This window comes from Mustela erminea, chromosome 1 (assembly GCF_009829155.1).
Source record: "Mustela erminea isolate mMusErm1 chromosome 1, mMusErm1.Pri, whole genome shotgun sequence".
In the NCBI taxonomy this organism is placed as follows: domain Eukaryota; kingdom Metazoa; phylum Chordata; class Mammalia; order Carnivora; family Mustelidae; genus Mustela; species Mustela erminea.
This window is the reverse complement of record NC_045614.1, coordinates 102649424-102721512: the sequence shown is the minus strand read 5'-3', so window position 1 is coordinate 102721512 and position 72089 is coordinate 102649424. Positions and strand designations below refer to the sequence as shown.

General features: G+C 41.2%; 1 protein-coding gene across 5 annotated transcripts; it reads left to right on the top strand.

Moving 5' to 3' along the window:
• Positions 1 to 41808: 41808 nt before the first annotated feature.
• On the top strand, positions 41809 to 70081 carry TFRC (transferrin receptor). 5 transcript variants are annotated; one of them, XM_032336332.1, is made up of 19 exons: positions 41809 to 41924; positions 48773 to 48827; positions 49390 to 49600; positions 50577 to 50790; positions 52150 to 52299; positions 52481 to 52583; positions 54307 to 54420; positions 55106 to 55204; positions 55578 to 55717; positions 57124 to 57281; positions 57991 to 58110; positions 59811 to 59896; positions 60491 to 60554; positions 61881 to 61948; positions 63227 to 63285; positions 63498 to 63579; positions 65109 to 65330; positions 66323 to 66463; positions 67039 to 70081. In XM_032336332.1, exons 2-19 carry the CDS (start codon positions 48792 to 48794, stop codon positions 67279 to 67281), a joined length of 2310 nt encoding a protein of 769 aa, XP_032192223.1. In that variant the 5' UTR covers positions 41809 to 41924; positions 48773 to 48791; the 3' UTR covers positions 67282 to 70081. The 5 variants fall into 5 exon arrangements, with proteins under 5 accessions (XP_032192223.1, XP_032192217.1, XP_032192241.1 ...); XM_032336326.1 differs by having other exon boundaries at positions 52478 to 52583; XM_032336350.1 differs by having other exon boundaries at positions 41856 to 41900.
• The last annotated feature ends 2008 nt before the right edge of the window (positions 70082 to 72089 follow it).

Here is a 72089-nt window from a genome sequence, read left to right as displayed (position 1 = left end):
CAATCTTAAAAAAAAAAAAAAAAAAGAACAGCTACAGGCCCTGATGTGGGCACATTGTCCTGGGCCATCCTGGTGGGCCCAGTTTAATCACATGAGCCCTCAAACACAGAGAACTTTCTCTGACTGAAGGAAGAAGGCAGATGAGGCCTGAGGCGAGGTCAGAGAGGGGCTCCCCCATGGCTGCTGGCATTGGAGATGGAGGAAGGGAGCTACATGCCAAGGAACACAGGCCACTCCAGAGGCTGAGAAGGACCCGGAGCTGACAGCCTGCAGGGACACCAACCAGTCCCTCATCCTATACCACACGGAACTCAATTCTGCCAACTGCTGGCCTGAGCTTGGACACAGATTCATCTTCCAAACCACCAGAAAGGAACACAGCCCTGCTGACAGCTGACTTCAGTATTGCGAAGCCCAAATCAGAGAACAAGCTGAGCCAAGCTCTGCCCCGACATCTGACCTACAGAACGCTGAGATAATGCCATTTGTGTGGTTTTGAGCTATTACCTCTGTGTGTGTGTGTTTAAGATTTTATTATTTATTTATTTGACAGAGATAGCAAGAGCAGGAACAGAAGCAGGGGGAGTGGGAGAGGGAGAAGCAGGCCTTCTGCTGAGCCTGATGTGGGACTCGATCCCAGGACCCTGGGATCATGACCTGAGCCGAAGGCAGACGCTTAACCCGCTGAGCCACCCAGGTGCCCCTAAATTTGTTTTGATGTGTTACGGCAACAACAAAAAATGAATATTCTCTTGGAGCCTGGATATGCTCAGCTATAAAATGGGGGCAGTGATGACAGTATGCCTCTCGCTGACTTGCTCAAGAGACTAAATGAAATGGTTAAGTATGGAGGTGCTGGGGACACTGGAGGGTATTCTACAATCGAAGGCTCTAAGTTGTTCCATGACTGAGTAATCAACCCCTCAGTAATCCGGGGCTTTCCTCTCAGCCTGGAGAGAGACAGAGAGGGAAGCTCCCCCACTACTTGGTAGAGACCAGAACTCCAGCCATGTTCAAGAATACTGGAGAAGGGCCCGGATTCCTGAATATGCTAGTCCTGGGTGAGGCTCTTTCCTGTTGGGCTGTGGCCAAAGCTGCAGGGGAGGGAAGGGCCCAGGGTCAGAGGGGGTGAGGTGCCCATCCCTGGCTACCCCGAAAAGCCAAGCCACCACACCCCAGGGGAGGAGAGGCCAGGCAGGCAAGGTGGGGAGACAAAACTTTTATAATGGACACTTCTCCAAGCCCTTCCCTTCCCATCCTGCTTCAGTATGATTCAGCGAGTCTGGCCCTGCTATGCAGGATGGGGAGGCAAAGACAGAGACTCCAGGGAAATGTGAGGCCCTCCCCACGTCTACTGGGGCCCCTGGTTCTGGCCTCCGCTGCTGTTCTCTGTGCCTTAGGAGTCCCCTGGGGACCCCCAGGCACCTTGAAGGTGTCCATCGCCCCTGGCTTCCCACTGGGTGCCCCTTCCCTCCCTCTCTGCCTGCCCTGTCTTGGTCGAAGCAGGAAGGGGCAGTCCCCAAGTTGGGAGCACAGAGCAAGAGTGGCAGGGACTCTGTCGCTGAGTCCTTCAATGCAGGGAGGAGGAAGCCCATCCTTCTAAAACACGCAAGAGGGCAGGGGATCCTTTTAACAGCTCCTGTGGGAAGCCAAGGCCACAGTGGTTGAGAGGAAAAGGGGTCAAGGACCCCGCTGCCTGTTCCTACAATCCCCTAATGCACAGTTTCACCTCTCTGGGAAGTACTTCCCAGATCTCCTTCCCACTGTGTATTTATCAGCCAAGTGGAAGAGCTTCTTGAGGCCAAATGGCCCAAACCACTTGGGAAACTGAGGCCCACAGAGACGGGTCCTTGCATCATGGAGGCAGTTACTCTGAAGTCAGCAATGAGGCCTCAAACTTTCTCTCTCTCCAGAATCCATGCTCTGCACCCAACGAGCTGCATGACAAAGGAAGCTCAAGTCCCAGATGGTCCCCCACCTCCACCCAGTACTGGCCCTATCTCCTGCATCAGCGGGCAGCTTCTAGACAGGGGCCAAGCCATCCTGTTGACGCTTAGCCAGAGGGATTTATCGCAGAGGTAACCACCTTCTCCCAAGACAAAATAAAAACAGCCTCACTTCCAGATATTCATTCACATATTTATTATTTATACCACACCCACTTCCAAAACCTATTTGAGGTGGCTCACAGTAAAAGCCACACGTACAACAGAGCTATTCAAAAGGGAATAAATGACCAGTCAGAACTTTTCAAGATTTTCAAACTGTGGGAGTGATTTTTTTTTTTTTTTTTTTTTTTAAAGGACCAAAGAGGTCTTTCAGCTGAGGTACTTGCAGGGTCAGGTCTTGAGGGTAGATATTTAAGTGTGCCTGGTCTGGTCGAGCAGTTAGGAGTGGAGCATCTGATGAGTACAGGAATCAGGTGGAGGAAAGAACAGCCATCAGCTGGCCAAGAGCAAGCGGGGAACTCAAAGACCCATTTCATCCCACCCCTCATTCTTCCCTCTTGGATGCCAAGGTGTGACGACGTGAGGCTTGGAGCTCTATCCGCTATCTTTTGGCCATGAGGCGAGACACACCCAATGCCCCGAGGATGACAGAGGGGAAGGAGCCTAGGTCCTGGAGCACAGAGTTGAACTGCTGAACCAACCCTGAAGAGGCCACCCTCTGTTGTCTGAGAGCTGATGAAATGTTTCTATTGTGTAAGCCACCGTTAGTCAGATGTTCTGTTACTTGCAATTGAGTGTCTACAAATGGATTAAATGAAAGCTCCTTGTGGTCAGCAGGAGGTACAACGGAAGCACAGAGGGTGGGTGACTTGTTTTACCCAAATGGGTCCTAACAAGCTTCTTAGAAGACACCACTGAGGAGGGTCTTGAAGGATGAATAGAAGTCTGCTAGGCAGGCTGGGGAAGGCAGGGACATGCCAGGCAGGAAGATACACATGTAAAAGGCATGTAGGCAAGAAGGAAGATGCAGGTCAGAGGGGTCACTCACAGAGAGACTGAGACATAAGGAGGCAGCGGCAGTTTCATAGGCAATGCCGTTTATCTGAGGCACAATTGTTGCTAATCGAGAAAGAACATGTCTCATGCTAGTATGTCAGAGCATCCAGCCAGACACTTCATGGCACAAATGAGGAAACTGAGCCCTGAGAAGAGGTATGAGCTGACAGGCCACACGGCCACCTGGAATGCAGTAAGCCTGTTCCTAGGACTAGCGCTCAGCCCCGCCATCCTCAACTCCAGTCATAACCATAAATGACCATGGATCCAACAGAGAACAAAGGAGAATCCCGGGCCCAACAGGATGACACAGCCCTGCCTCCCCTCAAAGAGAAGAGGGATCAACGTTTGAAGCACATGAATAGGGCCATCCCCCCAGAGTGAGGAAGTTAAAGATAAAATTCCTTAAGCCCATACTGATTACTTTTAATACCCTTTCAGAATTCCTAAGAAACTAAACTTTTATTTTAAAAAAAAGTAACAACAACAAACAAGCTTTGAAGTCATTTGAAGATAAGTATTTTGTGGGCCCAGGCTGGTGAGGGGATGGCTTCTGTGTATTTGGAAACAAACTTCTGCAAGCTCGTCACAGTTTGACAGGATTCTGCTGTGAGACCGCAGACGTATTTGTCAGCTCCTAGCTGAGAGAACGTTCCGTGGCCTCAGAGTCTGTCAAGACTTGCTCGCTGTTACCGAACCCTCACATGCAGGGCAGCCCAGGCCATGGGTTTAAGCCCCAGTGTCCTCACCTCCCCTTCCTCTCTCTCTGTGCTTTAGTTTCCTTTTCCACAAATAAGGACAACAAGAATAATGTCACCAGCTCATCGCGCTGCTGTGAAGATCGAATGAGTTAGTGTTAAGACTGAGAGCAATGGTTACGCTTTGTTGGCATTCATTAGCACTGGTTCCAGAGATCTCGGTGGGGAGAAATAACCCAGCTGTGTACAGCCTGTCTGGGCCTCCTCAGGCACCGGCTATTATGTGTGGTCTTTGGACCAACAGTAACTGTCACATGGGAAATGGTTAGGAAGGCTAAACCCAAGGCCTGACCCTTAGCCTACTGAGGCAGAATCTTCATTTTAGCAATATCCTCGGGATTCAGGTGAGCATTAAAGTTTGAGACGGGCCCCTGAAATGAGTACCAAGGACATCCCCAAGTGATGGGGTTTTGCCCCTTTGCAGCCAGAATCTGCTGGCCCTCTTGGTCTTAAGGCCAGGGCTCCTGGAGCTACTGGGGATGCCTGACCCCAGCAGCCTGCCTCCTACTTCCTGCAAGTCTGTGTGGATGTGACTTCAGTATCTCATTCTCAGGGTTGAATCCAACAGGTGGAGGCACATGGGAGACCGTGGTCTTGTGTTGAATTTGCCTGGAACAGGGAATGAGTGGTGCCTCTTTGTAGAACCTTTAGCTTAGTCTGAGGGTGACCTGCCACAAATTCCTCTTTCACACAGAGCTCAAGGCACCTTCCCCTAAAGGCCATATAAAGGCTGCCCACCCTGCCTCGGAGACAGTCATGGGACTGCCTGCAGGGATGAGTAATTCTGAGAAGTTGAAGGCAACTAAAAAACCCTCAGCCGAGCGAGGGGGAATCATTCACTCATTTGTTCTCTCCAGCAACATTTTAAATTTTTTTAATTTATTTTTTCCCCAGTAACATTTTAAAAATAGATGACTGTACTTTACTTAATTGGCTCAAATGTTTCCACTTGCTCTAGGAGCCAGGAAATCTTTGATGTTGCCACTAAATATTTGTGTAGCTTAAACAGCTCATTTTCTGTGTCTGGGTTCACAAGGGATTAGTTGTCAAATGAGGGAAATTCTCTAGGATGAATTCTCTCTGCTTAGAAGTAAAATAAATATACCTGATTTACCAAATGGGGGTTCAGTTAGAAAGGACCAGGAAGGTCAAGCTATACTAAACCAATTCTGTCTGATACGGTTAGGGACAGCTGCCTGTGGCTATGAACCTTTGCGATATGGCTACTCTGAATTGAGATATGCTGCAAGTGTAAAATACATACCAGATTTTGAGACTCTGGGACACCTGGATGGCTCAATCAGTTAAGCGTCTGCCTTTGACTCAGTTCATGATCCTGGGGTCCTGGGATAGAGTCCTGCATCAGGCTCCTTGCTCAGCAGGGAGCCTGCTTCTCCCTCTCCCTCTGCTCATGCTCTCTCTCTCTCAAAATAAATAAATAAAATCTTTAAAAATTTTTTTAAAAATTTAAAAAAGATTTTAAGACTTTGTATGACAAAAAGAATGTAAAATATCTCATTATTATTATGTGGATACATGTTGAAATTATAATATTTTAGGTATGTTGGGTAAAATAGCATACTTTACTATAATTAATTTCACCCGTTCTGGGTTTTTTTATTTTATTGTAAATGTGGCTACTAGAAGATGTAAAATTACATATTAAATTATACAATACATCTGTTGAACAACACCATTCCAGAGCTACCTAACTTCTCCAAGTAAAGATGAATTTATCTTTGAATAGTGCCCTGTGGGAATCACTTCCAAATTTAACCATCGTGGAAATTACTCATTGTGAGCAAAATGAGAAATAATTTTACAGATATTCTAATGAAAGTTCCAGATTTTTGTTGTACCTCCCCAAAATATCCATTTGAATATGTAACCTATTGTTTTGTCTTTGCGGCTTGACATAGAGCTCAGTTGACTGGGAACCAAGGACAGGTCTCTGGAGGAGGAGGATAATTCTTCAGGTCCTACTTTAATGACCTGGAAGAGAGATAAATGAAGATCTGAAATGAAAAGACCTTTAGAGGCACCTGGGTGGCTCAGTGGTGATCTCAGGTTCCTGGGATCAAGCTCTACATCAGGCTTTCTGCTCAGCAGGGAGCCTGCTCCCCGCTCTCTCTCTCTGCCTGCCTCTCTGCCTACTTGTGATCTCTCTGTCTGTCAAATAAATAAATAAAATCTTAAAAAAAAGAAAAAGGACCTTTAAACGCTGGGAATGGTATTGCCATGTATTTCCTGATACAGCAAGTTCTTCCCAGGCACATGAGGCAGTGTTTTGTGGTTTGGATAAAGACTGGAAGCAGGGGCACATGGGTGACTCAGTCAGTTGAGCATCTGCCCTTAGCTCAGGTCATGATTGGGGTGGAGGGGTGGGGGTCCTGGGATCCAGCCCTGCATCGGTCTCCCTGTTCAGTGGAGAGTCTGCTTCTTCCTCTCCCTCTCCCCCTTCCCCCACTGGCACTCTCTCTTTCTCTCTCTCTCAAATAAATAAAATCTAAAAAATAAAAATAAAAACAACACTGAAAGAATAGCAAAACATTAGCAGCAGCTTATAGGAAGGAAATTGCCAGATCATGCCCCTATGGATCAACTTCCTCTCATGAAATTCCCCCAAGCGGCCCTGTACTCATTTTGCCATGCAGACTTTGAGAAACTGAAGCTTTCCTTCCTTCGCCTTCTGGCTTTTTGACCAGCTGCCATTTCAGCAGGCCTGGTCTGGACGCCTCTTCCCCCTTGCACATGTCTGACCTTGCTCTGTGCAGGGGCTTCCTAGGCTGGGGTCCAAGGGGGCAGTCAGAGGGAGGGTTGCAAGGGCACAAGAGAGGAAGAGCGTCTGCTTGAGTGTCCGCTCTGGGCCTCTCTTGGTTCCAGCTGAAGCCTGCTGCCGAGCAACAGCCCAGCAGATCCAGAGTGGCTCCCACTCCTGGGTTCTACGGACTCTACCCGATTCTCTGAGCCCTTGACTGTTAAGCATGGAACAATGTGCATGGGGCCACTGCACCTCCCCCCCACCAAGGACCATGTCCTGTGGGGCACGAGGACTGTATGGCCTGTGCCCTTTGCGCCAGTTGCTTGGGCCATGTACAATAAGCCCATTTTTCTCTCAGTGTTTTGGAGAGGAACCAAACTCCCTTGACCTAAGCTCTCATTGTACAAACAAAGGATTCCTCAAAAAGCCCTAGAATGAAAGGGTCATAGTGACTATACTTTTGGAATAAACAGTACAGATAGAGGATCAGATAAGAACGGGCTTATTTGTGGTGTGAACGGAGCTAGCTGCTTATTTCATGGAAGCCACTTGCTCCAACCTCCACCGTGCATCCTCTCCGTCCACCCCAGCCACGAAACACTGAGCTTCCTAGGACAAGGATCCAGAGGAGGGACCCCAGGCTCCACAGTCCCAGCAGGGAGGGGGCATTTTTCATTCTGGTCCTCCCAGAGCCAGGTGCTCCTGGAGCCCTGGGCTTTCCCAGCTGGTCTGGCCCTGACTGTTTCCTATATCAGGATTAAAACAAGAGTCATTCAAGCCCACCTGCCTTCCTTCCCCCTCTTTCTTGCTCCCTCCCTCTTTTCTTTTCCTCCATCCTTCCTCTCTTTGTTTCTTTCTTCCTTCCTTTCTTTCTCTTTCCCTCTCCTTTCTTTCTCTCCCCCACTCTCTCCTCCCTTCCTTTCTCTCTCCTCTCTTTTCTTTCTTTCTCTCCTTCTTTCTCATTCTTTCTCTCCTCCCTCCCTCCCTTCCTTCCTCTCTCCCTTTCTTTTCTTTCTTTCTTTCTTTCTTTCCCTTTATTTTTCCTTCCTTCCTACCATCAGTCCCTTGTTTTTCATTTTTGCATTATCTTGACACTTTGCTGTGTTTTTAGCAAAATAGACAATTTAAGAACAGGCCAAGAGTTTCTCTCAGGACCTAAACCTGTTTAGAGTAAGAGGAAGAGCTCCTGATCTCCGTGCCGCTGAGTCAGGGGCTCGTGAGTTTTACATTTGGTTGCTCCAATGTAAAAATGTAAGGTGACTCTCTGCCCTGAATGTTTTTGCTGGAGTCCACCCTCAGGATCCAGCCCCCCTGCCTTCCCTCCCCCCGACTCCAGGCCTGGCCCAGATGGTGGCTTTCTGAGGAGACTCACCGTGAGGTGTCGTCTGGAGCTGTAAGTCGGGAGCAGACGGCATCGGCTACATACGAGGCAGCCTAGTGGGCAAGTTCCATCCATCAGTGCCCGCTTGCTTTTTCCCTCCACAGCCAAGGCCACTTAACTCCAGCCATGTGTTCAGGAACGATCCTGTTTTAGATCAGGAGCTGAATTTGATTCCAGTTCTACTCTGACACTATTATTTATTTATAGTTGTAATCATTAACCATTTGTTGCACTCTTTCCATGTGTCAGCTACTCTACAGATACTGACATTTAAAACTCCAGGAGAAGAAAGCAAGTAAGCTCTGGGAGCTTGGCATAACTATGAAGGTCACGTAGAACATGACAAAACTGAGGTTGACGAGATTCAGGGACTCAGACCCAGGCAAGGTTCCCTCCAGCTCCAAGTCTGCATTTTGTCTTTCTTGATTTTTTTAACTGTAAAATATGTTCTTAAAATAGTATCTACGCACATATAAATGATTTAATGCATTGCAACATACATATTTTTATATACAAATAATATGTTGGTTACACGGTTTATTTTTTTTAATATTTTATTTATTTGTTTGAGAGAGAAAAAAAGGGAGAGAGCACATGAGCAGGGGGAGCCTGACATGGGCTTGATCACAGGATCCCAGATTCATGACCTGAGCCAAAGGCTGATGCTTAATGCATTGAGCCACCCAGGCCCTTCTGTTGGCTCTACAGTTTAGTGATATATCTGTGGTTTGTTTTTTGCTTTCTTTATGGAATTTTTTAATAAAAATAAATTCTTAATTTTAATGGAATAGAATTTAGCAACATTGTCTTTTATGATTTGCCCTTTTCCATACCATATTTAAAGACTCATTTCCTATTCTAAAGTCATAAAGATGGTTTCCGATATTGCTTTCTAGCTTGGCCTTTTATGTTTATATCTTTAATCAAGCTAAAGGTCTTTTGTATGGGTTTTTTGGTTTGGGTTTTATTTTTGTTTTTGTTTTTGAGCGTGATATAAGGTATACTAAGTTGCAGACATTGTATGTGTGTGGTCTTTAAACACACACAGGAACTAAACAAACCAGGTTTACTTCTTCCAGTTAAATTTTACAAGATTTTATTTAGTATCTACTGTGGGTCTATCTAGATAGAAGTAGGTCCTGTATAGGAAAAAAAAAGAAGGAAATTACAAATTATGAAAGCTCTGAATAATTAATTAGGAGTTTACTGTTAAGGAGAATACCACGTATTTTTTAGCTTCCTGATTGATTGTTTTCACATGGGTATATATATAGTTCATGTAGGTTCTGTGGGCCACTGGGGACTCCCAAACTCATTTCCTTTGAAATGAGTCGTAATCACTTCTTGGCCTTTTTGGCTAAGATGGAGTGTGGAACGAGTCTGGTAAGCACTGTGTGGCGAGCCTTGTGTTCTCATTCATGGTCTCTTTTGTAACTTACCTTTCTATGCTATGGTCCAGAAATTTTTCTTAAGATCCTACAATGATCCTCTACTTTTCCACAAGAAGAGAGAAATGTCTATGAACAACTAAATGCTTCACATGGCTAGATGCTGCCAAACCTCGGGATAAACATGGTTAAAATCAATTGGATTTTAAACATGAAACCATGAAACCATGTTTCAGTCATTAGGTCCAAATAATAGGCTTACCGTCAACCGACCATTGCCACTCTAGGTTAACCACTCAAAGCCAATAGTCCATTATGTTTGAATTTGTAGAAAGGTGGTAGTTAGGGGAGATCTTTCTCATCCAATATGAAAAATTCCTTTTATTATAAAGTCACTATAGTGAGGGTTTCAACAAAGGCTTCTGGAAGGCCTTTGCAGCCAGACTCTTCATACAAAACAAATGGCACTTACAAAGGGAAAGAAAACATCTCCAACAGTGCAGAAAGCTACAAATTGAAAAACAAATTTCTCTTTCCCTCTTTTCTCCCTTGACCCATTCCCTAGAGCTGACCATTATCTGTAATCTCTTATGTGTCCTTTCAGAAATTATTTTTAAGCATGTGTAAGGAAAAAATATTTGTTTCCTCTTTTATAACACAAATGGACACATCCATATAACCACCACTCAAAATGAGATAGTAACATTTCCATTCCCCAGAAGGTTTCTCATGCCCCTTTCCAGTCAGTTCCCACTATCCCCACTTCCTGATCCACCCACCCCCACCCCCACCCCGCTGCCAAGGCAACCATGTTGCAACTTGCTTTTTTGAATACATCTATCTTGGATGTGATTTGGAGTGCTTTGAGCTCTACCTTATTCTTTTATTTATTTATTTATTTATTAATTTATTTATTATTTTTTTTTAAAGATTTTGTTTATTTATTTGACAGAGAGAGATCACAAGTAGGCAGAGAGGCAGGCAGAGAGAGAGAGAGAGGAGGAAGCAGGCTCCCTGCTGAGCAGAGAGCCCGATGCGGGACTCGATCCCAGGACCCTGAGATCATGACCTGAGCCGAAAGCAGCGGCTTAACCCACTGAGCCACCCAGGTGCCCTACCTTATTCTTTTAAATAGTTGTATAGTATGCATGATGTGGATGCATCAGAATTCCTTATAGATAGACATTAGGAATGTTGCCATTAAAAAGAAAGGACAGGGACGCCTGGGTGGCTCAGTTGGTTGAGCGGCTGCCTTCAGCTCAGGTCATGATCCCAGCATCCCGGGATCGAGTCCCACATCGGGCTCCTTGCTCGGCGGGGAGCCTGCTTCTCCCTCTGCCTCTGCCTGCCATTCTGTCTGCCTGTGCTCGCTCTCTCCCCCCCTCTCTCTCTCTGATAAATAAATAAAATCTTTAAAAAAAAAAAAAAAAAAAAAAAAAAGGACAAACAATATCGATGCAGTGCATAAATTCTAAGTGACAGCAAGACAGTCTCACAGCATGAAGCCCCAGGGTCCTCTGTCTCAATATGGATCCCTGGTCTTACCCTTCCTTGGGTTGTGTTTGCAATCTCTGCTCCATCTAGTGAAATCCCAAGTCCCGCTTTATCTATGTAAGATTATGCTATTATTTAAAAATCATCACCAGGAAAAAAAAAAGTAGATACTATTAATCCTACCAATAAACACAATATTTCTAAAAATCTCATGACAGGAACTACCCCTCTTCAAGGGAGCTCACTAGGTCTCAGTTCGTGCATTTGTACATTATGGGGAGGGATAAGATTGAGCACTAAAGGTCTTTCTTCCTAAGTGGGCAAATGAATATAATTGTGGGCATAAATCTGAAGGGTTTTGTTTTTCATTTTAAGATTTTATTTATTTATTTGACAGTGATCCCAAGCAGGCAGAGAGGCAGGGAAGCAGGCTTCCTGCTGAGCAGGGAATATGACTCAGGGCTCCATCCCAGGACCCTGGGATCATGACCTGACCTGAACGCAGAGGCTTTAATCCCCTGAGCCACCCAGGCATCGCTGAGAGTTTTTTTTTTTTTAACAACCAACAAAACAAAGTGAGATAGAGGCACTGCTGACCAATAAATTCAAAAAAAAAAAAAAAAAATCCCATGTTGGACGCCTGGGTGGCTCAGTGGGTTGAGCTGCTGCCTTCAGCTCGGGTCATGGTCTCAGGGTCCTGGAATCGAGTTTCGCATCGGGTTCTCTGCTCAGCAGGGAGCCTGCTTCCTCCTCTCTCTCTCTCTGCCTGCCTCTCTGCCTACTTGTGATCTCTCTCTGTCAAATAAATAAATAAATTACCTTTTTTTTTTTTTTAAGATTTTATTTATTTATTTGACAGTGATCCCAAGCAGGCAGAGAGGCAGGGAAGCAGGCTTCCTGCTGAGCAAGGAATATGACTCAGGGCTCCATCCCAGGACCCTGGGATCATGACCTGACCTGAACGCAGAGGCTTTAATCCCCTGAGCCACCCAGGCATCGCTGAGAGTTTTTTTTTTTTTAACAACCAACAAAACAAAGTGAGATAGAGGCACTGCTGACCAATAAATTCAAAAAAAAAAAAAAGAAATCCCATGTTGGACGCCTGGGTGGCTCAGTGGGTTGAGCTGCTGCCTTCAGCTCGGGTCATGGTCTCAGGGTCCTGGAATCGAGTTTCGCATCGGGTTCTCTGCTCAGCAGGGAGCCTGCTTCCTCCTCTCTCTCTCTCTGCCTGCCTCTCTGCCTACTTGTGATCTCTCTCTGTCAAATAAATAAATAAATTACCTTTTTTTTTTTTTTAAGATTTTATTTATTTATTTGACAGAGAGAGATCACAAGTAGGTAGAGAGGCAGACAAAGAGAGAGGAGGAAGCAGGCTCCCGGCTGAGCAGAGAGCCTGATGCGGGACTCGATCCCAGGACTCTGGGATCATGACCTGAGCCGAAGGCAGAGGCTTTAACCCACTGAGCCACCCAGGCGCCCCAATAAATAAAAAATCTTAAAAAAAAAAATCCCATGTTGATATGTAATAAAATATGTAGTGCAGAGGAATGACTGATATGCACTTCTACTTAAGGAGTAACACATTTGGGAGCATATACAAGAGTGAATGAATATTTGCTTCTGGTAAGAGTCAAAGCAAATAATAACGTTAAATTATGTCAAAATAGGGACGCCTGGGTGGCTCGGTGGGTTAGGCCGCTGCCTTCGGCTCAGGTCGTGATCTCAGGGTCCTGGGATCGAGTTCCGCATCGGGCTCTCTGCTCAGCAGGGAGCCTGCTTCCTTCTCTCTCTCTCTGCCTGCCTCTCAGTGTACTTGTAATTTCTCTCTGTCAAATAAATAAATAAAATCTTTAAAAAATAAATAAATAAATAAATTATGTCAAAATAAAACCAATGTGATCTTGATAACTAGAGTAGTTTTATGCATGGAACTTTGTGTCTGTCATGAACAGTGTCAGTTGGAAATCTAGAACATCTCTTATCTGACAACAGATTATCGTGACAAGCTTGGTCAACAGACCCAAGACCAGGACACCTGGGTGGTTCAGCTGGTTAAGTGGCTGCCAGCGCCTCAGGTCATTCTCTCGTGGTCCTAGGATCGAGCCCTGGGTCAGTCTCCCTGCTCCGTGGGGAGACTACTTCTTCCCTTCCTCTATTTCTGCCCCTTCCCCTGCTCATGTTCAGTCTCTCTCTCAAATACGTAAATATATATATATATTTTTAAACAACAGATCCAAGACCATGTCTCTCTAAAAATAAAGAAAGCTAAAACTGGCCACGTAGACCACAGGACCAGAGGAAACAGCTGTTCCCAGTGAGAAGAGCTTCTCTCGGCTGCTCCTCCACTTACCAGCACCTGCTCTGCACCCGAATAACACACACTGGAGAGAATTTTGCCCAATTGAATTACTATTAATATGACTATGGCCCCCAAAGTGGTAAAATACACATTTATTTTTTTTTTTAAGAAGATTTTATTTATTTATTTGACAGAGAGAGAGCAGGAGAACACAGGCAGGGGGAGCAGTAGGCAGAGGAAGAGGGAGAAGCACCCCCCACCCCCTCTTTGAGCAGGGAACCTGATGCAGGGCTTGATCCCAGGACCCTGGGATCATGACCTGAGCTGAAGGCAGTTGCTTAACCAACTGAGCCTCCCAGGCTGCCCCTACAGTACACATTTAAAAGATGTGTTGGAGCATTTTATGTGTACACAGTTACAAACAGTGTCAAGGACTTCTGAGGACCCTCCTTGGAAATGTAGAATAGTCCTTCCTGAGTCCCATAGATTTACATGCATTCTTTCTCATCTCTGCAGCTGAATCAGTGACCTGCAAGGTAGCTAGGAGTATGGGCATTAGTTCTCCTAGTGTTTTCAAGGCCTGAGCTTCACTTTGAAACCTGGATTTTTTTTTATTTTTTTAAGATTTCATTCATTTATTTGACAGAGATCACAAGTAGACAGAGAGGCAGGCAGAGAGAGGGGGAAGCAAGGCTCTCCGCTGAGCAGAGAGACTGATGCGGGGCCCGATCCCAGAAGCCTGGGATCATGACCGGTGCCGAAGGCAGAGGCTTTAACCCACTGAGCCACCCAGGCACCCTTGCAACCTGGAATTTTACCCCTGCGTGTTTCCCTCTTTCCTTAAATCCCTGCAGTTAGGGCTCCATTAAGGAACTCATTATTACTAAAATTTAAAATTGGGGAGCACCTTGCTGGCTCAGTAGGTGGAGCACATGACTCTTGGTCTCAGGGTTGTGAGTTCAAGAACCACACTGGGGGACGCCTGGGTGGCTCAGTTGGTTGGACGACTGCCTTCGGCTCAGGTCATGATCCCGGAACTCCGGGATCAAGTCCCGCATCGGGCTCCCAGCTCCATGCGGAGTCTGCTTCTCCCTCTGACCTTCTCCTTGCTCATGCTCTCTCTCACTGTCTCTCTCTCAAATAAATAAATAAAATCTTAAAAAAAAAAAGAACCACACTGGGTGTACAGATGACTTAAAAATAAAAAAAATCCAGGTGTCTGGGTGGCTCAGTCGTTAAGCATCTGCTTTCTACTCAGGTCATGATCCCACGGTCCTGGAATCGGCTCCCCGCTCAGCAGAAACCCTGCTCCTCCCGCTCCCCCTTCTTGTGTTCTGGCTCTTGCTGTGTTTTTCTCTCTGTCAAATAAACAAATAAAATCTTAAAAAAATAAAAATAAATAAATAAACAAATAATTTTTAAAAAATATTTTAAAATTTTGATTAGTCTTGAAGATTTTTGCCCCTTTTTTTACTCAGCACAACCAGTGGGTTTTTCCTTTCTGCTTAACTTGAGATGTCAGGGCAAAAACAAAAACTCAATTTTTATTTTTACTAAGGAGCCTTACAGAATGAAACAACTTTAATGGCAAATACTTTTGAGAAGCGTGATTTGGATTGTTCCTCTTCTGTGGTTTGTGGGATTGTGAAAAAAATTTTTTTCACTTGGGTAGGAGCGAAGGAAACATTAGGACTTTTGTATTTTTTCCCTGTCTCTTGATCATTTTCTACAGATTACCGAGTCTGAAGGAGATGGTGTCCTATAGGGGACCCAGGAGGGTACATGGCCAGTATGAAGACAAACCCCTTAGACTGTCAGAGACGGGGACATTTAATAATCAAACCATGCAGCTGTTGCAGGAAGGGGGTCCGGGAAAAAGACTAAGACGAAGATTTGCACACGGGACGTCATTAAAGATGTCCTCACAACTAACATCTGCAGGGAAGAGAGGGAGGTCAGCAGGGTGGGGAGAGGTTGGCCTGGGCCACAGCTGGAGCACAGGCCTCAGCCAGTCCTACAACGAGAAGCTTCTGGAACTGGGTGACCCTTTCCATGGGGATGACATGAGATAGGTCTCTTCAGGCTTGGGTAATCTCCAGAGAGAGACTTCCCTTGTCCTGAGTCCATTCTACCGAGCACCCTTCTGATTACACTTCCATTACCTCTATAGTGTTTTTTGTTTGTTTGTTTGCTTGAGTTCTGATAGGAAAAGAATGTCCTGCATAGCTGCCCAGGGAAAGGTCTGGACTAGCTCAGAGTTTTACTTTATTTTATTTTTTTTTAAGATTATGTATTTATTTATTTATTTGACAGACAGAGATCACAAGTAGACAGAGAGGCAGGCAGAGAGAGAGGAGGAAGCAGGCTCCCTGCTGAGCAGAGAACCTGATGCGGGGCTGCATCCCAGGACCCTGGGATCATGACCTGAGCCGAAAGCAGAGGCTTTAACCCACTGAGCCACCCAGGCACCCCGAGTTTTATCTTTATACTTGTTTTACCCCTATGTCATTCCAAAACAAGGATTTGTGGTGGCCATGGAGGTAAATACAACTTTTAAATTACTATATTAGCTACCATTTATTTAGTCCTACTCTAGGCTGTGTAGCAAGCTAATTATTTCACATATTTTGTTAACCCTCAGAACAACCCTGTGAAGTAAGTCCTATTATCTTATAGGTGAGGACAACTGTTGCAGGTAGGGCATCTGAGAAACAGACCAAGAGGGAGATATGCACACAGGAAGTTTATTGAAAAGGTCCTTGGGATTACTACCTGCAGGGGGTTGGGCAGCAGGATGGGGAGAGACTGGTGAACCGCAACACAGAAGGTTGGACTGGTTCCGAGTCTGTTGTTTTAACCATTTGGTCCTATGGAGGATGAGGTGGACATAAGACGAAACCAGATGGATAGGGCCCCTATCTAAAAAGTACACGCCCTATAGTCCTGCACAGTCACTGGCAGAGCGCCCCAGAATTGATTCTAACTTCCTAGGGCTATGTCAGAGAAAGAAACACAATCAGGCACCAGATTCCCAGCAGTGCCCCTGCGGTAAAAGCAAACCCACAATGGAAGAAGTCAGAAGAATGGTTACATTTGTGGGAAGGCTACTTACTGACTGAGAGGTGGCGGGCAGGAGACTGTTCTGTGTTGGGAATCAGGAGCTGATTACACAAGTTCAAGTATGCATGAGCATTTTAATAGTCCTACACAGAAGGTCTGTGAAGTTTAGTATATGAATGTTATACTTGAGTAAAAAAAAAAAAGATCAAAAATCTGATTGACCCAGTTGATCAGAAGAAAGTCCGTCTTTTCTGGTCCTGAAGCCCAGCAAAATTCCCAGAGCCTCAAAACATAGCCATTGTGTGAGAAGGCAGGGGCATGATGCTAAAAATTTAGTGACAGTGCTACCAACCATCAGACCTGCAGGTAGCTCAGCTCCAGGGAGACCCACTCACAATGTTGTAAAAAGCACAGACCCCGTCAGCCAAGGCTCCTCTTCCCCATTCTGTCTCTCTCTGTGGAAGAAGGGGGCTTTTGGCTGAGGAGGAAGGAAAGGCTCCACTCCAGTCCATAGCTCCACAGTGGTTGTGCCATGGTTGAGTGGGTGGGAGAGGACCAGGAAGCCCCCAACTAGGCTGTGGCCTGTGTGGTTGCCAGGCAGAGACACTCCAGACCTGATAACTTACTCTTCTGCCATCCCAGTGAACCTTGAGTATTAGCCAGCTGGTCAACCATGCAGCCCTCAGGTCTTGTGCTTCATCTGAACCCAAGCCAACGTGGGCTCTGGAGTCAGTTGACCTGGATTCAGATTCTACCTTGTACACCTTACTCATTGGGCAAATTCCTAACCACTCTAAGTTTTCTCAGCTGTATGTTGGGCGTGGTGATTACATGAGTACTTACCTTACTGTGTCATTGTGAGAATTGACTGACATGATGTACACGCAGTCTATGACAGAGTGTATGTGTTGAGCATGAGTTGGTTATTTGCAAGAATCTATAATCTGCATTGTGATCAGCGTAAGAGAATGATATGCCTCATTGTGTAGCAGAAATAGACATAATATGGAAGTGAGAAAGCCAGGGTTTGTTTTTAAATAAATAATCGCCTTCTTTTTTCATGGTTAAAAAAATGTGGTTGAGGGAAACAGGAAGATGTTGGTCAAGGGGTACAAAATTTCAGTTCTGCAAGATGAATAAACCCTGGAGATTTAATGTACAGCAATATGACTATGGCTAGTAAGATTGTTTCATATATTTGAGAATTGCTAAGAGGGTAGAACAGAAGTATTTTTACTACCAGAAGAAGATAACTATGAGATGAGAGAGATATATTAAGTAGCTTAATTGTGGAAACTATCTCACAGTGTATATGTATATCAAATTGTACTCCCTAAATATATGCAATTTTGAGTTGTCAGCTATACCTCAATAAAGCTGGAAAAAAATGACGGGCTTTTTTTTTTTTTTTCATTGTTCAAAGGACTACATATTCATTAAGAAGCATTTAATGAAAAAGAAAAAAGTTTTAAACATTACCTGCCATTCAGCAGACTTATCCACAGAGACCTGGCAGGCCAGAAAGAACTGGCATGATATATTCAGACCACTAAATGAGAAAAACATGCAGCCAAGAATACTATATCCAGCTAGGTTATCATTGAAAATAGAAGGAGAGATAAAAAGCTTCCAGGACAAACAAAAACTAAAAGAGTTGTAAACACCAAACCAGCTCTACAGGAAATATTGAAAGCATCCTCTAAACAAAGAGAGAGAGCCTAAAATAGTAGGCCAGAAAGGAACAGAGACAATATAACAATCACCTTACAGGCAATACAATGGCACTCAACTCATATCTCTCAATAGTTACCCTGAATGTAAATGGACTAAATGCCCCAATCAAAAGACACAGGGTATCAGAATGGATAAAAAAACAAAACCCATCAAGATGTTGTCTACAAGAAACTCATTTTAGACCCAAAGACACCTCCAGATTTAAAGTGAGGGGGTAGAAAACAATTTACCATGCTTATGGACATCAAAAGAAAGCTGGGGTGGCAATCCTTATATCAGATAAATTAGATTTTAAACCAAAGACTATAATAAGAGATGAGGAAGGACACTATATCATACTCAAAGAGTCCATCCAACAAGAATATATAACAATTTTAAATATCTATGCCCCAACATGGGAGCAGCCAACTACATAAATCAATTAATAACAAAATCAAAGAAACACATTGACAATGATACAATAATTGTAGGGGACTTTAACACCCTCCTCACTGAAATGGACAGATCATCCAAGCAAAAGAACAACTAAGAAATAAAGGTCTTAAATGACACACTCGACCAGATGGACATCACACATCTATTCAGAACATTCCATCCCCAAACAACAGAATACACATTCTTCTCTAGTGCACATAGAATGTTCTCCAGAATAGATCACATCCTGGGTCACAAATCAGGTCTCAACCAGTACCAAAAGATTGGGATCATTCCCTGCATGTTTTCAGACCACAATGCTCTGAAGCTAGTACTCAATCACAGGAGGAAATTTGGAAAGAACCAAATACATGGAGGCTAAAGAGTATCCTACTAAAGAATGAATGGGTCAACCAGAAAATTAAAGAAGAATTGAAAAAATTCATGGAAACAAATGATAAAGAAAACACAACTGTTCAAAATCTGTGGGACACAGCAAAGGTGGTCCTGAGAGGAAAATATATAGTGATATAAACCTTTCTCAAAAAACAAGAAAGATCTCAAATACACAACTTAAACCTACACATAAAGAAGCTGGAGAAACAACAACAAAGAAAGCCTAAACCCAGCAGAAGAGAAATCATAAAGATCAGAGCAGAAATCAATGAAATAGAAACAAACAAACAAAAAACCAAACCAAACCAAAACAAACAAACAAACAAACAAAACAATAGAACAAATCAATGAAACTAGGAGCTGAAAGAATTAATAAGATTGATAACCCCCTGGCCAGACTTATCAAAAAGAAAACAGAAAGAACCCAAATAAATAAAATCATGAATGAAAGTGGAGAGGTCACAACCAACACCAAAGAAATACAAACAATTATAAGAACATATTATGAGCAACTATATGCCAGCAAATTTGACAATCTGGAAGAAACGGATGCATTCCTAGAGACCTAAAAGCTACCAAAACTGAGCCAGGAAGAAATAGAAAACCCAAACAGACCCATAACCAGTAAGGAGATTGCAGTTATCAAAAATCCCCCAACAAACAAGAGCCCAGGGCCAGACGGCTTCCCAGGGGAATTCTACCAAACTTTTAAAGAAGAATTCCTATTCTTCTGAAACTGTTCCAAAAAAATAGAAATGGAAGGAAAACTTCCAAACTCATTTTATGAAGGCAGCATTACCTTGATCCCAAAACCAGACAAGACCCCATCAAAAAAGAGAATTACAGACCAATATCCTTGATGAACACAGATGTGAAAATTCTCACCAAAATACTAGCCAATAGAATCCAACAGTACAGGGCACCTGGGTGGCTCAATGGGTTAAGCCTCTGCCTTCGGCTCAGATCATGATCTCAGGGTCCTGGGATTGAGCCCTGCATGGGGCTCTCTGCTCAGCGGGGAGCCTGCTTCCTCTTCTCTCTCTCTCTCTACCCACTTCTCTGCCTACTTGTGATCTCTCTCTGTCAAATAAATAAATAAAATCTTAAAAAAAAAAATCCAACAGTACATTTAAAGGGTTATTCACCATGTCCAAGTGGGATTTATTCCTGGGCTGCAAGGTTGGTTTGACACCCACAAATCAATCAGTGTGGAACAATACATTAATAAAAGAAAGAACAAGAACCCTATGATACTCTCAATAGATGCTGAAAAAGCATTTGACAAAGCACAGCATCCTTTCTTGATCAAAACTCTTCGAAGTGTAGGAATAGAGGGTTCATACCTCAATATCATCAAAGCCATCTATGAAAAACCCACAATGAATATCATTCTCAATGGAGAAAAACTGAGAGCTTTTCCACTTAGGTCAGGAACATGACAAGGATGTCCATTATCACCACTGCTATTGAACATAGTACTAGAAGTCCTAGCCTCAGCAATCAGACAACAAAAAGAAATTAAAGACATCCAAATCGGCAAAGAAGAAGTCAAACTATCACTCTTTGCAGATGATATGATACTTTATGTGGAAAACCCAAAAGACTCCACTCCTAATCTGCTAGTACTTGTACAGGAATTCAGTAAAGTGTCAGGATATCAAATCAATACACAGAAATCAGCTGCACTTCTATACACCAACAACAAGGCAGAAGAAAGAGAAATTAAGGAATTAACCTCATTTACAATTACACCCAAAACCATAAGATACCTAGGAATAAACCTAACCAAAGAGGCGAAGAATCTCTACTTAGAAAGCTATAAAATTACTCATGAAAGAAATTGAGGAAGACACAAAGAAATGGAAAAATGTTCCATGCTCGTGGATTGGAAGAACAAATATTATGAAAATATCTATGCTACCTAAAGCAATCTACATATTTAATGCAATCTCTATCAAAATACCATCCATTTTTCCCAAAGAAATGGAACAAATAATCCTAAAATTCATATGGAACCAGCAAAGAACTCAAATAGCCAGAGGAATGTTGAAAAAGAAAGCCAAAGTTGGTGGCATCACAATTCCAGACTTCAAGCTCTATTTCAAAGCTGTCATCATCAAGACAGCATGGTACTGGCACAAAAACAGACACATAGATCAGTGGAACAAAATAGAGAGCCCAGAAATAGACCCTCAACTCTATGGTCAACTAATCTTTAACAAAGCAGGAAAGAATGTCCAATGGAAAAAAGACAGCCTCTTCAACAAATGGTGTTGGGAAAATTGGACAGCCACATGCAGAAAAATGAAACTGGACCACTTCCTTACACCACACATGAAAATAGACTACAAATGGATGAAAGACCTCAATGTGAGAAAGGAATCCGTCAAAATCCTTGAGGAAAACACAGGCAGCAACCTCTTCGACCTCAGCCACAGCAACTTCTTCCTAGAAACATTGTCAAAGGCAAGGTAAGCAAGGGCAAAAACGAACTATTGGGACTTCATCAAGATCAAAAGCTTTTGCAAGCAAAGGAAATAGACAACAAAACCAAAAGACAACTGACAGAATGGGAGAAGATATCTGCAAATGACATATTAGATAAAGGGCTAGTATCCAAAATCTATAAAGAACTTAGCAAACTCAACCCCTAAAGAACAAATAATCCAATCAAGAAATGGGCAGAGGACATGAACAGACATTTTTGCAAAGAAGACATCCAGTTGGCCAACAGACACATGAGAAAGTGCTCCATATCACTTGGCATTCAGGAAATACAAATCAAAGCCACAATGAGATACCACCTCACACCAGTCAGAATGGCTAAAATTAACAAGTCAGGAAATGACAGATGCTGGCAATTGACTATAGTCATCATGTTGCACATTATATCCCCGGACTAATTTATTTTATTACTAGAGGGTTTTTTTTAATTTTTAAATTTTTATTTTTTAAAGATTTTATTTATTTACTTGAGAGAGAGAGATAGAGCAAGACAGAGCACACAAGCAGGGGGAGTGGGAGAGAGAGAGAGAAGCTTCCTGCCGAGCAGGGAGTCCATGCGGGGCTCAATCCCAGGACTCCAGGATCATGACCTGAGCTGAAGACAGACGCCCAACAGCTAAGTCACCCAGGCACACAATAACTAGAGGCTTATATCTTTTGGTCCCCTTCACCCATATATGACTTTTTATTTATTTATTTTTATTTTTCTTAAAGATTTTATTTCATATATCTGAGAGAAACCAAATATGAGTGGGAGGAGTGGAGAAGGAGCAGAAGGAGAGAGAGAAGCAGACTCCCCACTGAGCAGGGAGCCAGAAACAGGTTCGATCCCAGACCTCTGAGATCATGACCTGAGCTGAAGGCAGACACCCAATCGACTGAGCCACCCAGGTGCCCCTCATATATGTTTTCTTAAATAAATTTTTTACTTTAAAATATATACATATATTTTGGTGGAGGGTTGGGTGAGCCTAGTGGTGGGTATTAAGGAAGGCACGTATTGCATGGAGCACTGGGTGTGATGCTTAAAAATAAAAAAATATATATTTTTTGATTTACAGAAAAGTTACAAGGATAAGACAGAGAGTTTCCATATAGCTCACACCTAGTTTCTCCTACTCTTACTTTACATTGCTGTGGTACATTGTGGTACATAAATGCACCACTTATCACAACTAATGAACCAATGTTGACACAGTATTATTTATTTATTTATTTATAATAAACATATACTGTATTTTTATCCCCAGGGGTACAGGTCTGTGAATCGCCAGGTTTACACACTTCACAGCACTCACCATAGCACATACCCTCCCCAACGTCCATAACCCCACCTCCCTCTCCTAACCCCCCTCCCCCCCAGCAATCCTCAGTTTGTTTTGTGAGATTAAGAGTCACTTATGGTTTGTCTCCTTCCCAATCCCATCTTGACACATTTTTTATAAGTAAGCTTTATGCCCTATGTAGATCTTGAATTCACAACCCCAAGATCAAGAGTCTTGTGTTCTACCAACTGAGCCAGCCAGGCGCCCCAATACTTTACTCTTAACTGAAGTCCATACTGAATTTAGACTTCTTTGTTTTTAGGTATACTCTACTTCTGTTCTAGGATTTCTTTCTTTCTTTTTCTTTTTTTAATTTATTTGACAGAGATCATAAGTAGGCAGAGAGAAAGAGGGGGAAACAAGCTCCCCGCTGAGCAGAGAGCCTGATGTGGGGCTCAGTCCCAGGACCCTGGGATCATGACCTCAGCCGAAGGCAGAGGCTTAACCCACTGAGCCACCCAGGTGCCCCTGTTCTAGGATTTCATCCAGGATACCACATTACAAGTAGAAATCATGTCTTGTTAGGCTACTCTAGAATGTAAGAGTTTCTCAGACTTTTCTTGTTTTTAATGAACTTGACGGTGTTGAGGAGTCCTGGTTAAGTATTTCGTAATATCTTTCCTTTGGTATTTATGTCTTCCTTATGGTTAGACTGGGGTCATGGGTTTTGGGGAGGAAAAGCACAGAGGTAAAGGGCCATTATATCACATCATATCAATGGTACTATTGGTATAGATGTTGACCTTGATCACCAATTGAGGTATTATTTGCAATGTTTTCTTTTTTTCTGTACTTTCATTCTATATTCTTTGGAAGAAAGTCACTATGCACATCCTGGACTTTGGGGGTAGGAAGTTTTGCTCCAACTCCTTAATGAAATAACATCTACATACATTGTTTGGAATTCTTCTGTATAAGAGGTTTGACTTTTTTCTACATATTTATTTAGTTAATAATTTGTTGAGATAAGAAGTAGGATCTTATGGGTATTTATTTAATACCTTGAGTTATAATCCAGTATTATGCTATTTTGTTGTTGACATCATTCCAGTTCGGGCTATTGGGAGTTCTTTCAGTTGGCTCCTGTGCATGGACATATTCTTGCAGGTTTTTCTTTGAGCACTTCCTTATTTTCTGGTACTAGAAGATGCTCCATATATATATTGTATATTCCCTGCCCCAACCATTTCTCCAAGAAGTCTAATTTCTTTTTATTGAGGAATGGTATTAGAAACCAAGATCTGGGGCGCCTGGGTGGCTCAGTTGGTTGGACGACTGCCTTCGGCTCAGGTCATAATCCTGGAGTCCCAGGATTGAGTCCCGCATCGGGCTCCCAGGGGAGTCTGCTTCTCCCCCTGACCTTCTCCTCACTCATGCTCTCTTTCACTGTCTCTTTCTCAAATAAATAAATAAATAAATAAATAAAAAGAAACCAAGATCTGGGCACTGGGTGTGCTCAGTGTACCTGGGTGTTGTTGCTTTTGGGCCCCTACAGTGTGCAGAACTGAGAAATATACATGTATATACTAATAGTTTTTTGAGTGGATTCATGAGGATTTTCTACATACAAAATTTTGGTTTTAAAACCAAAAATTTGGTTTTACTTCTTCCTTTTCAATCTAGAGACTTTTTATGTATTTGTTTTTTTCTTGCCTAATCACATTAGCTAGGACCTCCAGCATGATGTTGACTAGAAGTAGTGAAAGTGAACATCTTTGTTTTGTTCCTGATCTTAGGGGAAAGTATTCAGTGTTTCACCACTAAGTATGATGTTAGCTATGAGTTTTTTTTTAATGTTCTTTATCAGGGCGCCTGGGTGGCTCAGCGGGTTGAAGCCTCTGCCTTCAGCGCAGGTCATGATCCCAGGGTCCTGGGATCGAGCCCCGCATTGGGCTCTGCTCAGCAGGGAGCCTGCTTCCCTTCCTCTCTCTCTGCCTGTCTCTCTGCCTACTTGTGATCTCTGTCTGTCAAATAAATAAATAAAGTCTTTAAAAAAATAATAATAATAAAATAAAATAAAATAAAAATTAAAAAAATCAAATCGAGGTAGTTTCCTTTAGTTTGTTGAGTGTTATCTTATAATGAAAGGGTGCTGGATTTTGTCAAATGCTTTTTCTGCATTTGTAGAGATGATCATGTGGGCTTGGTCCTTCATTCTATTGTTATAGTGTATTACATTAATTGATTTTCAGATGTTAAGCCAACCTTGCATTCCTGGGAGAAATCCTCCTTAGTCATGGTGTAGAATCCTTTTTATGTGTTGCTGATTTCAGTTTTCAAGTATTTTGTTGAGAATTTTTACATCTATATTCATGTGAGATATTGCTCTGTTTTTTTCTTGTAAAGTCTTTGGTTCTGGTATCAGGGTAATACAAACCTCATAGATTGAGTTGGAAAGTGTTTCTTCCACTTTCATTTTTTGGAAGTGTTTGTGAAGAATTGTTATTCATCCTTTTTAAAATATGTGTTAGAATTCACCTGTGAAGCTACCTGGGTGTGAGCTTTTATTTGTGGGAAGTTTTAAAATAACTACTTCGATCTCTTGTTATACGTTTATTTAGGTTTTCTATTTCTTCTTCAGTCAGTTTCAGTAGTTTGTGTCTTTCTAGGAATTTGTCCATTTCACCTAATTGTCTAATTTGTTGGCATATAGTTACTCCCAGTATAGCTTGATAATCTTTTTTATTTCTGTAATGTTGGTAGTGATTTTCTCTTACTCCTGACTTTCATATTTTGAGCGAGTTTTTTCTCTTTTTCAGTTTGGTCAGTTCAGCTAAAATTTTGTCAGTCTTGCTGATCTTTATCAAAGGACTAATTTTGGTTCAGTTAACTTTATTGTTTTTATATGTATATACCAATCTGTGCATATCCATAGGATCATAATTGTTACTATATTATATCCATCTGTATCTATATTAAGCTAAACATCTTTTGTAATGATGTCTCCAACTTCAAACTAGTAGTGCATGATTCATTCTAGCCTTTCCCCCTGTTTATCCGTAACTTCACACTCTGAGAGTGAAAAATTTGGCTCCCATTATCTGCCATCCATTTACTTATTTGTTCAGTCCCAGTATATGTGTTTGGTGGCTTCAGAATTGTTAGCCCATATCCCCATGGGAAATAACTTTACCAATTAGACTACAGTACTTAGGTACAGTTCCTTTTGCCTTTAGTTTTCCAATCTCCACTCATTCTAAAAGTCACTGAGGTAAACATCCACTCTCTTCAGTTAAGTTATATCATATATTTTAATAACAATTAGATTCTTTTATCATAGTCTACATTCTGCTCTAGGATTTCCCTGACCTACTTTTTTCATTAAGGCTGACTTCTTGTGCTATAAAGTTCTATGAGCTTAAGGTTTAAAAAATGCATAGTCTCATATAACGTACAGAATAGTTTTACTGCCCTAACACATAATTCACTTATTCAATCCTCTCCACTCCCCTGAGCAGGGAGCCAGACACGGGGTTCCATCCCAGGACCCTGGGATCATGAGCTGAGCCGAAGGCAGACACTTAACTGACTGAGCCACCCAGGCATCTGAGACTATATTTAACTTTATAAGAAACTGCCAATCTGTCTTCCAGAGTGACTCTACCATTTTGCATTCCTGCCAGCACTGAATGAGAATTGTTATACACCATGCCAGAGAACTTTTCAGCTAAAACGACTCCAAATCCTAATTTATGGCCCTCTGTTAATCTTGCTCTTTACTGCTTTGATGGATTGAAAGCCGTGGGAAACCGCTGGAAATTAAGGGTGTGCCTGAGAGGGAGATACGGTTCCTTTGATTAATTTTATCAATCTCTTGGCCAATGGCTAACCTTATAAATACCAGATGTCCAAGGATATTTCATTCTGCTAAGGGTAAAGGGCTATAGTCATGGAGAGGAAAAGTACTTTCTTCGCTAAACTGATAATCTCAACCTCTTGTGTGAGATTTCCCCCAGGCCATGTATATTTTGCACCCCTTCCAATAATCCTGATGGTATCATTCTATAGGGGACTACAGATAATATATTTCCCCAAAAAAATGCTTTAGCTAGCCCTTTCGATTTTGTTGTTTATAATAGGAGAAGTATACATTTGGGTTGAATGTCTTAGGATAAGATGGTCCCTGTCTTATCTTTGAATTCCAACTAGAGATGATTCTTATGATAAAGGGGCAAATAAATATAGTATCCAAAGTACCTGACAGGTACTAGGACAAATTTGGGGGAAAGGGGATCAGGATGATCAGTGATGGGGAGAAACAAAAAGAATAAGTGCTTACCTGGGGAATAGGGAAGGAGCCCATGGTGGGGTGGGCCATCCCCGTGGTGGAGAGCCCCCTTGGCTTGAAATGAGGGGATAGAAAAGGAGAAAGACACAGGAAGTCAGTCTAGAAAGTCAGGAGGGGAGAACAAAATTGGGGTCTGACCTGAATGGAAGCTGAGAGTGAGAAGCTTGGGGAGAAGAACCTGGGGCTTCAGTTAGTTCAGGAGTGATTCTGACCTTAAGTTTTGACAGCAGCATCAGCAACACCACACTAAAAGCCCTTCCAAGGTATCCATGCATGTCATGAACATTTTACTTCACTATCTCATTTAAACCTGTGAGGTGAGAGGTCCCTGGGTGGCTCAGTCAGTTAAGCATCTGCCCTGGTCCTGGGTCATGATCCTGGGGTCCTGGGATAGAGCCCCACACGGGGAGCCCTGCTTAGTGGGGAGTCTGTTTCTCCCTCTACCCCGTCTCGTTCTTTCTCTCACTCTGATAAATAAATTAAATCTTAAAAAAAAAAAGACCTGAGCTGAGATCAAGAGTCAGATGTTTCACCAACTGAGCCACCCAGGTGCCCCTAGACTTTATTCTTTAGAACAGTTCTGGCTTCACAGAAACATGGTGAAGACAGTACAGAGTTCCTGGCTAGCCCCCACACTGTTTCCCCTATTATTACCTGTTAGTGCGGTACATGTCCCCCTTGGCTGTTTTCTATGCACTTACTTACACATTGGCATACTTCCAAAAACACTTTTGGTGTTTCTCAGCCTCCTCCCCACGGCTTAGCCTGGGGCTCTGCTGAGAGAAACCAACACAAATGTAAGCCAAGCATGGTGGAGCCTGGCCAAGGTGAAATCCTTGCTCTTACTCTGGGGCTGTGGAGGCCAAGAAAAACAAGGCTGTACTCACCTTGAGTCTAGCCCTGACATAAGTACAGCCATCTTGACAAAGCAAAAGCTGGCACCTTGCAACCCCTCTCCACCTGCTCCCCTCCCCTCGGTAATATGTGTGAACAAAGAGTTAACTTGTAGAAATCACAATCCTGCAAGACAGGAGTCTCCCTCAGTTTACAAATGTCCCAGTGCAAAATCTCACTAACAAGGATGCTTGATAAGAGAGGAATGTGACATTCCAGCAGGAAACTCCCAACTGTCTTCATGTCAATATCTAATTAGAGGGGAAAAACGGCCTTGGCTTGGTAATAACCAGGCCTCCAATATCTTGACAGTCTTCTTTACCCTGATAGCCCTTCTGAACACCCACTTTGTCCTCACCCACTGCAGAGTCCAACCCTACTCTGCTTTTAAAAACTCTGTAACCTGGTTCAGGGTCCAAGTCCCTACTCCGCTGCATCGGGTATACTTGGACCCAAGCTTAAGCATGTCACCTCAGGGTCCAAGTCCCTACTCCACTGTGTCGGGTAAACTTGGGCCCAAGCTTAAGCTTGTAAAATAAACCCTCCTGTGATTACATCGGTGTTGGCTCCTTGATGGTCTCTCAGACGCAAAAACTCGGGCATAACAGGGCAGGGATTTGGGGTACTTGGTGAAATTCCCAAGAGGTCATTCCTCTCATTCAGTTTCAGAAACTCAATTTTACCAGCTCATCTAAAGTGGCAAGGAAATCCGCTGCCCAAGGACACAAAACACTGAGCCACCGGGCCTGTTTATTAGTTTGCCCAGAACTGGCAAGGTTGAATCTTCGCATTTAAGTCTCATGTCCCCTAGGAATTAGGATGAACAGGTTGTTTGGCAATCGTGGCATCCCAGCAAAGGAGCTGAGTGGTCTTCAGGGCTGTTTTATGGAAGCTGTGGTAGCCCCAGGAACTGCCCTTGCCCACTGGCAAGCTTTGTAAAATACAGGCCACTACATTAACCATAAGAGCTGCCAAGCAGAAACCACGTTCAAGCCAGCTGGCCACACAGCGTGGCCGGCCTGTGGGGCGCGCTGGGGAAGCAGTTAATGAAAACCTCTCTTTCTTCTACCATCTACTCCAACGTGCTCTAAAACTCTGCGCCTGGGCATCATCAGGGAGCTTGTTAGAAATTCACAGCCAAGTCATGGGCCCCCACTGGGACCTTCTGAGTCAGAATCTGCATTTTAAAAGACCCTCGGGAGGAGACTCCTGTGCACTTTAAGGCTTCAGCAGCCCCAGGATCGAGTTTAAATTCACAGCAGTTGATCTCAGCACCAGCAGGGAACCTGCCTTTTCCTTTCATAAAGTCAAGGCAGGACCTTGGATCTCTGCCTGAAATGTGGACGGCAGGAATGTCTCTTGTTCCCCAGCTTCTCTTTGCCGTGGGAGCTCTCCGCTGCCGCTGCTTACCTTGGAGTCCTGTGTTGGACTTTATTACACAAACCACTGGTCCCTTCAAATGCTTCTTTATCTGAATCCCATCTCAGAAGCAGTAATCTGGGCACCTGGGTGGCTCAGATAATTAAGCATCGGCCTTCGGCTCAGGTCATGATCCCAGGATCCTGATCAAGTCCCACATCGGGCGCCCTGCTCAGTGGGAAACCTGCTTCTCCCTCTGTCTCTTGCTCTCTCTCTCTCTCTCATTAATAAATAAATAAAATCTGGGGCACCTGGGTGGCTCAGTGGGTTAAGCCGCTGCCTTCGGCTCAGGTCATGATCTCAGGGTCCTGGGATCGAGTCCCGCATCGGGCTCTCTGCTCAGCAGGGAGCCTTCTTCCCTCTCTCTCTCTCTCTCTGCCTGCCTCTCTGCCTACTTGTGATCTCTCTCTGTCAAATAAATAAAGAAAAAATAATAAATAAATAAATAAAATCTTAAAAAAAAAAAAAAAGAAGAAGAAGAAGAAGAAGTTACCTGAAGAAGTTTAAGTTTAGAGGTAGTTTCTCATGACTACATTTTAGCTTGCCTGCGTTCTGCTTACCTGGTTGTGTGGGCTGTGGACCTTCCTGTCATCAGTTCATTCAAAATCTCACTCTAGCATAGATTACTTATAGGAAGCCTTCTGAGAGATAGTTACCCCAGATACCCTGCATCTAGTGAGCTTCTCTTTACATTTTGGGGTCTTTTAGGAGCACCTGGGTGGCTCAGTTGGTTGAGTGTCTGCCTTTGGCTCAGGTCATGATCTCAGGGTCCTGGGATGGAGTCCCATGTCCACATGGGGCTCCCTGCTCAGTGGGGAGCCTGCTTCTCCCTCTCCCTGTTTGTGCTCTCTCACTATCGCTCACTCTCTCTCAAATAAATAAATAAATAAATATTAAAAAAAATTTTGGGGAGGTCTTTTATTTTGTGCCAGTAACATCAAATTCAATTATAAACTGGACTCAAACCTTCTAAAGATGGGTATGGTTGTAAAGTCCAGGCTGGAACCTGGCAATAAATAATTTGGGGCACAAAGCTTCAACCAGCTGCCTGCTGGACTGTATTTCAAAATTCCAACTTGAGATGTAGTGAAAGGTGGTTTTAAGGTGGCAGACCTCAAAGATCTCAAGCTAAGCTATGCCATTTAAACACTGGGGCACTCTGGGGCGCCTGAGTCTGGGGATCATGCGACTCTTGATCTTGGGGTGGTGAGTCTGAGCCCCGAATTGGGTGTAGAGCATTACTTAAAAATAAAATCTTAAATAATAATAACGATAACATGTGTGGCACTTGAAGACAGTTGTTCTGTATTCTTCGCACTTCCACTTGTTCACCAACAAAATTGGTTTGGTGTGTATTCCACAGGATCCTTGGGAAGCTGAGATACGGTGACACAGCATAAGCCCCCAGCCCAGCCCCTGGACGGGCCCTGGGCTCAGTGAATGTCTGTAGACTGACAGACACGTGGAGCTCCGGAGTCCTGGCTCGGGGACACAGCTTCCCTACTATTTAGGAGACTATGAGATGAACGGGGGGGGGGGGGGGGGGGGGGGGGGGGGGAAGCCAGGCCAGCCCTCACAGATGTAACTGTTGTGGATTTCTCTTCCTTAGTGCCCGAGGTTCTTGGTCACACCACTTGGAAAAATGAAGAGGTAGACCCGACAAAGACTGGTGGGCAGCAAGCAGAGTTTACTGGGTCATAGTGCAAGGCTCCTGTAGAGGGAGGGGACCCCCTGAGGGCTGCCAATTTGGAACTTAAATCTAGAGGGTTTTATGGGCTCTTGGTGTGGCTGTTTTAATCTGATTAACCCTCCCTGAGCCTGTCACTCCATCAGCTTTTTGTCATCTACCCCTAGGTGGGGAAGGGGGAAGGGTGGAAGGCTTCTTTCTAGGTGGTGTTTTGTAGGGGGATATAAAGGGCTGTGGCCCCCATGCCTTAAGGCATGCCAGCAGGCCACCAGATCAAGCTCTGTTTGTTTGTTTGTTAAAAAGATTTTATTTATTTATTTGACACACAGAGATCACAAGTAGGCCGAGAGGCAGGCAGAGAGAAAGGAAGGGGAGCAGGCTCCCTGCTGAGTAGAGACCAGATGTGGGGCTCGATCCCAGGACCCGGAGATCATGACCTGAGCAGAAGACAGAGGCTTTAACACATTGAGCCACCCAGGCAGCCCAAAGCTCTTTGTTTAAAGATCCCACTGGCTGTTGAGCTCTCCAACCACCCTCCTCCCCCAGCCTAGGTTAGGACGCCCAAGACCATTCCATTCCTTTCTGTCACATTCAAGTTTTCTGTAAGTCTTCCCAGGAAGAAGGCTTAAAGCTGTGGCACTGAGTAAAGCCTAGAATAACAAGATGGGCTCTTTTTCCTTTTAAGGGTAGTTTCCTCTTAAGACAGGGGGCCATTGTCCCTGCCAGCCTTTCTCCCGAAGATCCATTATAACCAGCAAAAGGTTACCTCCTTGACCACATTTCCATGTACGAGAAATAAAAATTTTGGAAGAGACATTTTCCAAACCAAGGGCACACTTGTCTACTTGTGTCTATTGGGCTGAAGAAACCAAAGAGTTTCTGATGATATGGCACTTTTTCTGAACTCTGGATTTGCTGACTTGGGATTTAGACTGAATCGTCTGATTGCAAGCGCTTTCTTTACACACATGTTCATTCCCCCTGTTTACGTCAGCAGCCAGTGAGCACACATGATGTTCTTTCAGAGAACTCTTTTTAGCCTTTAAAAAAAAAAAAAAAAAAAAAAAAAAAAAAAAAAAAAGGGACGCCTGGGTGGCTCAGTTGGTTGAGCAGCTGCCTTCGGCTCAGGTCATGATCCCAGCGTCCTGGGATCGAGTCCCACATCGGGCTCCTTGCTCCGCAGGGAGCCTGCTTCTCCCTCTGCCTCTGCCTTCCACTCTGTCTGTCTGTGCTTGCTCTCACTCGCTCTCTCTCTCTCTCTGACAAATAAATAAATAAAATCTTTAAAAAAAAAAAAAAAATCCCCAATTTAGGCAATGTTGGCCCTATGGGATATAGTTTATCAGAAGCATTATTGTTCAAGATGCCAGATGTATGCCAGAGAGGAAGAGAAACTCAAACACACGTGAAAGAATTGCGAGCTACAGATGTTGAAAGGAGGAAGATGGAAATAAAAACTAAACTGACTCACTGGTATTTTGGAAACAAAGTTAATATAATTCTTTTAATTCACTAACTCTCCTCATTGAAGGTAGTATACATTGGGAGAATTTAAAGAAACCAGGATTGGGGCGCCTGGGTGGCTTAGTCAGTTAAGCGTCCGTCTTCTGCTCAGGTCATGATCCCAGGGTCCTGGGATGGAGCCCCACATCGCATCAGGCTCCCTGCTTAGCCAGGAGTCTGCTTCTCCCTCTGCCTGCTGCTCCCCCTGCTTGTGTTCTCTCTCTGTCAAATGAATAAATAAAATCTTAGAAAGGAAGGAAGAAAGGAGGGAAGTAGGAAGGAAGAAGGGAAGAAAGAAAGAAAGAATAAGGAAGAAAGAAAGAATAAGGAAGGAAGGAGGAAAGAGAAAAAAAGAGAAAGAAAGGAGGGAGGGAAGAAAGGAAAGAAGGGAAGAGGAGAAGGAAGGAAGGAAGGAAGGAAGGAAGGAAGGAAGGAAGGAAGGAAAGAAGGAAGAAAGAAAGAAAGGAAGAGAAAGGAATGAAGGAAGGAAGGAAAGAGGGAAGAAAGAAACCAGGATTCTGGAAGGACAATGCGAGCACACTGCTATTCTGTTAAACATGTACCTGATTGTCTGGAGAATCAGTTATACTACAAAATAGTCATGTTTAGAATATCTGAGATTTCTTTCTCAACCTGAATATGAACTTTTCAAATTTTGAAATGTAATTAAAGCTGAAATGAAAAATAAATGGATCCCCCCTCAACTGAATCTTCTCAAATTGTGCTACTTAGACAGTCTCAGAACTTGTATTTCATTCTGAGATTTTATTTACTGGGGGGCCTCGGTGGCTCAGTCAGTTAAACGGCTGCTTTTGGCTTAGGTCATGATCCCAGGATCCCGGGATCAAGCCCCACATCACGCTCCCTGCTCAGTAGGGAGCCTGCTTTTCCCGCTGCCTGCCACTCCTCCTGCTTGAGCTCTCTCTCTCTCTGTCAAATAAATAAATAAAATCTTTTTTTTTTTTTTTTAAGATTTTATTTACTTGACAGAGAGATGGAGAGGGAACACAAGTAGACAGAGAGGCTAGCAGTGGGAGAAGCAGGCTTCCCCCTGAGCAGGGAGCCTGATGCAGGGCTTGATCCCAGGACCCCCCAGATCATGACCTGAGCTGAAGGCAGATATTTAACCAACTGAGCCACCCAGGTGCCCCTCTGAACCTCTTTTAATAAAGATTCTGCCTTAAGTAGAAGTCTGCAGTGCCACATGATAGTATGTGCCATGATTAGATTCATAAAGAGAGAATAGAGGGGGGTTTTTAGGGCTGGATTCAGAAACTAGATCGGCCAGGTTATCACCACTTATTAACCATTATGACCTAGGGCAAATTTTTAAACTTCTGTATAACGCCAATTTTCACACCTGGAAAATAAGGATAATATTAATTCTTATTTTTAACGATTGTTGTGGGGATCACATGAACTAACACTGTAAAAGGATTAGAATTGTTCCCAGCCGAGATAGATGCTCAGTAAATCTTAGCGGTTATCTTCTGTTATCATTTAGTGCTAATGGCAAAGGTGTTCCCAGCCAAGCAGGTGAGACTCTTTTCTGTCCTGAGCTGACTAGCCTGGTGATAACCTGGGACACGGTTTATGTACAGTGTATCAGACTGCAACAACATCACATTATCCATGGAAATATGGCCTACTAGTACAATCAGCTAGTATACGGCAAACCTAGATTTTGAACTCAGGTCTTTCTGCTCCAACGGCCAATCCATTCCCATTGAACCCTGTTGAAAGTTCAACATTAGGTGACAATGTGGGGTGACTGTTAGGGTAGTAGATGGGGTGGCAGATAGAGGCGTTTGTAAAGGCTGGAGCCTCCAAAACAGAAGAATGTGACCGAGTTCCACCTAGATTGGACAAACCACGCTTCCAAAAGTGACCAGTGGGTGGGGAGATGTAGAATTGTCCTGTGGTAGTCCTTACAAGGGATTAGCACGTTTAGTCAAATAAGAGAAGACAGCTGTGGACAGGAGCACAATCTTCAAGCAATAACAAACTTATAAAGGAGAGGTAGAAAGAATTCAGCTTAATAATACAAGGAAAACCTTTCTAACCTTCCGAACTATTCAAAACTCTCTGCTTTGGGAAGCGGTTGATTTGCTCTCCTTGGAAAGGTTAAGGAGAAGTTAGATAAGCAATTGGTGGGTGAAGTAGAGGGATTTTTTTCAGTGAATTCAACATAAATTTACTGAACATCTGTTACAGGCCAGGGATGGTATAAGAGTTCAAGTTCCTTCCAAACTTTGAGATATATATACACACATAAATGTATATATATATATATATATATATACACATACATATACATGTATATGTATATACATGTACATATATATATGTGTGTGTATATATATATAAACTTTGAGGTTTATTTTGTCCAGATGAAACGAAATAGAACCTCATATCCTGCTCAAAACTCCAACTAAGACAATTGTACTCATTGGCATAAGGATCCTTACTTATTAATTTTAATTAATTTAAATTATTTTAAGTTTTAAAATAATTTAAATATTAAAGTTTACAATAATTTAAATTTTAAATTAATTTTAATTAATTTAAAAATTAATTATGTTTCTTTCCTTGCCATGAGTAACTTTTGCCAACTTGCTATAAATTAGGGGCAAACTCTTCCAACTTCTTTCAATATTGCTCCTTTTCAATGTTCTTTGGTTTAGTACAGGGGAAACCAAAAATAATTTAGTCAGCAGTATTAGGACAGGAAACTGGAGGTTCCCAAGTACATTTTCAAAAGAAAAAAAAATGCAAAAGAAAAGGGAAAATAGTACCAACCTCAAATATGTGAGCTGACAGTCTGCCTCCATTCTGTGGAAAGCATCCTGTTCCAATGTGCAGAGGTCCACATGTTTATTTTATGATTCTGGTCCTAAAGTGATCGCCCTAGCCTTAGGGATTCCAAGGTAAAGAAAATGGATACAGTTTGTCAAATGGGAGTTGTGGTCAGAGTTGAATGTGGGGTCCAGTGGCTTCTGTGGCGGTTGCTGTGGGGACCTACTATGTGACAGGCAGAGTTCTGCTGTGACTGACCGAAGTGTGTGCCAGGATTGGCCAGCATGTGAAAAGACGTTATCTGTGTTTTCTAACTCTACCTCCCAACTCATAAAACCTCAATCAATATTTGCTGAAGTGCAGGGTGTTAGAAAGTTGAAACAGTGGGCAAAGTAACAGGGAGAAACCTTGGGAGTTGAAATTTAACTTTGAGCAAGTCATTTGTCCTGTTCACTAACGAGAATTGTGCTCTGAGACAGGAGATGGACTCCGACTGTAGTTTTCCAACACAGTTCACAGCCCATTGAGAAATCAATTGAATGGGTAGAAATCAGCATTTTAAAAATTAAATGGAAAATTCCAGAGTGTTTTGCACATGGCAAATATATTATTTCATGAAACTCTTGTTTCATGTGAATACACACACACACACACACACACACAGATGCATATATACACGTATACTGAGTTGTGGAGTAAAATGGATGTTTTACCGTCGAGTGCTATCAAAAATATGTGACCATAAGAGACCCCATTTAGCAATTGGACCACAGATAGGACTCCAGGAAGAACAAATGATTTTAGATCTTCTATTACTGAGTTGGCATATTAATGTGTGTTTTTTAATTGTGACAAAATATACATAACATAAACAGACCAATGTTTTTATTTTTATTTATTTATTTTTTAAAAGATTTTATTTATTTATTTATTTATTTATTTATTTGACAGAGAGTGTGGCTCGATCCCAGGATTCTGGGATCATGACCTGAGCTGAAGTCAGAGGCTTTAACCCACTGAGCCACCCAGGCACCCAGATCAATGTTTTTAAATGGAAGGAACAAAATACAAAAACTAAAAACCTCCCACCTCCAAATTGCATCGTCCTGTAGGTTTAGGTTTCCAATGCCTTCTCCACTCCCCTACTTACCTTTTTTTTTCTTCTTCCTAGGATCCTCATCTGTAACTAAGGTGGGAGGTGTATGATCTTTGATCTTGTGGGCCAAGCAGCCTAAGTTCCCTCTTGCATCTGGCCCTGAGTTAGGGAGGAGAATGTGTTTACATACAATTGTAATTTTACATTAAAAATTGATTATTAAGGGGCGCCTGGGTGGCTCAGTGGGTTAAGCCACTGCCTTCGGCTCAGGTCATGATCTCAGGGTCCTGGGATCGAGCCCCGCATCGGGCTCTCTGCTCAGCAGGAGCCTGCTTCCTCCTCTCTCTCTGTCTGCCTCTCTGCCTGCTTGTGATCTCTCTCTGTCAAAAAATAAATAAAATCTAAAAAAAAAAGAAAAACTGATTATTAAATAAATAAATAAATTTGGTTATTTATATATTTATATATAATTATACATAAATAAAATTGATTATTAAAAAACAGTTCTACTTTTATTTTTACTTGTATTTAACATTTGCATACTTGTTCTCTGTCCTTTAAGTATAAACTGTTTCCCCAGCTACCTTGTCTTTTCAAGGGTATAGATTTGTTTCATATCTGCCTACACGCCTTTGCCTGACACACAACACTACAATAAATGTCCATAATGATGGTAATTAATGACCTTTTCTTCTCAACCATTATTAATGATGGTAATTAATGACCTTTTCTTCTCAACCATTATTAATAATGAGTCATTTTTTTTTTCTGGAATCAAGGCACTGAAAGCCATTAAAGACAGTTTTCCTTTTCTTAAGCAATAGCTACTTAGAACTTTACCATATCCAGGCTTCTCCCCCCTCTGGCCACATTTACTCACTTGGCTTGGGCTCTGAACTAGTTGGACCTTATATTTGCCTAACCATGTGGGTTCAGGAACTTTTCTACTTTTTCATTTACTGGTGAAGGAAATAAAGGGCTGTTATCTCCATGTAGCCAGTGGGGAAACTGAGGCAATTAAGCCCACGTTTCTGCATCACAATTAGTTACTACCCTGAGGCCAGTTGTTGACTTCTAGGCTGGGATCGGTTTTCTGGTTTCTTTTTGCCTGCAGTTTCTCCCTCACCAAATAACACAACTTTGGCTTTTATCTCCAGGTGAAGAATAAAGGGAAAGGGGGAGACTTTTACAGCCAATGACTCCTGTACCCCTTCTTCCACCAGTAACTTGCTGGAAGTAGCTGTCAGGTATTTCTGTAGAGTAGAATATTTTAACTATGGCATGCCACAGGCTCATTCTCATTTCGGAGTCTTCAGGCAAGCCATTCTCCTAGGGTGAAGGTCTTCTTTCTTCCTCTTCATTAACCTAAAATCCTACACTGGTCTGCAGACATCTTCCATGTTACTTTCCTGCCAGACTCTGCTGCATCCCATCCAGCCATCCAGGCTGACTCAACCAATGTGCCAGTTTCTTGTGTGTTTTTAGAGGCTTGCAACTGTCCTTTTTTTTTTTTTTTTTTTTTTACAATTTTATTTGAGCTAGAGAGAGAATGAGAGTGAGAGCATGGGCTGGGAGACAGAGGGAGAGAGAGCTGAGCAGGAAGCCTGATGCGGGGCTCCATGCGGGGCTCAATCCCTGGGACCCTGGGATCTTGAGGTGAGCCAAAGGCAGACGCTTAACGCTTAACGACTGAGCCACCTAGGCACCCTGGGGCTTGCAACTGTTTTACTGCACTTAAACCCACAGAAAATCTGCATGATAGGTATTTTTAATCCCATTTTAAAGATTTATTTATTAAAAAGAGAGAGAGAGAGACAGAGAGACAGAGACAGAGAAAGAGACAGAGCAGGGGAGGGGCAAAAGGCGAAGGAGAGAAGTAGACTCCCCACTGATTGCAGAGTCTGACATGAGGTTCAATCCCACAAGCCGGAGATCACTGCTTCATCAGAAATCAAGAGTTGGTCACTTAACCAACTGGCACCCCAATTCCATTTAATACTGATACCCAGGCTCATGAAAGTTGAAAACTCCTGTTCCTTGACTCTGTGCTCTTTCCCCCAGACCCCAAGGGTTTTTTTTTTTTAACTACATTGTACATTCTTCTCCAACCTCCAGTTTCCTTTATACAAAATTCTCATATACATGACTTAAGAAAAAATTTCTATGTACCTTTTGGAAGAATGTGAAGAGGAGCAGATATGTGACCCCAAAACATACTATTTGGACTTGTGGATTATTTTGAGCTGAAGGCAACTGAGACCTGCAAGCTCAAGAGATAGGTTTGCCCCTCCCCTAACTACCATGAAGAATCTAAAACTGGGGCTCTTACCCAGAATAGGAGGTTTTTTTTTTTTTTTTTAAGATTTTATTTACTTATTTGACAGGAGGAGATTACAAACAGGCAAAGAGGCAGACAGACAGAGGCGGGGGAAGCAGGCTCCCTGCTGAGCAGAGAGCCCAATGCGGGGACTCAATCCCAGGACCGTGGGATCATGACCTGAGCCGAAGGCAGAGGCTTTAACCCACTGAGCCACCCAGGTGCCCCCAGAATAGGAGTTATTACCAGAGACAAATTTTGTCTGAATTACCCATGTGTATGGCAGGACAAACATTTAATTACTAAACATCTGCTCTTCTTATAGTCCTGTGAATTATCCTTCTCCCTTTTAAAGTCCCAGGCCCCTACCCTATTCCTTAGCTCCGTATGGTAAATAAGCCCCAATTGTCCAGCTTGCCCTTGGGTCTCGAATTCTTATGGGGCTCCCGTATATCTGTAATTACATTTGTTTTTTCTCTGGTTAAACTGTTTTATATCAGCTTACCAGCCAAAGAACCTAGAAGGATAGAGGAAAAAAATGTTCCTTCCCCCAAGCAGCAAGAATGTTAGTTCTAGTGTGAGTTTTATATAACAGTCTGAGGAAGGTTGAAACTTGAATAATAGCCATTTCAGTTGTGCCAGAGAGTTTAAATAAAGGTTAGTTACCAAAAACATATTTCATTGAAAGCATCCAAATTATTGGGTCTCCAGAAGTGGGAGATAATGCTATGTAATAATGCTAATAACAACGACCACAATGAAGATTGGAATAAAAAAATAAACTATTTGAACATTTATATGGAATAGCAGACAAAGCAGAATGGTCTCTCAGTATGCTTAGATTCTGCAGCAAAGGAAGAGAAATTTATGTTCATCTACTTGAAATTGCAGAAGAGGGAGATCCTGCAAAGCTTCTAGGGAGAAAAGGATAGGAAAGGGAATTTAATTACAGTGTCCGTTATTACTAATAAGAGGTAGGAAATTAAGAATTTAATTGACATGCTCTTTAGTGTCTTCTTTTTTGTTTCATTTTAGTGAAGTAAATTTTTTTTCATTTTAGTTTTTTTAAAGATTTTATTTTATTTTATTTATTTGACAGAGAGAGATCACAAGTAGGCAGAGAGGCAGGCAGAGAGAGAGGAAGGGAAGCAGGCCCCCCGCTGAGCAGAGAGCCCGATGCGGGACTCGATCCCAGGACCCTGAGATCATGACGCCGGCCGAAGGTAGCGGCTCAAACCACTGAGCCACCCAGGCGCCCTCATTTTAGTTTTTTTAAATTTTATTTTTTTCATCGTGGTGAGTGTACTCTTTAATCCCCATCTGCTACTCCCCCTACCCCACCTCCCCTCTGGTAACCGACAGTTTGTTCTCTATAGTTAAGAGACCTGGTTTGTCTCTTTTTTCCTTCACTCATTCATTTTGTATTTAAATTTCACATGAGTGAGATCAGATGGTATTTGTTTTTCTCTGATTTATTTTGCTTAGCATTATACTCTCTAGCTCAATCAGTATTGTTGTAAATGGCAAGACTCCACTTTATAGCTGAAAAATATCCCATTGTATATATACACCACATCTTCCTTACTCATTTAACTATCAGTGGACACGGGCTGCTTCCATAATATGGCTATTGTAAGTAATGTAAATAATGCTGCAATAAACATAGGGATGGGTGTAGCCCTTTGAATTAATATTTTTATAGTTTTTGGTTAATAACAGTAGAGCCATTACTGGGTCCTAGGATAGTTCTATTTTTAATTTTTTGAGGAACCCCCCATACTCTTTTCTACCTGGCTACACCAGTAAATGTAAATTCTTTTTTTTTTTTTTTAAGATTTTATTTGTTTATTTGACAGAGATCACAAGTAGTCAGAGGCAGGCAGAGAGAGGGTGAAGCAGGCTCCCTGTTGAGCAGAGAGCCCAATGTGGGGCTCAATCCCAGGACCCTGGGATCATGACTTGAACCGAAGGCAGAGGCTTTAACCCACCGAGCCACCCAGGCGCCCCAAATGTAAATTCTTTAATTTGAATTTTCATAGGTTTCCTCCTGACCCTGTTCTCCTAAGCCCATTTCTTCATATGGTTATAAGATTTTCACCTGGATCCTAGCATTGTTAAGATCCCATCAGTCCAGGAAAAGAAGAGACTCAGCTCCCCCATTGTCTGAATTTCAAGACCCTCCACAGCTAATCCATATGCACTCCGTTCCTCGATTTCACTTTTTCCTGTGTGGATCCACTGAGATGCAGCGAAGCTCCTGATTACAAGATTTAAGAATATTTCTCCCTGCGGAGAGATTTTTAAAGACCGGGGCCAAAGTAAAGGGCGGCGTGCAAACCCCGTGTTATTTCCTCTAAATCGCAGAGTAGGGGAAAGAGCGGGATCCCGAAGCCAGAAAACAGATTTGCATTTTAAAAGGACTGCCCTGCATCCCTCGGGACTGCCTGGAAAGCGCTTTATCTGTAACCCTTTTATGGCCTGGCTCCCTTTCTGGCGTTGTAGCAGTTTGTAAACTCCTCTAATCTCCTTTCCCCGATTGCAAATTACCGCCTAGAGGTGGGGAGAGGTTGTGGATGTGACGAGTTTAAAAAGCGACCAGAATCCTATCTTGTTACACACTGCACAAGTCTGTAATAACAATAATGGCGATGAGTATAAAAGTTCATCTACAGTCCTATCCCCCTAATAAATCTTACTTGTTTCTGTTTTCCCTTTCGTTTCTTCTTGCATTAAACATTGTGCAAAGCACTGTGGCAGTTTGGGTCCATGTGCAGCTTTTACACATCCCAAGTACAAATTTGGATTTTGCTTTTAAAGGTTTTTCCTTTTTGCTCATCCTAAATATTTCTGAGGTTGCAAAATATATACAATATGGCGTTAGTGGCTCCCTAATATTTCAACAAGAACATACACTTGAAGGAATTATCTCCGCGTGTGTATCCAGCATTTAGGAGTGAACGCCAACACCATCTGCCTTTGCACTGCAGGGCCTGGAGGTCGGTCAAGGTTAGATTGCTGGATCCACCGAGCAGGGCTGCGGCCCGCGCGTGCCGCAGCAGAACGCGGCGAGTTAAAAAGGAGCCACTAAGCGGATCCCACCGCTCCTCCCGGCACCTGCAGTCTTGGCGCCTTTTCTGTCCGACCACGCTCCGCCCCTCCCCGCCCCGCCTCGCACACTAGCCGAGGGGCCGCGTCCCGGTGCGTGCGCACCGCTCGCCCCAGGCAGTCCACAGCCAGGGCACCTCTTGGGTGTACGTGAGACAGGAAGTGACGCAAAGCCGGGGTGGGGGTTGGAAGAGGGTGGAGCCAAGCTATAAACAGCCGGTTGGGGGCGAACGTCCCCCAGAGAGCGTCAGCTTCAGCCTGTGGCGGTTGTGGAGGTAGCAGCCGGAGGGGGTGTCCGTGTGAGTGTCGCGCCGATGCTAGAACACTGCCGGCCCTCCGGGCCTCTCCTCAGCCTGCAGGGCTGGTCCGAGCGGACTCCGCGGCGGCCCTCTGGGTGCTGTCCAGCAGTGTCCGGGAGCCGCAGGGGACGCGGGGAGGCTGCGGCGGCTTCTGAGAGGGGCGAGGGGGATGGAGCGGGCTCCGCGTGCGGGTCAGGAAGGGGCCGCGGCGGCGCGGGGAGCCGGCTGCAGGTGCAGCGAGCTGGAGCCACTGGGCGAAAGACTGTCCTCTTTGCCTTCCTGCGCCTTGTCTCGGTCACGGAGCGGCAAATGGTTTTTCCGTGGAGGGCGAGATGAGGGGTACCTACTGTAGCTCTGAGCCCCGCCATTCTGCTTCCGGTTCCTCGGGCCACCCGGATTCCTTGTCCTCCCTGGCTCGTCCTTAAAAGATGCGGGACCTCGTGGGACAGCCTTAGGCCGCGGGCGTGCGAGCCACGCTGCTGCAGCGGCGACCCGCTCTGCTGAGAGCACGTGGCTGCTCCGGGAAGTGTCCTCGGGGAACTGCTGTCGGGGTGCATGGGTGACCTTGAGCTTGTAGCCCTTCGTTCCCAGGGCCTACTCGGGCCCTGGTCTCACTGCTGAAAGGGTCAGAGCTGTCCTCGACTCGGTTACGAGTGTGTCCTGGGAATTTGATGGGAGTTTCTGTAAGCCCTGAGTGTGAACCCTGGTACACCCTGATCTTCTAGCGTTGCCGCTGGCCATGTGTATGGGTTCTCAGTGTTGCCCAGGCAGAAGCCGCCTGAACCCCGCGGGTATTGACTGAAAGAATATTGTGATTGCTAGGCTCTCCTTGTTGGAAGGTGGGAGACGAAGGGATGACTTCTGGTTTGTGAAGCTGTGGTCTGGAGGCTAAGGGAAAGCTGTTGGGATTGGAATTGGCTTTTGCTTTCAGGAAATTAGTGATAGGATAAAAGGCTGTGTTACATTGATAAATGCCTTAGACATCCATTGTATTACTGTTTCTGGTGGATGGCTTTCTAAGGTAGTAGCGGGTAGGGTGAGTAAGAAAATAATGTTTTGTGACTTGGCTCTTCGGTGAACATTTTTCCTTTGCTTTCAGCGACCTTGGGTAGACCAGGGAACTTAACTGCTTCTGCTTTTTTTTCTGGGAGGTTGGATAAGAGAATTGAAGTAGGAAATAGTTGTCCTCTTAAAAAGTATTTGGATACCTGATACCTTTATTCTAGGCTTTAGATACGAGTTGGAATACTAGATGCTTATTCAGTTGCTGCTGAGCTGGGGGATTTTACCTTATTGACAAAGACATTTAGGGTGATTTTCAGAAGGTGTTTTCTGTTGCAAAACTCAAGTGAGACTATCTACAGTACTTGTTGGCCCTGCTGGGCTTTTTTTCTCCCTTTCGGATTATAATAAACTCAATATACTTCACAAGAAGATCTAGAATTTAAAACATTTCATTGATAATGAAATATTTTCTAAAGGTTTATATAGCATAGCACCCTTGAACTTTAATGGAATGTTTTTGGGAAGTAATGGTTGTGAAATTAGCCTGTGCTGAAGATTGTTGGGTAGAGACAGTAACTCCACTAACTGCCCTAAGTTGGTGGCTGTTACTGGCCTCTGGTAATGTACTTATCTATAATGGAGCATGGTTCCTGGTGGAACTTGAATCAGACATCAGTGAAAGCTAGTTAAAAGTGATCCTCTGAGACATTTTGGAGCTCTTCTCTGTGCTGCTTGTGTGCTCTAAGATAAACACCGTACAGGTAGATAGCAATGACTTCAAGCGGTCCTACCTTTGAGTAGGGCAGTCTTTTTACAGAAAGCTGAATGGGAATGAAGATTCTCCTTGTTTTCTGCCAGGGCCTTTTCATTTTTGTATTTTTTGAAAAGATTTATTTGAGGGGAGGGACAGAGGGGGAGAGAATTTTCAAGCAACTTCTGGCTGAGTGCCGAGTCTGTTCTTGGCTGGATTTCACCACCCTGAGATCATGACCTGAGCTGAAACTAAGACTCAGCCGCCCAGGTGACTGAGCCACCCCCCAGGCACTTAATAGCCCTTTCATTTTAGACCCTTAATGCTAGGAAAGATTTTGACCATCTCTTTACAAGTCATACTAGGTGGACACAGTTATGTGTCCTGAGGGCTCTGCAGAAGTTTTGTATTCATGTAGCCTTTCATTTTCCCCTGCAAATGAGTAGGGAAACAGTTTGCAAAATGGGTATCCATAATCAATTGCTTAAGAACTTGGAGCCCTACCAGGTAACCTTTAAAGTTTTTCTGCCTTTTTTTTTTTTTTTAAAGATTTTATTTATTTGAGAAAGAATGCACATGAGTGGGGCAGGGGCAGAGGGAGAAGGAGGAAAGAATCTCAAGCCAGCTCTTTGGCAAAGGTCAAGAGATCCACTGCTGGATGTTCTTTGCAATCCCGGGACTCTGAGGTCATGACCTTAGCCAAAACCAGGTGTCAGAGGCCCAACTGACTGAGCCACCAGGCGCCCCTAAGTTTTCCTGCTTTTTAAAATCTCCCTATTCATGCTTTGCCTAGTGATTCCAGGATAAACCAGAAAAGTGCCAGGGATGGGAGAAGATTGCAGGTCTGAGGTTTTCATTATATTCTCTATGTAATTTCCAATTGATAAGAAAAATGAACTTCATATACATTAAACATGTCTCACTACTGTTAAGAAATATGATATCTTTATTCTTAATTATTCCTTGTAAATTCCTTATTTTTAAAGATTTTATTTATTTACTTGAGAGAGACAGCATGAGCAAAAGAGAACACAAGCCAAGAGAGAACACAAGCCAAGGGGAGGAGGTAGAGGGAGAAGCAGACTTCCTGCTGAGCAGGGAGCTAGATGGGGGACTTGATCCATGGACCTTGAGATTGTGAGCCAAAGGCAGATACTTAACTGACTGAGCCACCCGGCGTTCCTTATACTTCATACATTCTGTATTAAGTGTAGGGCAAGGAAATCAGAGAAGGCTCCAAAAAGATGTTCCCTGAACTGAGTCAGGAAGAGTCAAACAAGAACAAAGGAAGAATGTTAGTAGAGGCAGGATCTGGATTCTGTCCCATTTTGGAGAAAGTAGAGGACAGTAGTTATTAGGTAGTGAAGTCGTCCTCTAGAACAGAGCCTCAGAAACAGGTAGAGGTAGAGGATATTCTTTTATGTGAACTCTAAGGACTTGAAACTGTGGTCCATTTTCCAAGTGGAATTGAGCTTGTCAGTATTAACAAAAAAGTGGCTTATTGTTATTTCAGGTAAAATGGAGTAAAGTGGCTTATTGTTATTTCAGGTAAAATGGAGTAGCAGCCTTGGGTATCTTAGACATAGATGACAGTGTATTTTGGTACAAGATCCGCTCGGCCCTACTTAGCTATATGTATTGTGTACAGACTCTTGGTTTTGTGACACCCCAAAGTAGCTTAAGAGCTCAAAGTGTACTGTATTTTAAAAAATTAAATAAAAATCAGTGCCACACTTCCAGAAAGTAGGAATAAAATGATTTGAATTATAAAATTTAGGACTGTAGTCTAGCTAGTACCTTTGCCTACCTCCTGTGTTCTATCCCATGGCTCAATTAGAAGACATTTCAGATCCTCCTTCCATTTCATGTTCCCAAACATGAACGGGCTCTGTTTTACTTACCTTAATTTTCATTATTAATGTGAGAAACTGAATAGGTTTTCCAGTTATCTGAGAGCACTAAATATATACAAGGTGCTAATATGTATAAAAATCAAGGTGATGTTTGGTTTTTCTCTTGTTACAAATTATCAGCAGTGGTGATATCTTGAAATAAGCCGTATAAACGTTGTTTGGTGTTGAGATGCTGTCTTTTAACATAACTACCTGCTTATAGACAGTTATAACTGGTATGGAAAGTTTCTCCCATGCTTTTAGAGCACATAAATAAGAGTGATGTCAATTGAAAGAAAATTTATTAAGGGGCTCTCTTACATACAGAGCTTTACTGTGTGTGAGGTCATTTTGAAAGAATGATTCAAATTTGTTATATATAAAACTTAAGGAATAACTTACAGATATCTACAATTGTATTCTTCATAGATGTGGGGTTAAATTACGAGATTAAAATGGGAATTGCCTAGGTCAGAGTTTTTCCTCCAACTTTATTTCTTTTATGTTATAATATTTTATGTCTTGGTATTGAAACAGAAATACTGTTTTTTTCAATAAAAATGTGTTTAGATTTAATTATATAAAATAATTACATATTCTATTAATATTTTTGTTTATGCAGACTTGGAATCACTTAATCTCATCGTTTATTTAAATCCTTTACTTGAATCATTTATTTAAAAGTGTTGTTCCTTTAGTCTGAAAATTAATTTAAAACTAGAAACCTTGAGTGACTGGTTCAGAAGGATATTAAACTTGAAAGCTGCTCTTTCCTAGAAAAGGGTGATTAAAATTGGTTCAGGGTGGAGTCTTCTAGTTCTGGTTTTAGTGATTGGGTTTGTACCGTTCTGGTGCAGTGATAGTGATAAACTTTTTGTACCAGATAGGGCAAGAGACTGCTTCTTAGAAAACGATCTCATACTTCTTAGCTCTGGTCTTTAAGGTCTTTAAATTTTTGTTGTTGTCCATAGGTTTTGATAGGAGACTTTTCTAATGCCAGTTTATATAATGTCTTTTACAATCTTCATATATCTCACAGTTTGCTTTGTGGTATGTGGGTGTTAAATGTGCTTTAAGTGTAATTATAATATAGGAAAGGCCTTAAAATAGATAGTATGAATTAAGTGACCATTTTATTTATTTCAACATAATATCATTTTCAAACACCTAGATGGATTCAAACCAAATTAATTAGAAAATCCAGATTTCAGTTAATACCTGTACTGTAACTTAATATAGGATTCTCTTGGTTAAGGAGGTGTTTTTTACTCTTGAAGTGGCTGTCAGGGGGCATGGCTGGCTAAGTCAATTGGTAGAGCATGTAACTCTTGACCCTCAGGGTGGGTGTAAGTTCAAGCCCCATGTTGGCTGTAGAGATTACTGGGGAAAAAAACTAAAAAAAAAACCTAAACTGGTTGTCATTGAATTATTTTAAAATTTATTTTAATTGATACACTGATGTATAGTGGACATACCATATATGTTAGTTTTAGGCATACAACATAGTGACTCAAGGGTTAAGATTAATTTTTTAAATTTCTGGAGATGAGAACACAATTTTTATAACCCAGTAACCCGTTGAACTTCAGTTTTAGATGATCAGTTTTCAGCCTTGAACAAGACACTTAACATCACAGATAATTGGCTTCTTTGTCTGTACTGTGTTTTTCTTTTTGTTTATTCTTTTTCCATCAAAGATCTGCTAGATAATGTGTAAGAACTGTTAATCTAATCAGAAGGATCAGGGTTTTGGTCATTTTTATTGCAAATGCTTTGTTATGGGTCTTTGTAGCATGACCATTCTTGGCTTAATTCTGCTTTACTTCCCCCCCCCTCCCCCCAGGTGCTAGTCTGTTGCCTTTTGTATTTGTTCTTTTGACTACTAAATTCAGCTACTTAAATCTACTTAACATCAAACTGATTTTTCCCACATGCTTTTTAAGATTTACTTATTTACTTTTGGTGGGGAGGTGAGGAGCAGAGGGAGAGGCAGAGAATCTCAAGCAGACTCTCTGCAGAGGTAGTAGATCCTGCCATGGGGCTCAGTCACATGACTCTAAGATCAGGACCTGAGCTGAAACCAGGAGTCAGGTGCTTTACCCACTGAGCCACCCAAGTGCCCCCCCCCCACATTTTCTTTTTAAAGATTTTATTTATTTATTTGACAGAGAGAGACCACAAGCAGGCAGAGAGGCAGGCAGAGAGAGAGAGAGGGAAGCAGGCTCCCCGCTGAGCAGAGAACCCGACGCGGGACTTGATCTCAGGACCCTGAGACCACGACCTGAGCCAAAGGCAGCGGCCTAACCCACTGAGCCACCCAGGCACCCCCCCACACACATTTTTAAGTTTGAAAATTTTCAAGCTTACAGGAAAAATTGAACAGTACAGTATATATCCATGTACCCTTTACTCTGATTCACCAGTTGCTAATAGTTGCCACATTTGCTTTATTTCTTAACACTTTTTAAAACTGAACTGTTGGAGAGTCAATTGTACAAGTTATGATGTGGGGTATCTGGGTGGTTCAGATAGTTGAGCATCTGGCTTCGGCTCGGGTCGGGATCCCAGGGTCCTGGGATTGAGCTCTGGGTTGAGGTCCCTGCTCAGTGGGAAACCTGCTTCTCCCTCTCCCTCTACTGCTCTGCCTGCTTGTGTGCTTTTTCTCTCTATCAAATAAGTAAATAAAATCTTTTAAAAATAAAATAAAAATAGACATTATGATTCTTCATTCTTAAGTTTATTTTTATTATTTTAGTAATTTTTACATCTAACATAGGTCTTGAACTCACAACCCTGAGATCAAGAGTTGCTTGCTCTTCCAACTGAGCCAGCCAGGCTCCCTGATACTTCATTCTTAAAATCTTCAGTATTAATTTTCTAAAAACAAGGGCTTTCTCCTCCAAAAACAGAATACCATTATTGTACTCTCCAAATCTAACACTGATAACAGTATTGTTATCCAGTATATAGTCTGTATTTAGATTTATTTCTCCCAATGATATAGTATGTCCCTTTCCCCACCCCACCCCCCACCTCAATTCAGGATCTAATCAAGGATTACACTAAATTTAGTTGTCCTATAAACTAAATGTCTTTGGTAAAGACCCTTTCTAGAAAGGTGATAATATATTTAAAAGTAAATTTGATGTATAATAATACGGTGCTATCTATCTCCCATTAATTTTCTGTTTTAATACTAGGCTTTTCTGGCAGCTCAGAATGATGGATCAAGCCAGATCAGCGTTCTCTAGCTTGGTAAGATATTTTAAGTTGTGTTTCTTTTACCAGTTTGTGAGAATATGAAGTATACAAGAATGACTCTTACCCAGTAATCATGAAGTCATATCCAAAGGTATCATAAAGTATTTGTTTATCTTGAAGTGGTGGTCTTGAGCTCTAACTGTTCCCACAAAGGAAGGGTATATTCAGTCTTGAGTAGAGTGAACTTACTTGAAAATTCCTTTCAAGTATTTTTTGGGTGTGGTGCGAGGGGGACAGCCAAGTAGATAAGAGGAACTGAAGAAAGCACTGTATAACATGTATACCTATGTTAGACATACATAACCGACACCGAATGAAAAGGCTGAATGAGATAAAGGCCAGTGTGTGATCTAGCCCTCATCTGCCATGGACAGAACAGGGCACAGGGAAGAATGTTCCTTTGAAAGAGGAACTTCTTTTTCCTTAAGAATATATAGCAAGTCCCAATAATGGCCCAATAATAAGTATAATACCTAACCAAACTTTTTGTAAATGTTCCTCTTCCCTTTCTTCTCTTTCATAATGCTTTTTTCCCCTCTTTTTTTCAAATCTTCAGTTTGGTGGAGAACCATTGTCCTATACCCGGTTTAGTCTGGCACGGCAAGTAGATGGTGATAACAGTCATGTGGAGATGAAACTAGCTGCAGATGAAGAAGAAAATGTTGACAGTAACGTGAGGGGTAATCATGCCAGTGTCACAAAACCAAAAAGGTTGAATGGATTTATCTGCTATGGGACTATTGCTGTAGTCCTCTTTTTCTTGATTGGTAAGAGTGGCCATTCTAAACTTAAATGTTCCTTGTCACTGACTCTAGGAAGTCTGTTAATTCAGCTAAGCAAACATATATTTTGTACCTTTTTATGTGCCATTATGCTAGGCACTAGGAATACAACGATGACTGAGATTCTAAGCCTGTGATTAGATTCAAGCTCAAATTGATTTGAGCCTTGTGTGGGGGGTTGCATTGAAATGTGCCAGTGTTATACTAGAAATACACACAGAATATTTGTGGCATACAAGCTTGCCCTAAGGATTTAAGGAAGGCTTCTGGGAAGAAAAGTTACCTATGTCTTAAAAAGGTAATTATTTAGGGACATGTGGCTGGCTCAGTAAAGCATGTGACTTGATTTTGGAGTGATGAGTTCAAGCCCTATGTTGGGTGTGGAGATTACTTAAATGAAAAAAGATCAAGAGGTAACTATTTAAAGTTCTTACACATTTGACTCTTGAACAACATGGGCTTGAACTGTGTAGGTACACTCACATGCAGATTTTTTTCAATGAATATATTGGAAAATTTTTTGGAGATTTGTGACAATTTGAAAGAATTTACCAACTGCATAGCCTAGAAATACTGAAAAAGTTAAAAAAAGATAGGTATTGTAAGAATATATTGTATTCACATATGTATGCATGTATGTAACATGTATATGTACAAAATACGTGTTAATTGATTTAGTAATTAACGTTTTTTGGAGAGTCAAAAGTTATATGCAGATTTTTCACTGTGGGGGTTTACACCCTAAAACCACCCCCAACATTAATCAAGAGTCAACTGAATGATTTATTAGATTGACTGGTTTAAAACATATAAAACTGAGATTTTATTATTTACTTTCAAACTGTTTGCTTAGAGTTTGAATAAACCTGTATTTTCAAGGCTTAGCTGAAAATATTAACAGTTCCTATAGGAATATATTATAAAGGAAATTCTGAGTTCAGCTGTGAAACTTTATCTGTAGGATTTATGATTGGCTACTTGGGCTATTGTAAGCGTGTAGAACCAAAAGCTGAATGTGAGAGACCATCAGGAACGGAGTCTCTGGAGACAGAGGGAACAGAACCTTCAGAAACAGAAGAGTACTTCCCTGAAACACCTTCTCGCTTATTTTGGGCAGACCTCAAAAAAAAGTTGTTGGAGAGACTGCATAACACAGAGTTCCTCACCACCATGAGGTAAGCTGGAGCTACTTTTAATCTCAGTATTTAAACAAATACCAATTACTCAGAACAGTTCAACAAAACAAATGAGATAGTCTGGAGGAAAGCCTTAGAGTTAGGGCAGGCCTCCCCCTGTGTTCAGCTGGAGGAAAAGCAATTAGTAAGGAATTCAAACCCTCAGATGGGAAAAAGAACTTTTGTGAGGACACTCCCTTTTCCTTTAAAAAAAATTCCTAGGTCTTTGATCTTTTTGTTATCTGGCTCTCTTTATAGTCACTTCCCTGTGTCAGACTCTCTTCTGCTTTGATTTTGCATCTTAACCCCTTATAAGTCATGCTGTGCTTTGCTACTATCCACAAGGGTATCAGTAAGTAGCCTTTATTTTTGAGATCAGGACTAATTTGACTGCCTGACTTGATACAGAGACATATCATGTCTTTAGTACTCCTTGATTTCTTCTGGTTCTCATTAATCCATACCTTAAGAAGGGTCCTTAAGGTTCCTGTCCTTTGGATTTTAAGATCTTCCTTAGAAACTTATCTAACTCTGTGTAAAGGATGTATTCATCCTTTACCTTTTAGCTGGCTTCCTACACTTTCAGAGATACAGTAATTCTCTTAATCTTAGGTTAGGAATCTTGGCATTTTTACTTCATCTAGTGAATACTTTAGTGTATACTATATACCAGGCCTTATAGATCAAATGAGAGTGTAGTTTACAAAAGAGAATCTATATGATATACATATATTTACAATGAGACATAGGAGACCAGAACAAGCAGTAGTTTTGCTTCAAAGTAGGTGAAGATTAAAGCTGTACCAACAGTAACACTATCTATCATTTTGCTTACAACAGATTTCTTGGAAATTACTCATTTCCCCTAAAGCTACCCTAAAGAGGTACCCCCTTAGGATGGAGCTCTTGAAGGACCACTTTACTTGGATAAAGAGGTTTTAACAAGCTGAAGACCTAAATACCTTCAGATATTTGGCCATTTTTTTCCCCCCAAGTTTGCCTTTAGTCAATCCAGAAATTTTGGGTCCCAGTTAATCTATCTTAGCTATGACTAGTATTGAGTTATGCTTTTATTTTTATTTTATTTTATTTTTTTAAAGATTTTATTTATTTGACAGAAAGATCACAAGTAGGCAGAGAGGGAGAAGGAAGCAGGCTCCCCGCCAAGCAGACAGCCTGTTTCGGGGCTCGATCCCAGGACCCTGAGATCATGACCTGAGCCAAAGGCAGAGGTTTAACCCACTGAGCCACCCAGGCGCCCTTGAGTTATGCTTTTAAAACAATTTGCTTGATATTTGAGTTCACTGTTTATTTTAAATTAAATTTCAGTTCATTTAACAGTGATGGTTTTTCCTCTAGGCAGCTGAATGAAAAGATGTATGTCCCTCGTGAGGCGGGATCTCAAAAAGATGAAAGCCTTGCTTTTTTCATTGAGAATCAATTCCGTGCATTTCTACTTAGCAAAATTTGGCGTGATGAACATTTTGTTAAGATTCAGGTCAAAAGCAGGTATGTGTTGAAAGATGGTAAACTGATTTTATGTAAGTAGCTATTTTCAGGTGTGCTAATATAGCAGAGACTTTAAAAATAAATAGTGCATGCCAAATACTAAATGTATTAAAACCATTTAATTTTTTTCCCCAAGGTTGTCCTTACCTTTAGTTTCACTTTAACTTAATCTTTTTAGCAGTGCTCAGAACTCGGTGACCATAGTGGGCACGGACAGTGGTGTGGTATACCTGGTAGAGAGTCCTGAGGGTTACGTGGCATACAGTAAGGCAGCGACCGTTACAGTAAGTAAGGCAAAACAGTACATGAAATTGTTTTCCCTGCTGAATAGCTCAGAAACTCATTGTTACTTTTGTAGGAATTTTGGTGTAAATTTACTTTTAAAATGTCCCTGATTGTAAGATACTGTTGTTCTCAACCCTCCTATGCTACAGTGAAAGTAAAAGCCCAGGTTCTCAAATAGGACAGCGAGGGCCCTAAGTCATCCGCCTGCTCTTTTCCTCCTTCACTGTGCTCTGGCCACCCCAGCTTCCCTGGTGTTCCTCAAACTCTAAAACACAGGCATGCTTCCACCTCAAGGCCTTTATAAAACTTTTCCTTCTGCCAGCCCCACGCTTCCCTTAAAAACCAACATGGCCTCTTCATTTTGTATAAGTCTCTTCTCCACTGTTACCTCTTTAGGGAAGTGTCTTCCTTAATTATCTTGGTAAAAATGGTCTTCCTTCAATCAGTTCCCCTTATCCTGCTTTATTTTTCTTCATGGAACTTAACACACCTGACGTTTGTTTCCATACTAGAATGTAAGCTACATGGAGAGCTAGAGGTTGGCTTTCTGTACTGCTTATGTCACAGAGCCCTGGGCTGTGCCTCACATAGTGGTGTATGTTGAATGAATGTCGATAATGAAGATGCCGTGTGGGGACAGATAGAAGTAACCATTTTGCCTAGAGTCTGGTCTTAGCATGATTCTTTAATGCTTGATCATTTTTTAAATTTAGGCAAATATGGCCAAACTACTACAGAAATTAAAAAACAGATCTATCTAGGTTTTTCAGGTGAGAAAAACATGTTTGTATGTCAAGGGTCTAGCTAGTGGGTGCCTTCCAAGCCAGATGAAGTCTTACCTGTGCTTTATCACTTTCCCTGGCTACCTACAAGCTAGGGGTTGGAGATGGGTGCACATCTGGTAAAGAACATTGAGAGTTTGGGGTTACAGTCAGTTAAGTATCCAGCTCTTGGTTTCAGCTCAGGTCTTAATCTCAGACTGGTGAGATTGAGCCCCATGTGGGATTCTACACTGAGCATGGAGTCTGCTTGTCACTCTCTCTCCCCTCTTCCCCTCCTCCCACATCCCCCTTCTCTCTCTCTCTCAAATTAGAAAGAGAAGAGAACATTGAGGGTTTTATAGTTCATCCGCAGGCTGTCCCATATTTGGATATTTGGTTGTCATAGCTCTAATAGAATTTAGGAACATTATGAGACAGCCTTTATAGACACCTAAAAGTTGATCTATGCAAGTCACTTTATTATTGTAATAGTATTTAATAGTTTTCACACAGGTTTATTATCAGAACTTTCGGTTAAGACCCGTTCCTATGTATGTCCTTAATTATCTAGCATTCACTTGTTAGGAACTTTATGTAATTGGTGCTGCCAGGGCTAGCCTACAGTATTTATATTGGTTGTCTCTTTGTTTATCATATTCTGTTAGCTTTTCTCTTCCCCCAGATATTAGAAGCGATGTAAAAGAGAGTAAATGTCAGTCAGTGCAAATTAAAGGCAGCGTGCGATGATACAAGATGTGAATATAAGGGACCAGAAGTCTTGATTCACTCCTGATAACTGTGACCAGTTCAACTAGAAATCTCTTACATCCTTTCTAGGCTTGGACATCCTTTTTTGTCTCTTGTTTTCTCTCTTGGGTTTCATCTGTAAAACCATCCTGTCTTAGACTCAGGGTTGTTCTAGTTACCCTAATGCTCGTTAACTCTGATGTCTTTATTCTAGGGTAGACTGGTCCATGCTAATTTTGGCACAAAAAAAGACTTTGAAAATTTAAACTCTCGTGTGAATGGATCCTTAGTGATCGTTAGAGCAGGGAAAATCACTTTTGCTGAAAAGGTGAGTTAAAGTTCTTGAATACATTGATATACTGTTTTTCATTTAAATAGTATTGATTTTTTTTACATTCTGAAAACTGTCAGTCTTAAACTCATACCTAATAATTTATTAAAGTGTTCAACAAATTAAATAAGTTGTAATTCTCTAAACTGTAGGACATTTGTAAAACTATGGCATAGCTACACTTGGAGTATTCTGCAGTCATTGTCTTTCAGTGAAAAAGAAGTAATCAGAAGGGATTAAGTGAAGGGAGTTTAAATTTAAAATAACAATATTCTGTTATATAGGATTGTTAAATTGTTAAATTAAGGTGCTCTATTACATTCTGTATAACTGAGCTTTATGTATATAGAGAATTCAGTTATAACTATGTTTTATGAAAAGGAAAATTAAAAGTCAAAACTCCGTAAGAGCCTAGAATGGAACATAGCAAAAGATAGTGGTTGTTTTGGATGGGTTTTTATTATTTGTCTTTGAAACTCCTTGATTAAAAAAAAAAAAAGAAAAACTCCTTGATGAGTTAGTTAAGGCAAGAATTTTGTCTCAGTGTATAAGCTCTTTGAAACATTGGGGAGTTCTGGTGCTGTCCTCTGTAACCCTTTGTCTTAGCATAAAGCCCAATAAATATCTTCTGATTTTGTGTGATTACCTCTTCATTTTCTGATCTTTATATGTTTGCCTTTAGGTTGCAAATGCTCAAAGCTTCAATGCAATTGGTGTCTTGATATACATGGACCAGTCTAGATTTCCCATTATTAATGCAGACACTCCAGTCTTTGGCCATGTGAGTTTTTTCTTAAGTAAATGAGTTTTTGGGTTCTACAAATTGTTGCTGGGTTCTGTCTGCATTAGTAGAAGTACAACATGCTTTCCTTAAATGCTCTTTTTTTCTGTGAGAGTCTAGCACTAACAAGATGGATGTGACTTTTGAGATCTAGTTACTATTGCTAATGGAACCTTCTCAACAGTGACTTGAATTGGGAATTCGACACATGCCATGTAAGGACAAGAGTCACATGTTGTAGGCCACTCAGACATTAGGCTTTGGGGCATTAAACTAAATATAAGCTTTACCCTCATACTAAATCTGAATCTTCTAGGGATTTCTTGAACAAATGCCTGACCTGACAGAGCGCATTATTCTTTTATTTTACCAGGCTCACTTGGGAACAGGTGACCCGTACACACCTGGATTCCCTTCTTTCAATCACACTCAGTTTCCACCATCCCAGTCGTCAGGATTGCCCAGCATTCCTGTCCAAACAATTTCCAGAGCTGCTGCAGATAAGTTGTTTGAGTAAGTTCTTATTGGAAAGCTCTCTGAAAACCGGTTTTATAAATAAAAAGGCATAATAATCATTTTAATTTGATAACATTTAAAATAATTGGCTATAATTTTCCCTATTTGGCATATTGTGGGGTGGATAGCTGTTAACTTGTAGACAAACGTGAATTTTTTCCTCCATAAAGTGATCTTAATAATTTGACATTGGATTTATAAACTCAGCCAGTCCTTGTTCAGTGTACCCAGTGAATTCCTTGCATACTATTGCTGGCCTGCCTTCTGCTTGAGGACTTCCTGAGGTAAAGCACTTTGCTGACTGTGGCAACCCATTCAATTATTGGAGTAGATCTGTAAAATTGTTGTTGAGCTGAAACCTTATTCCCTGTAACATGCATTACTTCTAGATTTTCTTCTTAGCTACAGAACAATTCCAGTTTTCTAGTCGGTAGATTATCTTCAGTTCTCATGACAGTTTCTAGATGCTTTACAGTCATGAGTAGTTCTGGATATCCTCCCTAATGTAGTAGTATACCTCTTTAATAATAGAACCCAGTCTGATTAGAGTACTTGTCATTAATTTTTAATCTTGAGCTGGACATATTTCCCACCTGGTATTGGCATAGGATATAGATCTAGTCTCAGACACTTAATGTGAGCATTTATTTGCTGTGTGACGTAAAACTAGTTACTCTAACCCCACTGATCATGTTTCTCTGACTTAGATAGTTGAAGTATATTCCTACTTAACAGGGTGATTGGTTTCAAATGAAGAGCATCTACATGTAAGGGTACCTGTATAATATTATGTGACTACTAACAATGCTATCTGTGAGGCATTTTTAATAGGCGATTTTTATCGTTCTTATCACCACTTAAAAGTCTTCCCCAACCTATCAAGCCAGCTCCCTATCTTATCCTTGTGTAGTGGGGGGTAATAATGTTTTGACATACTTCTATAAGTAGAGCATTGTTTGGATAGCATGAGGATTCAATAGGGGAAGATTCCTATCAGCAGCATGAAAATATTCTTTTATAACTAAGATTAGAATGTATACTGGTTAGTAGAGAGAGTGAGGAAACATGGGAATCTATTAATGGACTTGTATGTAAGAACTTCATTCTGAGTCCATCTTGGTATCTACTTAAAATGTAAGTTACAACTGTCTCTGGCAGAAAGGTATGGGTCAGATGAGAATAGATAGAGAAAATTTTAAACATTGGTTAAATTGGAGGTAACTGATTTTCAAATGATTGCCTACAGGTCAGAGTAAGACAGAAGTGGTTGGCCACCAAGGAGCGAATTTAATATATGTTTTCTTCTTATGTCCTCTTAGCCTAGACTTTCCCTGGCAGTAAGGAAGACTGATTTTGAAAGCCTGCGTGAAGCAACAGTAACTCTGATGTCTGTTTTCTTCCAGAAATATGGAAGGAGACTGTCCTTCTGCCTGGGAAACAGACTCCTCGTGCAGGCTGGAGACTTCCCAAAACAGGAATGTGAAGCTCACTGTGAATAATGTGCTGAAAGAGATAAGAATTTTTAACGTTTTTGGAGTTATTAAAGGTTTTGAAGAACCTGGTAAAGACCCTTGTTTTTGTTTTGTGTTTTCCTAGTTCTTCAGAATGTGGCCAGAAGAGGCAATGCAGGAAGGCTGGCTTTGGCTTGATTTTGTAGAGTGCTAACTCCTCTCTGTCCTAAAGTTGTTTATTTAAGGTGACAGTTTTATTGGGAGATAATAAGACCCTAGGAAACTAACTTGTCAAAACTGAACATTATGACTAGAAAATCTCTTTTAAGTTACTGAATAGATCAGCCATAAGCACATTTCTTCTTGAAGGGGACAGATAATAAACATGTTGCAGGCTATCAGTCTCTGTGGCAACTACTTAATTCAAACAACATTGCACCATGAAAACAGCCAGCACACAGGCTGTGATTTACTACTGACCCCTTGAATAGACCTTCTAGTTAAGTGAAATCTAATAGTCCTCTATCATTTAGTAAGGAAAGCCTTTGGTTGCTTATTAAAAAGTTAGTGGGCACTAATAGGTGGCTGATGAGGAAACTTAATTGGTAATGTGAAAAGAGGAGCAATACTAATAAAGAAAAAGATTAGTATTGTCACGTGAACTTTTAATTTCCAGAGTCCTGAGTCAGAGATGAAATAGCTTACCCTTAGAGCATATATTGCATTTGTACCCTTTTGACTAACATGATTATTTTAGAGTTCAATATTAGAAAACAGTTTAAAAGTTGATTGTATAATTTATCTTTTTTCTTTTTTAAGATCGCTATGTTGTAATAGGGGCTCAGAGGGATGCTTGGGGTCCTGGAGCTGCGAAGTCTAGTGTGGGAACAACTCTCCTATTGGAGCTTGCCCAGATATTTTCTGATATGGTCTTAAAAGGTAAGAGTACAAATTTTGAGAACACGAATATCTATGTGCTATATATATTTCTAAATATTTTATGCATTCTCACTTTTGCCTATATTATTATGGTTCCACTTCTGCCAGACTCTTGAGTTCTTAGGTGCAAAGCAGGATTGGCTTTTATTGGATCTGCCTTTGACTTTGAAACAGCTTTCCATGCAGTGTCGTCATTGCACTGGGAATTAATTCTTTTGAGACACAAAAAAAATGTATTGGACCCCAATTCTTAGTTTGACATATTCAGAATGATAACGGCAAATCTAGCATGGTCCCTAAGGAATCTATTTTAAAGGAAGCAGTGGTATATAGTATATCTCTGTACTGATTTTCTGTAATTTTGTTACAAAATTTTAGGGGCGCTTGGATTGCTTAGTTGGTTAAGCCTCTGCTTTCGGCTCAGGTCATGATCTCAGCATCCTGGGATGGAGCCCCACATAGGGCTCTTTGCTCAGCAGAGAGCCGGCTTCCCCCTTTCTCTCTGCCTGCCTCTCTGCCTACTTGTGATCTCCCTGTCTGTCAAATAAAATAATAAAATAAAATTACAATATGGAGGGGTGCCTGGGTGTCTCAGTCATCAGCGTCTGCCTTTAGCTCATGTCATGATCCCACCGTCCTGGGATTGAGCCCCGCATTGGGCTCCCTGCTCAGTGGGAAGCCTGCTGCTTCTTCCTCTCCCACTCCCCTTGCCTGTGTTCCCTTTCTTGCTGTGTCTCTTTCTGTCAAATGAAATCTTTTTTTTTTTTTAAGATTTTATTTATTTATTTGACAGATCATAAGTAGAGAGGGAGGCAGAGAGAGAAAGGGGATGCAGGCTCCCCACCAAGCAGAGAGCCCAATGTCGGGCTTGATCCCAGGACCCTGAGATCATGACCTAAGCCCAAGGCGGAGGCTTTGACCCACTGAGCCCCCCAGGTTCTCTCAAATAAATAAAATCTTTAAAAAAGTTATAATATGTAATTTTTTATTATACTTAGAATACTAGATATGTTCCTATATGTTTATAATATGTAAATACTTTGAAGCCTTTCTCCCTTGGTACTTGCTGCCATTTCTCTGCACACACCCCCACACAAACAAACGCCCATTACCTTCTTGAATCTTTGGGTCATAGGGTAAGTTGCAATGCTTAACTTTTATGCAGAAGCACATAATACAGAAAAATACATACATAAGGAAAGGGGAGGAATGGAGGGCAGCAACACATAGCCCAAAAGACCTGTAATTAATGTAATTTCTCTAAATACTGTATAACTTAAATGTGTGAATTTTTCTATTTCACACTTTACAAACAGTGGTTTGTAAAGTAACCCAGTGTTTTAAGTGACTGACCTCCATGCAGATTGTTTTCAGAGAAGGTACACATTATAGCTACACCATAATCTCAAGTAGTCTTTGGTCCAGAAGTTAGGGGCTCAAAGAATAGAATTGGAAAAAAGTGACTTCCTGTAAAAACTGGTCCCTGCCATGTATTTGAAATCTTGCCAATGATCTCCTACCCTGTTCCTTGTAGATTACTTTTAAAAAATTATTTTTATTTTTGTTCCTTGACTTGGGGCCTCAAAAGAGAAATATTTATTAATCTGCTGTCTTGAATTAGAAATTTCTGGTTTCATCTTAGGTCAGTTGCCTACCTATAACCTGTCCCAAGATAAAACTAACTTTTTGTTATCTTTTAGATGGCTTTAGACCCAGCAGAAGCATTGTCTTTGCCAGCTGGAGTGCTGGAGACTTTGGAGCAATTGGTGCCACTGAATGGCTAGAGGTATTACTGAACATCACCCGTAACCCAGAATGGGCAGCTGAACTCGTTGGGCTTAATTTGTCTTCCAGAAACCATGCTTTTTATTTTTAGATTTGATTACAGTTGATCCTGAACAACACAAGATTTGAGCTGTGCAGGTCCCACATATATGTGGCTTTTAAAAAAAATAAATACAATGTATTTATAAATACAATATATGTAGATATAGATAAGTACATCCTCTAAGTGTTTTCTCTTATGATTTTCTTAGCATTTTCTTTTCTCTAACATACTTGATTTTAAGAACACAATATATGATGCATAGAACCTACAAAATACGTGTTAATCAACTGTTTATGTAAAAGCTTCCCGTAGCTTTAAGTTAGGTAGTTCAGTTTTGGGGGGGGGGTGTCAAAAATTATAGGTGGGTTTTCAATTGTGTGGGAGGAGGTCAGTGCCCCAACCCACACTTTAGGGGAGTCAACTGTATATCATTTTTGCCTTTGTATTTTTAGTCTCAAAAGACTAAATTTAAAAAGGTGTCCCTAATAATAGCTGCTCCATGTGACAGATTAATACGTGTTAGTACATTTAGTATTTTTCCTTCTCTTCTAGGGATACCTTTCCTCTTTGCATTTAAAGGCTTTCACTTACATTAATCTAGATAAAGCTGTTCTTGGTAAGTATCCTTTTTATTAGCTGTTTATGAATTTAGATAAACTTGTAAAACAAAAGAAAGTCTTTCACAGCAACATTTATTATTTTTTACAATTTACATCATTCCCTAATCCAAGACTGACTGCAGCTTTCTCTTAGTAATCCATTAAATTATAATGGTTCCCAGTGTGGCCCTCAATTAGCAGCATTAGGATCACCTGGGAACTGTTAGCAATGTAAAATTTTAGACCTTTTGAGTCTGAAACTGAAGCATAAGTCCAGCATACTTTGTTTTTTAAAGATTTTTTAATTTATTTATTTGATAGAGATTACAAGTAGTCAAGAGAGGCAGGCAGAGAGAGAGAGGAAGGGAAGCAGGCTCCCTGCTGAGCAGAGAGCCCAATGTGGGGCTCGATCCCAGGACCCTTGAGATCATGATCTGAGCTGAAGGCAGAGGCTTTAACCCACTGAGCCACCCAGGCACCCCGGGCATACTTTGTTTTAACAAGCACTCTGGGTGATTCTGATGCACTAAAGTCTGAGAACCATGAGTCGACTATTTTTTAGACCAAAAGGAACTAAACCGTACCGTATAGAATGGTACTTCTAGAGACTAATTCACATCGAGCTAGATGGTAGCATCACTAATAGAAATACCAGATAATCAGGGCACCGGGGTGGCTCAGTTGGTCAAGCAAGTGCTTATATTCAAGAGTTCTGCCTTCAGTTCTGGAGTCCCAGGATCGAGTCCCCACATCAGGCCCTCTGCTCATCAGGGAGCCGGCTTCTCCCTCTGCCCCTCGCCCCTTTCATGCTCGCTTGCTCGCTCTCTCTCAAATAAATAAAATCTTAAAAAAAAAAAGAAATACCAGATAATCAAATTCTAAAAGGGTTTGAGTGTTGTTAAAAGTGCAGATAATAGCTGTGGATGAATTGAATAGTAAAGTATCTCCTTGGAAAGAGGAAGGAGTTAAAATTGAACTAAATTTTTAATTAGATTCATCATTACTGCTGTCTTGTACTGCAGAATGTTTTGGAGTGTAGGAAGTAGATGGTAGCTAGCAGATGACTGTCCTAATTAGGTGAACTAGAAAGGTACCAAAAAACAAATAATTAACTCTGCCATCTGAGGGGCTATGAGCATCAGTCGAGTCAAATTAGGGTTAGCAGTTACTAAAGAAGTTGACTCTTAATCACCTTTTGTCTAGTTCTTAAAGAGGGTAGTTGTATTTGGCCACTTACTTAGGTTACTGTCTTCCTTTTATGTCAAGTACTTTTGGTTGTAGAAGTAGCCATATAAAAATTACTTGATTAGAGAAGGGGCAATGTTAAAATAATCTCTTTGCAGGTACCAACAACTTCAAGGTTTCTGCCAGCCCACTGTTGTATTCGCTTATTGAGAAAACGATGAAAGATGTGAGTGTATACCTAATTACAAAATCTGTAACAATTTTTTAATCTAATTTACAGTAAGATGGAAAACAATATTTAAACCATCATAAGTAGCCAATTAGAGGAATTTAGAATAAATTCTATAGCAGCATTATTTAAGTTCTGCTCCTGGCTTATTTGCTCTGCCTATTGAACATGTGAGGTGAGGGTATACTATTTACTTAGTAAATATAAGGTAAGGGATGTGGTATATGAAAGGCTCTGATCTCAAAAAATAGGTAGTCTCTTTGGGAATACTGCAGAATTTCCTGAGGCCTAAGCTGTACTGTGGGTGTCCAATGGGGGTTGTCTGTAGAGTCAGAATGTTAAGGAAGCTTTCAGTGAACTGGAGGGGGCACCTGGCTGGTTCACCTGGTAGAGTGTGCAACTCTTGATCTCAGGGTTGTGAGTTTGAGCCCCATGTTGGATGTAGCGATTACTTAAAATATAAACTCTTTTAAAAATTTAAAAAAAAAAAATGAACTTGAACTATACCTAATATGTAAATAAAAAGACCAAATGAAATATTGAGTAAATACATTGAGTAAATACAGACCTATGAATGACCATAGTTTTGCAATAGGGAGGAATAAGATTTGGCTAATGGGCTTAGAGGTCATATATCTCAGAAAATTTTTTTTAAAAGATTTTATTTATTTACTTGACAGAAATCACAAGTAGGCAGAGAGGCAGGCAGAGAGAGTGAGAGGGAAGCAGGCTCCCTGCTGAGCAGAGAGCCCGATACGGGACTCGATCCCGGGACCCTGAGATCATGACCTGAGCCGAAGGTAGACGCTTAATCAGCTGAGCCACTCAGGCTCAGAATGTTTAAAAATGGCAAGAACAAGGGTCAGAGAACTGGGCCTTGATCCTATGGGAAACTGGGAATTTCTGTAGCCTCCAGCAAGGCAGTAATGTGTTTGCAGGTTAAGCAGCAGTAGTATAATGAGCTAGAAGGACCAGAAACAAGGCAGGCCTATCATGAAGGGTAGAAAGGGCTTTTAAAATTGTGGCGAAGCCACCTTTAAAATGGTTTAAGGAGGAGAATATTTTTTTCTTGCAGTAACTGAAGGAACTATGACAGCATGAGCCTAGTAGGAATAACTTTAGAAATTTGAGATTGTTTTACCAGTCTTAAATTATTTCAAGAAGATAACAATAAATCTTTTACAATAAATGTATATAGATCTAAATGTTTGTGACCAGGCTGAATAACTATGTTCAGAAAGATTCATTTTAGTGACACTAACTTTTATTTTACAGGTAAAACATCCAGTTACTGGGCAGTCTCTTTATCGGGACAGCAACTGGTTCAACAAAGTGTAAGTTGAAAAAAGTGAATGAACAGCTTATAGAAAAGCAGAATTATCCAGTGACACTTACTATGGTAGAAATCTAAACCTAACCTTGCAGTGAGCTTACCTATACTTAGGGTCAGTTTAAGAATTTATTTGGGGATAGGGGTAGGGTTGCATGGCAGCACAGTCTGCTCTTTAGAAAACTTTCTAGAGACACATTCTTGCTTTCCTTTCAGCGAGGAATTTTCTTTGGATAATGCTGCTTTCCCTTTCCTTGCGTATTCTGGAATCCCAGCAGTTTCTTTCTGTTTTTGTGAGGTAAGTCTGAACTCTGAAGTCATATTTTCGTTCTCCTTTGATCAATTTTGAGACCTAGAGTACTTAAAATATTTTCAGAAGTTATACACATGCAGTTATTGCATACTCCCTTATTACCAGTCTTAACATAGAATTGTTCCTCAGTTAGCTTAATTAGCAGTTGAATTTATTCGCTAAAACATCTTCAATTTGATATGATGAGTTTTAGTAACAAGGCTACCTATTGGACAGTGCAGGTAAGAAAATTTCTGCCGAACAGAAGGTTCACCTGGACATTGCTGTACTTGATAACTGCTAAGATACGGTTCTAGAGGTTTGTCTAGAGATGTTTATCTCTTAAACAGGGATTATGGGTAAAAGCACAAAACCAAACAGATGTCAGGTTGTTAACAAGACTGAACTTTGAACAGACCAAGTTGTAGGAAAGCAAGATTGATTTGTTTCAGAAGCCAGTTAGAAGGCACTGAAGGCTACTCTGAGTAAATAGAAGGCTGAAGGCCTCTATGCTGAAGTGGTGAAGTTAGAATTAGAAAGCCAGCCCTGGAATGGGCTCTCCAAGGGATGAAAAGATCCTAGAGTTTTTAGTATAGGAGGTCAGGCTGGGAGCTGTTGACTTTGACATCAAATTATTGATCCCACGGAGGATAGGTCCTCACATGACTTTTTAATCACTGGATGTTTGGCCTGGGACTAGGAGGGGAAAGGTCTGAAGCAAGAGACTGATGTAAGATCTGGATTTGGAGATTAACCTAGCTGGAATTCTCTTGACCTGCTAGAACAGCGGTATGGATGGCATTGAAATAGTTGGTCAAGATATTTGTTTAGTACATTAGGAAGAACTGAATGTCTGGTTCTAGGGTTGAGATTTAAGGAGGATTTCTGTTGACCTCCAGAAGGTTTTTAAAAAACTTCTTACTGACTTCTTAAGATACTAGAAACCTAGTGGGTAATACAGAATTGTATAGTCCAAAAATAAAGAATGAGGTCAGATCAAAGGACTGTCAGTGAGATTATCACCAAGGACAATGGTAAGAAATAAGAGTTGAAGAAATAGTTAACTTAAATTGTCTAATGAAGGTAGAGGGAACTTTTGTTAGAAAGGGTAGCATGTATGAATGGATTGAGTGCTGAATCATTAGAAAGGAGGTCAGTTTTAATCTAAGTGTGACACTTTTTATCAAAAGCACACTTCATGCGTGCTGTCTTTATCTAATGAGTCAAACTTGCCAGAGAGAGGAAAATAAGGATACAACCTCAAGAAATCTGGCTAGACTTCTCTTCAGGGTATATGATGCAGTAGAATAGGGATTCTCTAAGACCTAGAAGAAAGCAGTTATTCTAGGAGGTTAGGTTCAGAGGAAGTAGCAAAAGCGGTACCAAAGTAGTGGATGGGAGATAAAATTGGAGTAGAAATACATGAGAAGCAAGGGAAGGATTGGTACTACTATTAACCTTGATTGTAAAATGAATGCGTGGCTCCTGCTCTTAGGATCCACCGGTGAGTACATTTACCTAGCTTTGTTTTTCAGGACACATATTATCCTTATTTGGGTACTACCATGGATGTCTTTGAGGAACTGGAAAAGAAAATTCCTCAGTTGAGCGAAATGGCACGTGGAGCAGCAGAATTCGCTGCTCAGCTCATAATGAAACTTACCTATGATCTTGAATTGAACCTGAACTATGAGATGTATAATGACAAAATACTTTCATTTGTGAGGGATATGAACCGATTCAGAACAGACATAAAGGTGAGTACTAAGTAATATCAGGTTCTTATTACTGAAGTAGGTTGAAGAGTAATATTTAACTGTTCCTAAGGGACATGAGTGGTAGCCAAAGTACATTTTAAAGTGAACCAATGTATAATTTCTTAGAATTTATAACTCATTTGAAAGGAAAGTTGAGAGGCTGTGGGTTATAAAGCTAGGATATAACAGAGCAAGTATTTCAGAATATAATTAGCCTAAAGTATGTTACATTTATGTAATTCTAAGCAACCTGTAAAGAGGTCCCAGAGAATATAAAGATCTCAACCATGACTCTGGTTGGACCTGTGAGTTTGTGCTGTATATCATATATGCCTTTCAGGGATGTCGAGGATGGAGAGAGAACATAGCCGGTAGTTACAGTCTTACTTAGTGTATTAATTAATTAATTAGTGTATTACTACGTGTCTAGTATTCATGTAGAATACTATGTGATAGTACACATAGTACTTGATAAAGTCAAATTAATAATATGTGGTCTCTAATTGGTTTTGTGGTACTAGAAGTCAACAGATCCCTTAAATGAAGTAAATCACTGATAAATCTTAATTAGTATGGCTTTCTCAAAACTTGAAACTAATTATAACTGGCCAGAAAATGGGACTTTTGAGAAAAATCTCTAGAATGAAGTTCATTGAGCCAAAATGGTTAAGATTTTCCAACAGCAGATTGGCCTGGAAACCGTATACTACACAGGACTGTTAATCTCGTTAAATTCTCGATGAGGATGGCTTCCTTGGGTGACTAATGGCTAACTGCCATCTGCTGGTTTCAGATACGAGTGTATTACTCCAGTTCATAAAACCTGGGACCTCCTGGGCAAGGTGCCTAAGTCTAGCATTTCTCTGTCCACGAGTCACCACCCCCTTTTATCAGAACCATCTCATCTGCTACCACTAAATTAGAAAGAAACGTAGAGTAATATCCTTAGAAAAAGAACATCTAATAGGGAGTTTCATGCTTTTCTGCTTCAGGAGATGGGTCTGAACCTACAATGGCTGTATTCTGCTCGTGGGGACTTTTTCCGCGCCACCTCCAGACTAACAACAGATTATAAGAACACAGAGAGAACGAACAGATATGTCATGAGGAAGATCAATGACCGTATCATGAAAGTAAGTACATGTCTGAAAAAGAACTGAAGTATGTTACTTTTTTGTTGGTAAAACTTCTAAAAAGTAGAGTAGTAATTCCAGGAGCCTAGAATCCTTTGCTGCTTTAGAATTGAGCCCAGAGTTTCAACTCTCATTAGCAAGACCTAGAACTGGTGTATCCAAACTGGAAGTTCTAAAGGCTTTTGACCTGGTATTAACACTTTTAGGTTTTAAAAACATATTAGGAAGGATCATTAATGATTTTAGCTGTCATTTTCTCTGTATTCCTTTTCCTAATTCAGCCCTTAACTGCTTTTATCTTAATCTGCTTGGAAGAGCAGGAGACTTGATCACAGTGGGAATTTACAAATCTTCCATAACCAGGCTGCAACTAAAAAAGACCAGTACCACTTTTACTAAGGAATTGACAGTTTACAATGTTAATGTTAGAAGATTATAGCCTGGTTCTCCATATTCTTAAATTTGGGGAATTTTAACATTTCCAGTGAGAGAATGATAGTTGTTTGACTACATCAGGTCCTCCCCTCAAAGTGGAAGTCCTAACAGTGTGTTCTCGTATGTTTTTGTTTCAATAGGTGGAATATCACTTCCTCTCACCCTATGTATCTCCAAGAGATTCTCCTTTCCGGCATATCTTCTGGGGCTCTGGCTCTCACACTCTGTCAGCTTTACTAGAGCATTTGAAGCTGCGTCAGAAAAATAACAGTGCTTTCAACGAAACACTGTTGAGAAACCAGTTGGCTCTAGCAACTTGGACTATTCAAGGAGCTGCAAATGCCCTCTCTGGTGACATATGGGACATTGACAATGAGTTTTAAATGTGATGTTCATAACTTCTGTAAGAACATCAGGGTAGTGTGATTTCTAGACTTGTGCTGGTTGTGCTAAATTTCTCATAGGGCTACAAAACCTAATATTGTTAAAATTCTACCCAACCGTCTTGGTACTCCTAGATGTCTTTAGGCAGCAGCTTTTAATACAGGGTAGGTACCTGCACTTAAAGTTAAAGTGAATAACCACTTAAATGTTCGTGATAGAATCTTTTCTCAGATCATCTCTAAAATTTTAAATGCTTTGTATGGTAACTGCCTCTTTCTTGTTAGTTATGAAAAAGTTAGAACCAGTTACATGAATTATTGCTCTAAATCCTAAGGACAGGAACTGGTATCTTCTGAGAAGGGAGGAGGAGGGCGCTATCTGCTGAAGGTTGAAAGTAGTAGCTTGGTGTGAACCTCTGCTTTCAGTTGTTGCTGGATAGGGGATACCAGGTAGCAAGACCTCATTCTCCAAATGAGATGCATGCCTTCTTCAAGGATTTAGCTGGTTTCCACATCCCTGAATGAAACAGTTAACTTTTGGAAGGGACTTGTTTTCTTGCTCATGAGGTCTGAAACAGAGGTCCTTCAACTGGATAAAACGAGGTTCAACTGTTTATCACAGGAGTAAGGCCTTAATGTGTTAACCTCAAGATTTATGAAAAGAGGAGACCAGAAGCCAAAGACCTATGTTTTCTTTTAATCTGCCCCTTCCCGGTAAGCTTTTGTTTATTAGTTTTTTGTCGTTCTTGTGTTTCCCAAAGTATTTTGAAAGAGAACCAGCTTCAGGTGTTTAATTTCAAACTCAGTTTGTCAGATGTTAAAGAACACACTGCCAAATTTTGGCCAAAGTGTTAATTTTTTGGAAAAGCTTTCTATCATTTTGGCACTGAGATATTTATTGTTTATTTATCAGTGACAGAGTTCACTATAAATGGTGTTTTTTTTATAGAAGATAATTATCGGAAGCAGTGCCTTCCATAATTATGACAGTTATACTGTCGTTTTTTTTTAATAAAAGCAGCATCTGCTAATAAAACCCAACAGATACTGGAAGTTTTGCATTTATGGCCAACACTCGAAGGTTTTAGAAAACAGCCACAAGCGAAATAAAACTTTAAAGCTAAATATCTGAAGAATTCCATTTAATTGGGGGTTGCAAATCAAGTTAGGCTTTTGTTTAGCCAACCAGATAAAAATGGCAGTTCTCCTAAAGGGAAGGAATTGCGACCAAGTTATAGTAAATTAATGTCACTTAAAGGCTGTGATAGTACTCATGTGTGTGAAGTTTTACAGCTCAGTTTACCCAAGGTGTAACTTTAATTCGAATTTTGCAAAATTTCCAGTACCTTTGTCACAAACCTAACTCACATTATCGGGAGCAGTGTCTTCCATAATGTATAAAGAACAAGGTAGTTTTTGCCTACCACAGTGTCTATATCGGAGACAGTGATCTCCATATGTTACACTAAGGGTGTACGTAATTATCGGGAACAGTGTTTCCCATAATTTTCTTCATGCAATGACATCTTCAAAGCTTGAAGATCGTTAGTATCTAACATGTATTCCCAGCTCCCTATAATTCTCTTTTAGTTTTAGTTGCAGAAACATTTTATGGTCATTAGGCATTTGGTGGGTGCATTCAACCACTACAAAATAAAATTACTTCAAGATCCTTTGTTTTTAAACCTAATGTAGTATTTTGTTATATTTGTGGTTTCTCCAGGTCTTCTGTTTAGTGGGATAGTAGTATACATTTATAATGTTTGCCGTTGACAGATGAATTTAACTTTATCCCCTTATTTGCATGTTCTCTCCTGTAAACTTAATTCTACAAGTTTGAATCCAGAATTGATCTTTTAGTTTAAATCAGGGGAAACTTGCCTAGGAGCCTCAGTGGGAGGGGGGAGTGAAAGGTGTAGCAAAGCGAAGCTTGCAAAAGGATCTTTGATTATGTCTACCTACCCATTAGTATGTGGTAGTTTTCTGTTAAATATAGATGGGAACAAATTAGTTTGAAGCTACATGAATAAAGACTTATTTTCTTGTCAGCCATCATTATAAACCTGATAATCAGCTGTTTGTCATAGGGTAGTTCACCCTAAAACCACCTAAGAAAAAGTCCATAGGGTCTTTTCAGGTTCTTAAACTTACTGTCACCTGCCTAAGTTAACCTAGATGATTACAGCCTCACTGAATTGCTTCACTGCTCAGTCTGTTTAGTCTTCACAGCATTTTCTCTTCAACTGGTATTTAGTGTAGCTGAGTGAAAAGGTCATAGCTGGATTCCTGGTTCAGCTATCACACTTTATCATATTTAAGTGAAAGCTCAGTAACTTAAAGATATAATATTACAATTTACAGCAGTAAATCTTCCATTTACAGCAGTAAATCTCTTCAAAAACCTCTTTTCTATGATGGGGATTCAGTTACTTCTAATCAAAAAAGCCAGTAAGTCGTAAGAGGCGTGCTATTCCTGAATGAAATGTGTGTCTGGCTAGCAACAGCCTGCTGGACTTAATAATTCTGTCTGGTTATAGATTTCAAGCGCATTTTGAAGGTAAAGGATAAAAGAAGTGAGCTCTATCATGACTCACCGTTTTAGAACTTGCATGACCTTTACTGTTTTCTCTTTGAATGTTCTTGAAATTTCAGTTGACTAAACATGGCTTATTAGACTTGCCAACTTACTGTTCATCTTTATCGTTGTAAACAAGTGATATGCCCTTAAAATTGTGTCCAAGCTGGTATGTGCAAAGGGTGGAAGTTCCTCATCTGATTTAATAAAATGCTTGAACACTGAGTTGTCATTTTTTAATAGATTTTATTTTTTATTTTTTTTTAAAGATTTTATATATTTGACAGAGATCACAAGGAGGCAAAGAGACAGGCAGGCGGGGGGCAGGAGGAAGCAGGTTCCCCGCTGATCAGAGAGCCCAATGTGGACCTCGATCCCAGGACCCCGAGATCATGACCTGAGCTGAAGGCAGAGGCTTAACCCACTGAGCCACCCAGGTGCCCAGATTTTATTTTTTGAGAGCAGTTTTGGGTTCATAGCAAAATTGAGCAGAATATATGAAGTTCCCATATACTCTCTGCCTGCTTCCCACTGGCCCAACTTCCCCCATGATCAGTATCCCCCACCAGAGTAGGACACAAGTTACAATTGATGAATATACATTGATAACACATTATTGCCCAAAGCCCAAAATTTACATCAAAGTTTACTTGCAGTTTTATATATTCTGTGAGTTTGGATGAATCTGTAATGAAAGTTATCCACCATTTTTAATACAATACGGTATAGTTTTGCTGCCTTGAAAATCCTCTGTTCTCCTCTTCATCTTCCCTCTCCCTAATCCCTGGGGAGCACTGGTCTTTTTAACTGTCTCCATACTTCTGCCTTTTCAAGTTGGCTGCTTTCACTTAGTAGTAATATGCACGTAAGATTTCTCCATGTATTTTTATGGCTTGATAGCTCACTTCTGTTGAGTGCTGAATTTTACATTGTCTGGATGTAACTTAGTTTGTTTATCCAGTCATCTACTGAATGACCTCTTCATTGCTCCCAAATTTTTGGCAATTGATGAATAAGGCTTCTATAAAGATAAGTGGACAGGTTTTTATGTGGACATGTTTTTCAGTTCACTTGGGTAAATAGCAAGGAGTGCAGATCCTGGATCATACAAGTACTAGTATGTTGAGTTTTTGTTTTGTTTTTAAAGATTTTATTTACTTATTTGACAAATCACAAGTAGGCAGAGAGGCAGGCAGAGAGAGGAAGAGAAGCAGGCTCCCCACTGAGCAGAGAGCCCAGTGCAGGGCTTGATCCCAGGACCCTGGGACCATGACCTGAGCCGAAGGCAGAGGCTTTAACCTGTTGAGCCACCCAGGTGCCCCAGTATGTTTAGTTTCGTAGGAAACTGTCAAACTCTATTCCAAAGTGGCTGTCCCATTTGAATTCCTATAGCAGCGAATGAGTTCCTGTTGCCTTGCATACTTGCCAGAATCTGGTGGTGTCCAGTGTTTGGGATTTTAGCCATTCTAATAGTGTACTTGTAGTGGTATCTTGTTCTAATTTCCATTTCACTGATGACATGTTGAACATCTTTTCATGTGTTTATCAAGTGTATATCTTTGGTGACATGTCTGTTAGGTCTTTTGCCCCTTTTACTAATTGGATATTATTGTTTTAAGAAATTTTTATATATTTTGGATAACTGTCTTATGTTAGGTATGTTTTACAAATATTTTTGCCGGGTCTCTGGCTTGTCTTATTTTCTTGACAATGTCTTACAGAGCAGAAATTTTTAATTTTAATGAAGTCCTACTTAATCTTTCTCACGGATCATGCTTTTGAGAGTCACCACCAAACCAAGCATCATCTAGATTTTCTCCTGCATTATCTTGTAGGAGTTTTCTAATAAGTTTTGCATTTTACATTTAGGTCTGTGATCCATTTTGAGCTCCTTTTTGTAAAGGGCATATGGTCTGTGTCTAGATTTCATTTTTTTTACATGTGGATGTCCAAAAGGTCTTGAGTTTTGTTAAGACACTCCTCCCAGAAATATGAGCCATGTATGTGATTTTAAATGTTCTTAAAGCCACATTAAAAAACTAAGAAGAGACAGGTGAAATTTTTCTATATTTAACTCTGTATACCCCAAATACTATCATTTCAACATGTATGCATTAAAAATTGTTGGCAAGATATTTTGTATTCCTTTTTTCAGGGTAAAGCTTCAAAATCTATTGTATTTCTAGCACATCTTAGTTTGGAATACCCAATTTCAGGTGGTTCATAGCTACTT

Bases quoted from the DNA above. Each gene is read 5' to 3' on its own strand.
- TFRC (XM_032336326.1), top strand. From the start codon at position 48,792: ATGATGGATCAAGCCAGATCAGCGTTCTCTAGCTTG. The intron at 48,828-49,389 runs GTAAGATATTTT...TCAAATCTTCAG, and splicing joins GATCAGCGTTCTCTAGCTTG to TTTGGTGGAGAACCATTGTC. The intron at 60,555-61,880 runs GTAAGTATCCTT...ATCTCTTTGCAG, and splicing joins TCTAGATAAAGCTGTTCTTG to GTACCAACAACTTCAAGGTT.